Source organism: Sus scrofa, chromosome 17 (assembly GCF_054392235.1).
Source record: "Sus scrofa isolate SSC_HxYL_T2T_F1_AM1 chromosome 17, Sscrofa_HxYL_maternal_Yorkshire_Landrace_v2.0, whole genome shotgun sequence".
Classification (NCBI taxonomy): Eukaryota; Metazoa; Chordata; class Mammalia; order Artiodactyla; family Suidae; genus Sus; species Sus scrofa.
In genome coordinates, this window is record NC_139399.1 from 33,703,737 (window position 1) to 33,764,684 (window position 60,948).

At 48.1% G+C, this 60,948-nt stretch overlaps 1 protein-coding gene and 1 long non-coding RNA gene across 3 annotated transcripts; both read right to left on the reverse strand.

The window, feature by feature from the left end:
* Positions 1 to 18,997: 18,997 nt before the first annotated feature.
* On the reverse strand, positions 18,998 to 52,975 carry OVOL2 (ovo like zinc finger 2). 2 transcript variants are annotated; one of them, XM_021077829.2, is made up of 4 exons: positions 52,520 to 52,975; positions 51,630 to 51,850; positions 39,257 to 39,446; positions 18,998 to 19,762 (listed from the first exon to the last, which is right to left on the reverse strand). In XM_021077829.2, the coding sequence occupies exons 1-4, from the start codon at positions 52,617 to 52,619 to the stop codon at positions 19,440 to 19,442; spliced, it is 834 nt and encodes a 277-aa protein (XP_020933488.2). In that variant the 5' UTR covers positions 52,620 to 52,975; the 3' UTR covers positions 18,998 to 19,439. The 2 variants fall into 2 exon arrangements, with proteins under 2 accessions (XP_020933488.2, XP_084860676.1); XM_085004550.1 differs by lacking the exon at positions 52,520 to 52,975 and adding an exon at positions 52,163 to 52,486.
* On the reverse strand, positions 33,320 to 38,904 carry LOC146395209 (uncharacterized). The gene is made up of 4 exons (XR_014832893.1): positions 38,453 to 38,904; positions 36,876 to 37,192; positions 36,470 to 36,587; positions 33,320 to 36,140 (listed from the first exon to the last, which is right to left on the reverse strand). It is a non-coding gene; the product is annotated as an uncharacterized LOC146395209 (long non-coding RNA).
* Positions 52,976 to 60,948: the final 7,973 nt, after the last annotated feature.

Sequence of the window (60,948 nt, forward strand, 5' to 3'; positions counted from 1 at the left end):
TAGGAACCATGAGGTTTCAGGTTCAATCCCTGGCCTTGCTCATTGGGTTAAGGATCTGGCGTTGGCCGTGAGCTGTGGTGTAGGTCGAAGACACGGCTTGGATCCGGCATTGCTGTGGCTGTGGTGTAGGCCAGTAGCTTTAGTTCCAATGCGACCCCTAGCCTGGGAACTTCCATATGCTGCAGGTGTGGCCCTGAAAAGAAAAAAAAACAGGATTGCCATCTAGTGTTGGAGAAGTAGACTGCAGTTAGGGGCCAGAAGCCAAGTGCAGGTGGGCTATCTAGATCTCAGGGTAAACTGGGCATTTTAGTCTCACACACACATCTGCTTTGAATTGAAGCAACTACGTGAGACTTCTTTTCTTTTCCCCCCATTTTTAGGCAACTTGTGATTTTGTCCTCACTTTTTCTGGTACAGCAACATGGAGACCTGTCTGCACAGCCCTGGGCAACCTCTGCCAAACAGATGAATCTGGGTCACCGGCTCAGAGAAGAGGATAGATTAGGAATGAGGCTATTTGCACACAGGCAGGAGGCTGTGGCTCCAGCAGGGCAGGCCTTCCTTGAGCAACCCTGATGGTCCAGGTAGACGCTGGTCAAGAGCAGGCAGGCATGAGGGCCGTTCCCTCAGCCTGTTGCTAAATGGGGCTGAGCTGAGTCTCAGTTAAAATCCTTCTACATCAGGGCCTTGGGCTGTCTGCTGTGAGGACTTCTAAAATGATAGCTGGGAAAGATGAGTGCATGAAAATGTTAGATATTCATTACCAAAGATAGAGATATATTTTAAAAGATCAGTATAAAAATGTTCCATGAGATATTAAGTGTTTAAAAAAAAAAAAAAAAAGCAGTGTTACTGGAGTTCCCTGGTGGTTCAGAGGGTTAAGGATCTGGCATTGTCACTGCTGTGGTACAGGTTCCATCCCTGGCCCAGGGAGCTTCCACATGCCATGGGTGCAGCCAAAAATAGACAAATAAAATTTTTAAAATAAAAAAGCAATCATGATGAAATGTTATATGTCTTTATGTCAGTACTGTCCCTAAATTAACAGGGCTGATAGAAGTTTAATAAAAAACAAGCAAAGTCTAAACAACAAAAAAGATCAGTTGTGATTAGAAACATCCATTCAGGCCATCCATTCAGCACTAGCCTCACGCCACCTCTGAGCTGTTTGCCCTGATGCTTTTGCCTGAAAAAACTTCCCTTCATCCCTTTGTTCAGCCAAGTTTTAATTTTCTAAGTGCTTGGTCCTGAGGCCCAACCCTACCCAATCTCCAGCTTCAGTCTGACCTACCCTTCGGGAAACAGGGCGGTGCAGTACAAAAAGCAGGAGTTCAGAGTCAGGCGGATGTGGGTTCAGATCCCAGCCCTGCAATATTAGGTAGTCACGTCCCTTCTCTCTGCTTCTTTCCTCATCAGTACCTTGGGGATCATCCCGATACCAATGTTGTCAGAAAAATTAACAAAGGGGAAATGTGTGCCAATGCTGGAAAGTAAATAGTACTTCCTTCCTCCTCGGAGCCAGCTCCGATCAGCACGTGGAGGGTTCAGTCCACCCTCCACTGAACTCCTCTGGAGCCATGGTGTTTACCATCCATTTTCATTCTTAGTTGTATTCCACCACTTTCCATCAATTAACTATTCCAGATGGGTTTATCACCTCCCCAGTTCAGGGGACACATCGACACGCTGGACAAATGGGGAGCATTCAGCACATACATACCGCTTATTAAACTGCTCCACCTGTGACCGCTCCCGTCTCCATTACCATCATCAGCGTGTACACACAAGGTGTGGAGGTTTTTTTTTTTCCAAATCCCAGACGTGGTGATAATCACAGAACATGACACAAGGTACAGGTGGTCACAAGCTGTGAAACTGCGTGCATCTTAAATGCAAGATCAAGAAAGTGAAACTCACACAGAGCAGTTTTAAGAGAGATAAAGGAAGGGATAGACTGAAGGGGAAACTGCCCTGCCTGAGAACAGCAGAAAACAAGCTAGGGCTCAGAATGGCCCCCTGAGACATTATGGTTAGTTCTGGTCAGCCTTTTGCCAAGAGGCTGTGGATTCACCCGTGAGCTCAGCAATCTGAAAGGTACATGGAGAACTAGAATGGTCAGTGAGTCAAGACTTGTAAAATGGGACTTGAGAGGCAGGACAGAGAAGGACAGGGTGGTGAGAAAAGCACAGGGTTGGGAATTAGAGGCTAATTTATCCCTTCACCCAGCAGGTGTTTATTGAGGGTTAGGGTTAAGGTTATTGAGTGTCCGTTTTGTGCCAATTTATGTAAGACATTGACGGGACAAGACAGACATGGAATTTACAGTCAAGAGGAAGGGCAAAAAAAAGTACTGAAAAAAAAATAGTAAAAAAACTACAATGACAGAAGTTCCCATATAGTGAGTGGGTTAAGGAGCTAACAGTGTGGCACCTGTGGCATAGACTGCCACTGCAGCACAGGTTCGATCCCTGGCCCAGGAATTTCCACAAGCCATGGGCGAGGCTGGAGGAAAAAAAAAAAAAAAAAGAAAGAAAACTACAATGCGATATCACCTCACACTGGTCAGAGTAGCCAGCATCAAAAAAATCAACAAACAACAAATGCCAAAGAGGGTGTGGAGAAAAGGGAACCCTCCTACACTGCTGGCAGAATGTAAATTGGTGCAGCACTCTAGAGATCAGTAAGGAAGTTCCTTTAAAAACCAAGACTATAAAACTAAATAAATAATAATTTTTTAAAAGGGAGTTCTCTTGTGGCACAGTGGGTTAAGGATCCCGTGTTGTCACCACAGTGGCTTGGGTGGCTGCTGTGGTGCAGTTTCAAAACCTAGCCCAGGAACTTCCACATGCCACAGGGGTGGCCAAAAAAAAAAACTACTAAAAATAGAGCCACCATATGATCTAGCAATCCCACTCCTAGGCATATATCCAGAGAAAACTAATTCAAAAAGACACAGGCACCCCAATGTTCACAGCAGCACTATTTACAATAGCCAAGACATGGAAGCAACATAAATGTCCACTGACAGATGAATGGATAAAGATGTGGTATATACACAATGGGCTATTACACAGCCATAAAAAAGAAAGAAATAAGGAGTTTCCATTGCGGCTCAGCGGAAACTGAGTAGCATCCATGAGGATGCAGGTTCGACCCCTGGCCTCCATCAGTGGGTTAAGGCACTGCCATGAGCTGTGGTGTAGGTCGCAGACGCGGCTCGAATCTGGTATTCCTGTGGCTGTGGTGTAGGCCAGCAGCTACAGCTCCGATTCGAGCCCTAGTCTGGGAACCTCCATATGCCGTGGGTGTGGCCCTAGAAAAGGCAAAAAGACAAAAAATAAAAAATAAATAAAAACAAAAAATAAAAAATGAAATAATGCCATTTGCAGCACCATGGATGGACCTGGAGATTATCATGCTAAGTGAAGTTACGCAAAGGAAGACAAACATTATATGATGTCGTTTATATGTGGGATCCCCCAAAAATGATACACAGGAACTTATAAAACGGGAACAGATTCAAAGACATAGAAAACAAACTTATGGTTACCAAAGGGGAAAGAGGGGGTAATTAGAAGTTTGGGGTTAAGATAAACACTCTACTATATATAAAACAGGTAACCAACAAGGATCTACTATATAGCACAGGGAGCTATGTTCAATATTTTGTAATAATCTATAAAGTTTTGAAAAAGAATCTGAAAAAGAATACATATATAATATATAAATAAAATATATAAATCACTTTGCTGTACACGTGAAACTAGCACAACATTGTAAATCAACTATATTTCAATTTAAAAAAAGAGAGAAAGAAAATTACAGCTTGAGAGTACCATGAAGAAACAAAGAATGCCTGAGCTACGGGGGAGGAGCATGAGTTTAGACTGGGTGCTCAGAGGGGCAACATCTTGCCATAAACAGAAGGCAACCATAAAATAAATACAACAAAACCAAAACCATGCTACTCATTCTAACTCCATTCCCTTGCTCTCCAGAGGCCAAACTGGAGGCCTTGCTTTCTCTTGGTTAAAGAAAGTATTTGAGCAAAAGAAGGGCCCAAAGCTACAGCCAACAGAGGTTTTATTTAGAGCAGCGCATGAGCAGCACACAAAACGGTCTCAAGTCATCTAGGCAGCGAGGAAGCCTGACCAGAGACAAGAGGGAAGGAGTGGCCGGTTTAACCACCCCCTACCTTCAGGAATGTGGGGGGGAGGGTAGTAATAGGAGGGAGTCTCATGGGATGTGGACCTGGGGGGGCCTCCTGGACCTGCCACTTCCTAGACACGTAACCTTGACATTTGGGAAACCTTGGTTTCTTCAACTGAAAAATGCAGCTAATAACTTCTTACCTGCCTTACAGAGTGGCTGTAAGCAGCAAGTGTGAGCCTGTCTGTCCCTATGCTTCTCAATCTGTAAAGGACTATAAATAGTGCAGGTCATAAACCTACTCCCTGAGGCAAGGCATGAAGCAGGGGGCACAAAGAGGCAGGAGGAAAGAAAGGAGAGCCGCTGGGACAAATGACAAAGTGTTGGCATCCAAGCGCTGAGCTCTTTTTTTTTTTTTTTTTTAATGCTCACGTCCAAGGCATTGTGGAAGTTCTGGGGCCAGGGATTGAACCAGCACCACAGCAGCAACCTGGGCTGCTGCAGTAACAAGATCCTTAATCTGCAGCTCCACAAGGGAACACCCCGGGTGGTTGTAAAAGCCAGGTGCCAGCCACATAAGACACAGATGAAAAGTCAGGGCCAGGGACCTCTCCAACCATTTCCAATGCCAGGATCCTCTGATTGGTTACCAGCCTGCTGTCCCTCCCAACCAGCCCTGATGGTGTCATCCCAGGATGTGGAGATGAGTAAGGCCCCAGCCCCTTTCTCATGTAGCTTTCCTGCTGAATGCCTGGGAAACAGATTCCTAGTCAGGAATCCCAGCCATCCAACATTGCAGAAGGCGGAAGAGGCAGAAATGTGATCTGTTAACTACACTTATGTAACCCTGAACCTCACCTGGCTCCCAGGACCTTGCTCGTGTTCCCTGCTCTCCACAGCTTCCCACTGCCCTCGGTGGTGATCTGCCTCCCACAGCATCTGACACAGGCCTCTGTGCCGGAATTCACCTCACCTGCTTGTACCACCACCTCCCCAACTAGACTGCTCTGTATTTCCTCAGCCCCCAGCTCAGGAACAGCACCTTACCTGTGGCAGGTGCACCCTGCCTCACCCTGTCCAAATCCCCTCGGCACTCGCTGTCACAAATGATGGTACCATGGTCTGTGTCCCCCTCGCCCCACCACCCAGATTTGTCTGTTGAAGCCCTAATCCCAACATGATGATGTTCAGAAGTGGGCCTTTAGAGGTGATTAGATCATGAGGGTGGGGCCCTGGTGATGGAATTAGCACCCTTATAGGAATAAGCCAGAGCTGCTGGCTTGCTCCCCTTCTGCCATACAAGGACAGGAGAATTTGGCAGTCACCTGCAACCCAGAAGAGGGCCCTCACTAGAACATGACCATGCTGCCACCCTGATCTTGAACTTGCAGCTTCCAAAACTGTGAGAAATGCATTTCTATTGTTTTAAGCCACCCTGTCCATGGAACTTTGTTAGAGCAGCCTGAGCTGACCTCTTAGTAAGAACCTGAGAACTTCTACCTGGAGGTTTCATCTGGCTACAGGCAGGCCAAAGTTCCATGAGGTTAACGCTCCTGGGGGCCACCCTTGGCCAACAAAACACAGGCAGTGGTGGATGAATAACCCAACTCCCCACCTCTTGGGCTGCCCAGAAGTCCCCAGCGGGGCTGAGGCCTGGTTGCCCACAGCAGTAACGTGCTCCAAGCTGACCCTTGGGTTTCTTCTCTTCTGTGTGGTTTTGTGTTTTTTGAGGGGCGGGGGTGCTGCACCTGCAGCAGATGGAAGTTTCCAGGCTAGGGGTTGAATTGGAGATGAAGCTGCCGGCCTATGCCACAGCCCCAGCAACAGCAACCTGAATCCGAGCTGTGTCTGCAACCTACACCACAGCTCATGGCAACACCGGATCCTTAACCCACTGAATGAGGCCAGGGATTGAACCCATATCCTCATGGATACTGGTTGGGCTTGTTTCCATTGAGCCACAATGGGAACTCCTCTTCTCTTCTGTTTCACTTCCCCATGACCACGCCACGCACCCTGGGAGCAAATCAGCCACTGCCTCAGGGCTGCTTCCTGGACAGCTGGTGAGTTGGGCAACTGGACGCATGGTCAAGGATGCTTAGCAACAAAGAAGGACATGGAAGCAGCTTGCCCCCCGTGCCCCAGCACACGCCACTGCTCCCTCGGCGCCTTTAGACTGTGTGGAGCACGTGCTCGGCCAACAGCTCCTGCACAGGAAAAGCACTTCTCAGCTGTCCCCCACCATCCTGCTATTTGTCATCCCATCCATCTGCTGTCCCCACGAAACACTCCCCCACGTCAGCTAAAATGGTGCACTGGGCTTGGAATCGGTTGAGAGAACGTCAGGCAGATGGAACCCAGGGGAGAACTGAAATAGCAATTGTGTGGACCGTGGTGGCGGCCATGGGAACCTGGCCTTCTGCATGGAAGGCCAGATGCCCAGGGCCCAGGAGGCCTCTCTAGGGGGACTTCTAGGTGGTGGCGGTGCAGGGCAGGCCCTGGGAGTCAGGAGCAGAGGGGTCAGTGCCCTCGATTCATTTCTCACCTGGGGACCTGGGACCTCCGCCTCTTCCTCCAGCTGGCTTTGCATCATCTACTGCTCCTGGGCCCTCTCTGGGAACACAGGGGATTCCTCAAACACTGAACTGGATTTGTTTAAAGCTGCTGTTTCTTTTTAAAGGCTTACCTATTCGTTTTCCAGTTGGTCTTCCATGTAGCAGGAGGTCGATAAGAATGTGTGGATTTTCATGCCCAAGGCCACTTACAGGAGGTACCTCACAGAACAGTGCATGACCTGGTAAGACGGGGACTGGATGGTTTTGCTCTGAGGAAAAGGGTCATTCTAAAACCAAGGCTATTTTTATCTTAGAAGAGTCAATACTCACCCATTTACCCATTCAACAAGTATGTATGGAGTGCCTATTATGAATCAGGCACTGTCCCCAGCTCCAGGGATAAAGCAATGAGCAGGACAAACATAATTCCCATGTCCATGGAGATTATAGTGCAATAGGAGAGACAGACAGTAAACAAATACATATATAGGAGTTCCCGATGTGGCTCAGCAGTAATGAACCCCACTAGTATCCATGGGTTCAATCCCTGGCCCCGCCCAGTGGGTTAAGCATCCAGCATTGCTGTGAGCTGTGGTTTAGGTTGCAGATGGGGCTCAGATCCTGAGTTGCTGCGGGTGTGGCGTAGGCCGGCAGCTGTAGCTCCAATTTGACCCCTAGCCTGGGAACTTCCCTATGTTGCAGATGTGGCCCTAAAAAAATTTTAAAAAACCCCAATGCGTGTATAAAAATGTTAAGTGCTGAGAAGAGAAACCATGCAGAGGAAGGGAAATAGAGACAGAGGCTGCAATCTGAGGGGGTGGTTAGGGGCAGTGCTCCAGTTATCTGTTGCTACTTGACAAATTGCTTCAAAACTAAGTGATAGAAACAATACTCATTTTATCATCACTCAAAGTTCTGTGGACCCACCTGGGCTCAGCTGGGTGGTTCTTCTGCTCCCCACGGAGTTTTGCTGGGGCTGCCGTTGTCTGTGGCTTCAATGGGTGGGAAGGTCCCAGGTGACTCCTTCACATGTCTGCGTGGCAGGATGGTGAGAAGAGGGCAGACACTGCGGGGCAGGAGCAGGTGCAGGCTACCTGGGCTGCAGAGCCAGGGGACTAGCGGACCTGTGGGCCACAGCTGCTCAAGAAGTCATACTTACAAATGGAGCCACAGCAGGCGATGTTTATAAAGTGACTAGGTCACTGGTAACAGACTGGATTGTGTTCCCTGTCCTCTGTTTAAGATGAGTCCTCCAAATACATCTCATAAAGATTTTCTATTTTTTTAATTTTTATTTTTTTGCTTCTTTTTTTTAGGGCCACACCTGCAGCAGACGGAAGTTCCCAGGCTAGGGGTCAAATCGGAGCTATAGCTGCCAGCTTACACCACAGCCGCAGTAACGCCGGATCTGAGCCGCATTTGTGACCGACACAGCAGCTTGCGGTAATGCCAGATCCTTAACCCACTGAGCGAGGCCAGGGATAGAATCCAAGTCCTCATGGATACTAGTCAGGTTTGTTATCACTGAGCCACAACAGGAACTCCTCTGAAAGATTTTCATTTGAAGCCATGAGCAGGTGTATACTGGTGACACTGGTCAAGGTGCACCCACACCACCAACTCCCACCGCATCCCTCCTTTCTGATGGCAGCTCCTTCTTAGTCTCCATCGCTGGGTGCTCCCTCACACCCTAACCCCCAAGGCAGCTGCCCATGTGCCCACATGCCCAGGGCATTTCTCTTTGCTGGAACAATGGCATCCAGCTTCGTGGCTTCGTGCTCTCTCTGTTCCAGCAACACTCAGGTGCCCACCTCAGACCTTGTGCAGCAGCAGCCACCTTCCCAGACACTTGGACATCTCACAGACAACTTGAAAAGATCCAAACCAGAACTCCCGACTCCACCCCTCCCCGGACCCAGTTTCTCACAGTCACTCATTCCCATCTCAGTAAATGGCACCACAACTCTTGCATAAAAACTCTGGAGCCATCCTTGACTCCTCTCTTTTTCTCGTAGCTAGGGTGCTGGCATCATTCACATGTAAACTCAAACTGTCCCAGACGAAAAAAGATGTACGGTCTGTCCGTTAACCCACATCCAATTCATCAACAAACCCAGTTAGCCCTCTTTTCAAAAGCATACCCAGCATCTGGCCATTCTTGCCACCTCCTCCTGTATCACCCTGGTCCAAACATTCGTTGGGTCCTGCCCGTATTTCTGCAGTGGCCTCCTAACTGGTCTCCCCACCTCCACCCAAGCCTCCCACCTCCAAATCCATTCCCACAGCAAGCCTGTTCGAATGTGAGATCACGCTATTCCTTGGCTCAAAACTCTCAATGGCTTCTCAATTCATTCAGGAGAAAGGCTGCCATCTTCGCAAACACCTACCATAGCCGCCTGCGCCCTGACCTCTTCTAAATGCACCCATCTCTTCTCACCCCTCTGCTTTTCAGCACACCCTGCCTCCCAGCCTTGGCCTCTGCTCCTCCCTCTGCCTGGAACACCCTACTCTAACTGTAGGTTTGTAGGTTTGTGCCCTCACTTCTCCCAGGCCACACGTCCCTGGCCCCCCAAAGAAAGCACCGAAAGTCCACAAACGTCGCCTACCCATCCTCGTCCCAGCCCTCTGCCTTATGTGGCAGATCCTGTTTTCTAAAAAGGGCCATAGCAACATGCATGGTCCCATAAGCTCTTCTAAGAGAGAGACTCATTTCCCTCCCCTCCGACATGGACCAGTCTTAGGGACTCACCTCTTTTCTCCTTCTTCTTCTTTTTCTCTTGGCTTTTTAGGGTCCCACCCACGGCACACGGAAATTCCCAGTTCCCAGGCTAGGGGTTGAATGGGAGCTGTAGCTGCTGGCCTACGGCACAGCCACAGCAACACCAGATCTGAGGCACGTCTGTGACCTACACCACAGCTCAGGGCAATGCCGGATTCTTACCCGACTGAGTGAAGCCAGGGATCCAACCCGCATCCTCGTGGATACTAGTCAGATTCATTTCCACTGAGGCACAAAGGGAAATCCCAGGTTCTCATTTCTTTCTTTTTTTTTTTTTTTTTTGTCTTTCTGCCTTTTCTGGGGCCGCTCCCGCGGGATACAGGGGTTCCCAGGCTAGGGGTCTAATCGGAGCTGCAGCTGCCGGCCTACGCCAGAGCCACAGCAACACGGGATCCGAGCCGCATCTTCGACCTATACCACAACTCAAGGCAACACCAGATCCTTAACCCACTGAGCAAGGCCAGAGACTGAACCCGAAACCTCATGGTTCCTGGTCAGATTCGTTAACCACTGAGCCACGACAGGAACTCCCCCAGGTTCTCATTTCTAACAGAAAATATGGCAGAAGTCTCCCTGCAGCCTCAGAGGTGAGCTTTTCCCAGGAGACAGAGCCTCAGCCTGACTCCCTCTATTGGAACATTCTCCCTTGGGGCCACCATAGGGTAGGAAGCCCACAGAGAGAGACCATCAGGAGAGGCCCTGTGAAGAGGACTCGCGGCCCCAGGTGACAGCCACCAGAAACCCCCAGATGCAGGAGTGAACCAGGCACAGACATTCTGCAGGCTCCAGCCCTCACGTTAGAGGCTCAGACATCCTGGAGCCAAGGAAAGCCAGCCCCTCTGGCCTGGTGCCGTGCCCTGTCCAAATTCCTGCCCCACAGAGCCCCAAAGTTTTGGCACGATTCTCTCTCTCTCTCTCTCTCTCTCTCTCTCTCTCTCTCTCTTTTTTTTTTTTTTTTTTTTTTTTTGTCTTTTTAGGGCAGCACCTGTGGCATATGGAAGTGCCCAGGCTAGGGGTCAAATCGGAGCTGCAGCTGCCGGTCTATGCCACAGCCACCACTCTATGTCACAGCCACAGCCATGCCAGATCCAAGTCAAATCTGCAGCCTACACCACAGCTCATGGTAATGCCAGATCCTTAACCCACTGAGCAAGGCTAGGGATTGAACCTGCATCCTCATGGATGCTGAGCCACAATGGGAACTCCTCGGCACAATTTTTGTAGTCATGGTAACTGGAACACCAAATCTGTTTTTTTCTATAGTAGTTAACATAGTATATATTGACTTGTTTATTTCTTGTTTGTCCCCTCCCCCCACCAAGAGAATGGACACTCCTGGAGGGCAGGGACTTGGCACTACTTCTTCTGGGTCAGTGTCTCGACAAGCACAGAGCCCACAGTGGGCACTCCATTAATATTCACTGAATAAATGAGTCTTTGCTAATTAAAGCTGTGCCTCACTCTAACTCCCAATACCTTCTGCCGAGGCAGACGACCTTTTCCTAAAGACAGCGTTCTCTGGTGTGTTTTGGACCAGCTCCCTGTTCAAAAAAAAAAAAAAATCTCTCATCGGCCATCTGGAAAATGATAAAGTTGGATCCATACCTCCCACTATACGCCAGGAAATAGTCCAAACGGATCAAAGACTTATACACGATAAAATGAAACCATTAAAGGCCTGGAAAAAAGCATGACAATTCCGATACAACCCTGGAGTGGGAAGGCCTTTCTATCTCTGACTCAACCTCCAGCAACCTTAAAAGAAAAAGATGTCTCAATTCAAACTATATAAAACTCACAAAACTTCTGCTTGGCCAAGAAAAACCAACATGAACAAAATGGAAGGATAAATGACGGAAGGCGAAACTAGTAACTTTGACCACAAAGAACAAAACTTCCTGATAGATTAAAAACAAACAAGTTCCTAAGGGTTCTCTCACACATAATAAGAAAAATGGGAGTTCCCTGGTGGTGCAGAAGGTTAAGGATCTGGTCTGTTGTCACTGCTGTGGCTTGGGTTGCTGCTGTGGCTCAGTTTTGATCCCTGCCCCCAGGAATTTCCACATGCCACAAGCACAGCCAAAAAAAAAGAAGAAAGAAAAAAAGAAAAACGTGGGCATTCCACTGCAGCTCAACAGTAACAAATCCAACTAGTATCCATGAGGACTTAGGTTGGATCCCTGATCGGGCGTTGCCGTGAGCTGTGGCATAGGCTGGCCGCTGCAGCTCCAATTCGACCCCTAGCCTGGGAACCTCCATATGCGTGTGGTCCTAAAAAGACAAAAAAAAAAAAAAAAAGAAAGAAAGAAAAGAAAAGAAAAAGAAACAAGAAAATGAAAAATGTAAAATAAAATTACACTGAGTGTACACCCGAAATTAACATAATTTTGTAAACCAACTCTACTTCAATTAGAAACAAAAAAATTACACTGAGAAACTATTTCTTCCCACCAGATTGGCCCAAATCCCAAACCATGGCAATACAAGGTCGGCAGGGTGGTGGGGAGAAGGGGCTCTCACACTCTGTTGGTGAGACTGCTAATCCAATTGGTGTACCGCTGAGCTAGGGAAGTGAGCCCTACGGATTGATGTTCTGCGGGTCTGCCCTCAGCTCTAACAACAGCATTGCTGGGAACGTATCCACAGGTATGTCTGCACGTACATGAACTGACATGTACAAAGTTACTGAGTTCCCGTCGTGGCTCAGTGGTTAACGAATCTAAGAACCATGAGGTTGCGGGTTCAGTCCCTGCCCTTGCTCAGTGGGTTAAGGATCCAGCGTTGCTGTGAGCTGGGTGTAGGTTGCAGACACGGCTCGGATCCCATGTTGCTGTGGCTCTGGCGTAGGCCGGCAGCTACAGCTCCGATTAGACCCCTAGCCTAGGAACCTCCATATGCTGCGGGAGCGGCCCTAGAAAAGACAAAAAAAAATAAAAAATAATAACAATTTTTAAAAAATTAAATTAAAAAAAAAACAAACAAAAAACAAGTTACTCATGGTAGCATTCTTCACAGTAGCAAAACTTTGGGAACATAAATGTCCATCAGGACAAGACCCCTAACCTAAGTTATGGTACATCCACACACCATGAAAGCAGAGAGCTGTAAAGCAGAATGAGAGCATGTTTTGGTACTATTATGGAAAGAGCTACTAGATGCATTTTTTAAAGAAAAATGTGGTGTGGGGGGAGGGATAAATTAAGAGTTTGGGCTTAACAGGAGTTCCCGTTGTGGCTCAGTGGTTAACAAAACCGACTAGTATCCATGAGGACACTGGTTCAATCCCTGGCCTTGCTCAGTGGGTTAAGGATCCCGTGTTGCTGTGAGCTGTGGTGTAGGCCAGCAGCAGCTACAGCTCTGATTTGACCCCTGCCTGGGAACCACCATATGCCAAGGGTGCAGCCCTAAAAAAAAAAAAGAGTTTGGGATTAATATACAAACTACTTTTTATAAAATAAACAACAATGTCTTATTTTGTATAGCACCGAGAACTATACTCAATATCTTGTAATAAACTCTAATGGAAAAAATATGAAAAAGAATATATATGCATGTTAAACTGAATTATTTTGCTGTGTACCAAGAACACAACATTGTAAATTTACTTCAGTAAAAAAAATAAAACAAAATTTAAAAAAGAAAAATGCAAGGTTCCAGCAAGTATGCACAATGCTATATGTTAATTAAAAAAAATAACAGCAAAGAATAAAGATACATATATTTGCTTCTATCTGAGTAAAGAAACTCAAGAAAGGTAACACGAGAGGCTAAAAGTGCTTGGCTACAATAGTTGTCAATAGATTTCAGAAACATATTTGAAGGGAAAACTTTTCTCTGCACACATTTTAGAGTTCTAAAAATTTCTCCACAAACACCATATAATTTGCAATAAGTGATCCATTCCTTTAGCCCCAAAAGAGGTCCCTTATTATTGGGGGGGGCACTCACGGCATGTGGAACTTCCTGGGCTAGGAATCAAACCTGCACCAGGGCACTGACCTAAGCCACAGCAGTGACAATGCTAGATCCTTAACCTGCTGAGCCACCAGGGAACGTCAAGACTTTTCTTTTTATTTTTTATTTTTTATTTTTGATTTTTTATTTTAGGGTCACACCAGCGGCATATGGAAGTTCCGAGGCTAGGGGTAGAATAATAGCTACAGTTGCTGGCCTATGCCACAGCCATAGCAACTCGGGATCTGAGCCTCATCTGCAACCTACACCACAGCTCATGGCAACACCAGATCCTTAACCCACTGAGCGGGGCCAGGGATAGAATCCGAGTCCTCATGGAGACTAGTCTGGTTTATTATCACTGAGCCACGATGGGAACTCCCACATTCTTTCCCAAGACTTTTAAAATGTAAATACTCCAGGAGTTCCCTCATGGCTCAGCGGGTTAAGGATCTGGGGTTGGCACTGCTGTAGCTCTGGTTACATCTGTGGCGTAGGTCTGACTGTGGCAAAGGAAACACTGCATGCAGCAGGTGCAGCCAAAATAAATAAATAAATATAAAATAAAATGGAACTATTCCATGGAGAAGTAGCCAGAGCCTAAGGACCTCAGTCTTTTTCACCCCTAAGAATCCATTCCCATAATTCCTCCCTCCTTCACCTTGGAGACCTCCAAGTGAACCACCCCTTGGTTCCTAGAGTGTTGGCTGCTAAATAGCCTGGTGGTCATGCCTTCCCCTCCCCGCAGGGACAACCCACAGCCAATACCCAGCCTCTCTGACCTTGAGGTGGAACAGCATCCCGAGGTGGAACAGCATCACGGCACCTCAGGCTCCAGAGCTCCCCCTGGGATCAGCCTGAGGCTAGACTCCAGCTGAGCCCTCATCCTTGCCTGGGTTCTTTCTGCTGTACTTTGCATCTCTCACCTCCTTGTTGGTTTCTCCTGAGGGCTCCCCCAGTAGATTCTTCCTCATTCCCTGTCTCAGGCTTTGCTTCAAGGAACCCAACCTAAGGCATCAACCAAATAAACCACACTGACAGCTAACAGACGCCTCTCTCCAAAACGAACTATCAGGAGGCACTTCCTTTTTTTTTTTTTTTTTTTTTTTTTCATTTCAGGACTGCACCCACAGCTATGGAAGTTTCCAGGCGAAGGGTCAAATCAGAGCGACAGCTGCCACCCTACACCACAGCTCGTGGCAACAAAGGACCTTACACTGAGCAAGGCCAGGGTTTGAACCCACATCCTCATGGATACTAGCCAGATTTGTAGCCTGCTGAGCCACGACCGGAACTCCAGGAGACACTTCTGACAAGCACAAGGATCGGTTTCCATACTAGGTGCTGACCTAACACCAAAATACTGCTGGGTGGGTTTCATGCAGACTAAGAAATGGTTTCCAGCAAGGGATATGAAACACTGACAATAGCTCATCTGTTTCTATCCTCACCACCTATGGACTTAAGTTTCCAGGACCACCAGCCTAAGAATCAGTGGATGTTGTAGCTGGATTTCCCGACAGTGGCTGAGAGCAGGACAGGCAAACAGGGTTGGGAGCAGGGGGTCAGAGGCTTGGGTGGTTGTCAGCGGGTTTTGCCTGCAGTGGCAGACTGTGAGCTGCAACCCCCAACCCTGCCAACATCCGTTCCCCAATCCCAGCAGAGCGCTGTCGCTGGGAGGGCTGCATTTTCCTGCTCCCCACATGATTTGGGGAGATCATCACCCTGGAATGTGAGTGGAAGGACCAGGTGCCACATTTGGTCAGCAGCTTCAGAGGGGTAGGTGTGACCCTGACACTCCTGTACCAGACTCAGTGCCACCCCATCCAGGCCCCCTTGGCATTTGCTCTATGTGGTGCATAGGATTGCTTATGGCCAAGCCTTCGACCTCTGCCTGAGGGCTTTTCCTGGCACAGGAAGTTTGACCAGTGCACAGAGCAAGGTAGACATGCCTAGAAATGAATGCCCCCCCCCCTTGCCAGCACCCACAACCAAACCCCCAGGTGTGGGGAGCTGGTGGACAATGGCTTCCTACGTCTCTCAAGTGGGGTAACTAAGGCAGGTCTGTACTGTCTCCCAGAGATGACCGATGGGATTGCCCAAAGCATTTTTTTTTCTTTCTTTTTTTTTTTTTTAGGGCCACACCTGCAGCATATGGAGGTTCCCAGGCTAGGGATCTAATCGGAGCTATAGCCGCTGGCCTACACCAGAACCACAGCAATTCAGGATCTGTGTCACGTCTGTGACCTACACCACAGCTCACAGCAACCCCGGATCCTTAACCCACCGAGCGAGGCCAGGGATCAAACCTGCAACCTCATGATTCCTAGTTAGATTCGTTAACCACTGAGCCACGACGGGAACTCCAAAGCATAACTTTCTTGGTTACAGTCCCTTTATTGGTTGTCTCTCTTCTCCTGTCACACTTCCCTACAGATGCTTCCTGGGATCACCTCCTAAGCCACTGACATGACCTTGAACTCTTGCCTCAAAATCAGCTTCTAGAGGAACACAAACCAAGACAATTCTCTTGGTGGCTAAAACCCACAGAGCCCCTGGTCCAACCATGCACATGTTGACAAGATCCCAGGGCGTGACAGTAACAAAAGAAAGAAGTCCAGGTCCCTGAGTGTTGGCCTGGAGGGGAACTACCCATCAACCCAGAACTGCTAGGTGAGGAAGAAATACCCTTCCGCCTTCTTTAAGCCATACCCCATGCTGTGAATCTTTGTTACAGCAGCTGGGCCTTGTCTGAGCTGGTCCACCTGCCCAAGCTCCATTTCCTCTTTGGTCACAGCACCCTGCTTTTCTGCTAGAGAACAACTTTCCCACTCATCCCAGGCCAGAGGTGTAGCCAGCCTACTCTCTCCAGCCCTGCTTCAGAGGAGCAAGGAGTACAAGGCTCAAACCTGGGGCAAGAGAGCCCTGTACCTCAGAGAGCACAGTGATTGGCTGGGGTGGAAGTGGGGGGCAGTGATGAGAGCCAAACTGGGCCAATGAGAGACAAGAAGCATCAGCCCAGGATCTTTGGCTGGAAGATAACTCCCACTTTGGCTGGGCTGCTGCACTGTGGGACCACCCAACCCTCACCTGAGCAAGAAGCCACCTGAAGAAAATCCAGGTGAAAGACAGAAAGAAGGATGATATGATTCAAGCACCTAGAACCAGCCACCCCTCAAGCTGGAAGAACTCTAGAAGTTACAGCCAATACATTCTTTGTTCCATTAAAGTCATTTTATTTTATTTTTTCTGTCTTTTCAGGGCCGCACCCGTGGACATGGAGGTTCCCAGGCTAGGGGTGCAATGGGAGCTGTAGCTGCCAGCCTACATCACAGCCACAGCAATGCCAGATCCGAGCCACGTCTGCCACCTACACCACAGCTCACGGCAACGCCAGATCCTTAACCCTCTGAGAGAGGCCAGGGATCGAACTCAAAACCTCATGGTTCCTACTTGGATTCGTTTCCACTGCGCCACGACGAGAACTCCCCATTAAAGTCATTTTAAACTGGGTTTTCATCACTTGCAACCAAAAGAGCTCTGTTTAGTAAAAATCTGACCCTAAAGAGAACACCATGTCAGCAGTTTACCACCCCTGTGCAAAACAGGTCCCAGGCCAGCTGGTCCAGCCAGAGTCATTTAGATGTTCCCTTATAAGAATGCGCCTTTTTGTTGTCTTAATCACCCAGATAACTGAGGGAAGCAAGTCTGCTGCCATCTAGCCTCTCTCTCCTCCGAATCAAGTGCTGAGAGACATGCAATGTGCCCTCTGGACCCAGGGTTGAGCCCTCAGCACTGGCTCTGTCCCTCAAGGCTGCACCGGGCAACCACCACACCCCACCCCACTGTGCCGCTGTCAGTCCCAAGGGCAACCCCTGCCACTGCTTAGGCTCGAGAGTGGCCACTTAGACCATGTAGCACTGCAGCCTTGGCCCAAACACCCAGAGCTTCGGATGCAGCGGAGTAGGAACCACAGAGACCCCTCAGATCGGACCCTCAGTCTGAGCCTTGCCCTTTGGAGAAGCCAGATGGGAAAGATCTGCCCATCTCACGCCTGCCTCCCGTGCAGCCATCGTCACCCCTGAGGTCCTGTCTTTCCTCTCCGAAGGGAGGATGGGGAGACAGAGGAAAAGAGGAGTTATGACTATTTAGGATTCCTGGCCCCTTCCTCCAGCCCCAGCCTCTGTGGTCCCCTCACTGCCCCTGGGCACAGGGATGCTGACCCCCCACACACCCAGGAACACTTGGAGGATTGCTCCAGAGAACTCAGTGCAACAAGGGGTGCTCAACTGGAGGGCTTTCTTCCTTCCTTCCTCCCTCCCTCTCTTCCTTTCTCTTTCTTCCTTCTCTTTCTCTCTTTCCTTCCTCCCTCCCTTCCTCCCTCCCTTCCTCCCTTCCGAAAAGTGCTGACTCGGCAGAAAAATGTTAACTGATAGGACCTATCACTTAAACTTCCAGATCTTGGCATGAGGCTTGGCCCACAGTGGTGGTAGAGGGGAGAGAGGTAAGGAGAGAAGGTGGAGGGGGGGACAATGGAAGGAGGGAGGAAACAGGAAAATGGCCCCATCATCCAAATGCTGTTCCCCCGGACCAAGGTGGCCCAGCCTCAAAGAAAGACTTTCTTGGAGTTCCCGTTGTAGCTCAGTGGTTATCGAATCTGACTAGGAATCATGAGGTTGCAAGTTCGATCCCTGGCCTTGCTCAGTGGGTTAAGGATACGGCGTTGCCATAAGCTGTGGTGTAGGTCGCAGATGCTGCTCGGATCCCACATTGCTGTAGCTGTGGCGTCGGCTTGGCAGATACAGCTCTGATTGGACCCCTAGCCTGGGAACCTCCATATGCCGTGGGTGCGGCCCTAGAAAAGGCAAAAAAAAACAAAGGAACAAACAAAAAAAGACTTTCTTGACTTTCCAGGGTGGACAGGAACCTGCTCATTCGGCCCAGGCAGCTCCCGGGACTGGCGTAAATCTCTCCCCAGCCCCAGGGGTGCCCTGAAGGGTCTAGGTCCTTCCTCCTGCCCCACCAGGCACAGAGGGACCCTGGAAACCACTCACACCTGACCCCCGGTCGACTGCCTCCCTTTTGCCCCACCTTGGCCTCAGACTGGCTTTATCGTTAACCTTCCAGGTGAGGAGGGGCAGGTGGCCAAAGGTCAAAGGCTGTCACATGCCCTGAAGGAGACGCTGACGGCGCCATCTGTCCCGCAGGGGTGCTATCTCCCCACCCTCCAGCCTTGGCCCCAAGTCATCCCCAGTGCCAGACTCAAGGAAGGGAGGGTGGCCTTCAGCCAGCAGGCCCCAGCCCCAGAGGACAGAACGTCTCTGCAGGAACCACCTGCCAAGCCCAGCGCAGCCCGGCGACTCTGCTTGTCGGCCACATGTGGTGCTATCTTGTCACCAGCCGTCTGTTTACCTTCACCCAAAGCTCAAGATCTGCTTCTTCAAACCCACCCACTAGTACAAAATATCAACCCACAGATAACCTGAAGTCGAAGGTCCCATGATGAGCCCTAAACGGAGCTACAGGCCAGCGCTCTCCTATTTCATTCTGATCAGGAGAATTTCACCAGGACATTCCATTTATTAAAATAATTCCTGTAATCTCTTTCAGAATAATATAATTCATTTTCCTTGCCGGAGTAGCATTTCAAGTGAAAGTACTTTTATTTTAAGTCACCACATCAATCTCTCCAAGGGGTGTCTCTCTAAGAACACTCTTGCCTCCATGTGTGAAAATCCTTAAAAAAAAAAAAATCCTGCACCGTGATCACAGCCACATCCACAAACTGTCATTCATGTGACCATGTTCCCTAGGACCCCAGGGGTGGGGGGGCCTGATGCCACTGTTAGAATTGACAGCCTTGGATCGGAGCCCCAGCTGAGGCTCCCAAAGCACAGAGAGATGAACAAAACACTTGTACTTGGAAAGGGCCCACGGGCCAGAGACCCTCAAGACCAGAAATCCGTGTACACATGGCAGCGTTGGCGTCCCCCTTCCTCCTCTCATTTCTCCTCCTCCTCCTCCTCCTCACTCAGTTTGGCGTTCTCCTGGAGCGTGGACGTCAGCTTGTTTTGCAAGAGGGCTGCCAGTTTTTTGGATGTCTTTTTGAGGAAGGCGCTGCCTGGGTGGGCACCGTTCACGTGCAGGTACAGGTCCTCCTGCGTGGGGCCGGTATAGCCGCAGTCCTCGCAGACGTACAGCTTGTCCCGGCGCTGCTTGTAGGCGTACTGCTGCTGCACGCCATGGATCTTCTTCAGGTGGGACTCCAACGAGCAGCGCTGGGTGAAGGCCTTGTGGCAGATGTCACATTTGTAGGGGCGAATGCCTGCAAGGGCAAGGGGCAGACACAGCACTGGTTGGTCTTGGCCAAGCCAGAGCCTCCCACCCATGAAGCCATCAAAAGTCATCATGAACAACCCAATGGCCAGAAAGCAAACAGCCCAATTCAAAAATGGGCAGAAGAGAAAAAAGAACAAAATTTGCAGCAACCTGGATGGAACTAGAGACTCTCATACTAAGTGAAGTAAGTCAGAAAGAGAAAGACAATACCATATGATGTCACTTACAGCTGGAATCTAATATATGGCACAAATGAACCTTTCCACAGAAAAGAAACTCATGGACTTGGAGAATAGACTTGTGGTTGCCAAGGGGGAGGGGGAGGGAGTGGGATGAACTGGGAGCCTGGGGTTAACAGATGCAAACTATTGCATTTGGAGTGGATAAGCAATGAGATCCCGCTGCATAGCACAGGGAACTACATCTAGTCACTTGTGATGGAGCATGATGGAGGATAAAGTGAGAAAAAGAATGTGTGTATATACATATGTGTGTGTGACTGGGTCACTTTGCTGTACAGTAGAAAATTGACAGAGCATGTAAACCAACCATAATAGAAAAAATAAAAATCGTTCAAAAATAAGTAGGAGTTCCCGTCGTGGCTCAGCAGAAACGAATCTGACTAGCATCCATGAAAATACAGGTTCGATCCCTAGCCTCACTCAGTGAGTTAAGGATTTTTCATTGCCATGAGCTGTGGTGTAGGTGGCAGATTTGGCTCAGATGTGGCATTGCTGTAGCTGTGGTGTAGGCCAGTGGCTACAGCTCCAATTCGACCCCTAGCCTGGGAACCCCCATATGCAATGAGTGCAGCCCTAAAAAGCAAAAAAAAAAAATTTTAATAAAAAATTTTAAAAAATGGACAGAGGAACTGAAAGGCATTTTTTTCCCCCAAAGATGTACAAAAGGCTGAGAGATGCACTTCATCAGAAAAATGCAAATCATAACCATGCAGATATAAGAGATCACCTCACACCTGTCAGAAGGGTTATTATCTAAGACAAGAGGCAAACCAACACGGCTGAGGATGTGGAGAAAAGGGGATCCTTGGACACTGTTGGTGGGAATTGGTGCAGCCATGATGGAAACCAGTATGGAGGGTCCTCAAAAACTTAACAATAGAACTTCCATATGATCCAGAAATCCCTCTCTGGATATTGCTCCAAAGGAAAAAAAAAACAGGATCTCAAAGAGAGAGTTCCCCCTCCCCCACCCCCACCCCGGGTGCACCGCAGCACTCTTCACAATAGCCAAGGCATACTAACAACCTACGTGTCCCTCAACAGATGAATGGATAAAAAAAGAGATGGTACGTATCTACAATGGCTTATCATTCAGTTGGAGAAAGGAGGAAATCCTGCCATTTGCAGCAGCATGGATGGACCTCGACGACATTATGTTCAGTGAGATAAGCCAGACGGAGAAAGACGAATGGTGTGTGGTATTGCTTACGTGCAGAAAATTCAAATCCCCAGAAACAATAGAAAAATGGTTGCCAGGGACGGAGGGGTGGGGGGGGAACTACAGAGAAAAGAAGAATCACCATGACCAAGGATTCAACCTGAGGAAAATGATTAGGGCAGGAGATGAAACTGTCCGCCAAGGTTCACAACATCCACAAGAGCAAACAATGAAAAGCAGAAGCAAAGACAGTAAAATACCACCACCTGGCTTCGGGGGGAGGCATTTCAGGCTTCCCACTTGGGGGGGCCTTCATGTCTTGGCCTTAGAGTGGGCAGAGGAAACCTCGTCATTATTTAAATTTGGGTTTCCCAAAAGACAAAAAAAAAAAAAAAAAAAAAAAGAATCATGGAAAAGAAAGCAACTATAAGAAAAATAAAAATGTTAAATAAAAAAAATTACAATTAAAAAAAAAAATTTGGGTTTTCCTGAGAAAGGAGCTATTTGGGAGGTACCCCCCAAGGAAGGGTAACCCCAGGAAAAATGCGAGGCGACTCCCCACCTGCAGAGGAGGGAAGATGACAAAGAAGGGGTGGTTATCCCACTGTGGACAACCAGAGTCCAACCAACCAGGTCAGGTGGGGGGACAGTGGAGAACACACACCTCTGAGTGACTCTCCCTTGGGATTGGGGGTCTTTGTCCACCTGCTCTGGCAGCATTGTGGATGGCAGCCCTGGGGTACTACTCATTCTCTCACCCCAGCACTTGAGGCCTGCTGGGGGTGGGGGCAGAGCGGGCTCCAGCAAGAAGAGCCCCAGGCAGGGCTGCTGGTGTGGATGGATGTGCCCAGAAATGGCAGGGCCAGAACACTGATGGCATCAGCTAGAGCTAGGAAAGCATTTCCAACCTACATCTTGTGCTGGCTTTAAAACTGGGCTCCAAATGAACTTCTCTCATGGCAGGTGAAAGATCCGGTGTTGTCACTGCTATGCCTCTGATTACAGCTGTGGCGCAGGTTTGATCCTTGGCCTACGAACTTCCACATGTCATAGGCGCAGCCAAAAATAAATTTAGAAATAAAATAGGGAGTTCCCTTTGTGGCTCAACAGTTAATGAACCCAACTAGGATCCGTGAGGATGCGGGTTCCATCCCCGGCCTCGCTTAGTGGGTTAAGAATCCTGTGTTGCTGTGAGCTGTAGTGGAGAGCACAGACAAGGCTTGGATCCCACGTTGCTGTGGCTGTGGTATAGGTTGGCAGTTGTAGCTCCAATTTGACCCCTAGCCTGAAACTTCCATATGCTGTGGGTGCAGCCCTAAAAAAAAAAAAAAAAAGCAAAAATAAAAAAAAATAGGGAGTTCCCGTTATGGCACAGCAGAAACAAATCTGACTAGCATCCAAGAGGATACAGGTTTGATCCCTGGCCTTGCTCAGTGGGTCAGGGATCCAGCATTGCCGTGAGCTGAGGTGCAGGCCGGCAGCTGTAGCTCTGATTTGACCACTAGACTGGGAACTTCCAGATGCCGTGGGTGCAACCCTAAAAAGCAACAAATAAATAAATAAATAAAAATACAATACAATAAAATAGGGCTACTGTCAGTGGGGCTTGCCTTCCAGACCAGGAAGACCACCGCCAGCAGGAATCCCCAAAGCTTCAGGCACAAAATTCAAGACTCATCAATCAGGAGATATATATATATATACACACACATATATATATATTTTGTCTTTTTGCCTTTTCTAGGGCTGCTTCCTGTGGCATATGGAGGTTCCCAGGCTAGGGGTCTAATCAGAGCTATAGACGCCAGCCTACACCACAGCCACAGCAACACCAGATCCGAGCCGTGTCTGCAACCTACACCACAGCTCACAGCAATGCCGTATCCTTAACCCACTGAGCGAGGCCAGGGATCAAACCCACAAACACATGGTTCCTAGTTGGATTTGTTAACCACTGTGCCACGATGGGAACTCATATATATATATATATTTTTTAATGGCCACACCAGTGGCATATGGAAGTTGCTGGGCTAGGGGTCAAATCAGAGCTGCAGCTGCTGACCTATGCCACAGCACAGCTACACTGGATCCTTAACCCACTGAGGAAGGCCAAGGATCGAACTGATGTCCTTAAGACACAACAGTGGGACCTTAACCCATTGCACTACAGCAGGAACGCCAAGATAAATATTTTTAAAGTCAAAATATACAAAACAAAAAAAAAAAGGCATGATGAACAAGTAGTCAAAATTTTAAATAAGGACAGATTCCACCAGGCCTGCACTGAGTAATACTGGAGCTTAAGGTTACATGAGTCCCCATGTAGATGTTTTTATTTATTTATTTATTTTTAATTTAATTTAATTTTTAATTTATTTATCGTTTATCTTTTTGCTTTTTTTTTTAGGGCCATACCCATGGCATATGGAGGTTGCCAGGCTAAGGTTGAATCAGAGCTACAGCTGCCAGCCTACGACACAGCCACAGCAACATGGGATCCAAGCCACATCTGCAACCTACACCATAGCTCATGGCAATACTGGGTTCCCAACCCACTGAGTGAGGCCAAGGATTGAACCCTAATCCTCATGGATACTAGTCGGGTTCTGAGCCACAAATCCTCATGTATACTGAGCCACAAAGGGAATTCCTGTTTTCATTTATTTTTTAAGGGTTGTGTTTTCCCCCAGAATGTTCAAGTTGCTAAAAAAAAAATAGTGAAAATTTGAAGAATAGGTATATTAAAATTTGCATTTTAAATACTTTATACAGTAATGGGATTTATTTGGTTTTTGTCTGTTTTTGTTTTTATTTTTTTGCTTTTTAGGGCTGAACCCACAGCATGTAGAAGTTCCCAGGCTGGGGGTTGAATCAGAGTTACAGCCACTGGCCTGCACCACAGCCACAGCAACACGAGATCCAAGCCACATCAGCAAGCTACATCACAGCTCACAGCAATGCCAGATCCTTAACCCACTAATCGAGACCAAGGACCGAACCCACATCTTCATGGTTCCTAGTCGGATTCGTTAATCACTGAGCCACGAAGGGAACTCCAGTAATGGGATTTATCATGATTTTACTATCCTGGCTTTAATGGAAGCAAACTATTAAAAGATATTCATTCAAAAGGAATGAAACTGAGCTGTAAGCACCATTATGGAAAATCTCCAGGAATACTATTGAGACAATAGATTCTGAAAATATCTATTTTTTGGCCATGCTCACAGCATGCAGAAGTTCCCAGGCCAGGGATGAAACCCATGCCACAGCAGTGGCAACACCAGATTCTTAATCTGCTGAGCTACCAGGGAATTCCCTCATTCCTTTTCAATAGCACTGCGGCCTACAGCTGTACCCAAATCCCATCTTTCAAAACCACAAAGATTTAAAAAATTTAAAAAAAAATCTAAGTAAAATAATAAATAATAAACATAAAATAAAATAAAACCACAGAGATTGAGGAAGCATTGCTCCAGCCCACACATTTCCATCACATACTATTGCCTGTAAAACCTGGTACCAAAGTGTGGTCCACCTCACCTCACATCACCTAGGAGCTTGTTGGAATGCAGAGCCTCGGGCCCCCACCCCAGACCTCCTGATTCAAACAAAAGCAGTGGTTCTCAAATTTGAGCCCAAAACAGAATCACCTTGAGGGCTTGCAAAACAAAGATTCACCCTTGTCAGTTCTGGTTCTGGGGTGGGGGTGGGGGGGTGAGAATCTGCATCTCTAACAGGTTCCCAGGTGATGCTAAGGCTTCTCATGCTGGAATCAAGGGTCTGAAGCAATGCCAGAAGCAGCCTTAGGACAGCACTTGGGGTGTCTGAGGCAGCCATCCCCCCCCCCGCCCCCCCGCCCCGGGTGTAGTCTAAGGTAAAAAGTCCCCAGCTCCTCCAGAGAGCTACCTTTTTCCCCTTTTTTGTCTGCCTCACAGCATATGGAGTTCCTGGGTGAGGGATCAGATTCAAGCTGCAGTTGTGACCTATGCTGCAGCTGCAGCAACAATGGATCCTTTAACCCACTGTATCTGGCCAGAGACCCAACCTGCATCCCGATGCTGCAGAGATGCTGCCAATCCCATTGCACCACAGTGGGAGCACCACAGTGGGAACTCCTAGAGAGCTACTTCTTTTCATGAAATTTTTAAAGTACCCAGATAATAAAGGAAGTCAAAATGGAACCCTCACTCAACCACTTGAACAAATCAAATCCATTCCACTTTTCTTCCATGCTACATCTAGAACATTTCCTCTAAAGCTTGTGTGAAAAAAACTGTCCTAGCTCAACGTTATGGTGGGATGTTACTCCAGCCTAGAGGCCTAGATTATATTCTGCATGTTCTAGAAAAACTGGCAAAAGAAACTCCTTAATATGGAGTTCCTGTCATGGCTCAGCGGTAAGGATCATAGTATCCATGAGGTTGCAGGTTCGATCCCTAGCCTTGCTCAGTGGGTTAAGGATATGGAATTTCTGGGAGCTGTGGGGCTGCAGATGCAGCTCGGATCCCACATTGCTGTGGCTGTGTGTAGGCCAGCAGCTGCAGCTCTGATTCAACCCCTAGTCTGGGAACTTCCATAGGCTGCAGGTATGCCCCTAAAAAGAGAGAGAGAGAGAGAGAGAGAAAGAGAGAGAGAAAGAGAGAGAGAGAGAAAGAGAGAGAGAGAGAAAGAGAGAGAGAAAGAAAGAGAGAGAGAAAGAAAGAAAGAGAGAAAGAAAGAAAGAAAGAAAGAAAGAAAGAAAACGAAAGAAAGAAAGAGGGAGGGAGGAAGAGAAAAGAAAGAAAGAGGAGTTCCCGTCGTGGCGCAGTGGTTAACGAATCCGACTAGGAACCATGAGGTTGTGGGTTCGGTCCCTGCCCTTGCTCAGTGGGTTAACGATCCGGCGTTGCCGTGAGCTGTGGTGTAGGTTGCAGACGCGGCTCGGATCCTGCGTTGCTGTGGCTCTGGCGTAGGCCGGTGGCTACAGCTCCGATTCAACCCCTAGCCTGGGAACCTCCATATGCCGCGGGAGCGGCCCAAGAAATAGCAACAATAACAACAACAACAAAAAGACAAAAGACAAAAAAAAAAAAAAAAAAGAAAGAGAGAAAGAAAGAAAGAAAGAAAGAAAGAGAGAGAGAGAGAGAGAAAGAAAGAAAGAAAGAAAGAAAGAAAGAAAGAAAGAAAGAAAGAAAGAAAGAAAGAAAGAAAGAAAGAAAGAAAGAAAGAAGGAGGGAGGAAGAGAAAAGAAAGAAAGAGGAGTTCTCGTCGTGGTGCAGTGGTTAGCGAATCCGACTAGGAACCATGAGGTTACGGGTTCGATCCCTGGCCTTGCTCAGTGGGTTAAGGATCCAGCGTTGCCATGAGCTGTGGTGTAGGTCGCAGACGCAACTCCAATCTGGTGTTGCTGTGGCTGTGGTGTAGGCCGGCGGCTACAGCTCTGATTAGATCCCTAGCCTGGGAACCTCCATATGCCGTGGCAGCAGCCCTAGAAAAGGCAAAAAGACCAAAAAGAGAAAAACAGAAGAGGGAAAGAAAGAAAGAAATTCCTTTATAATCCTCAGTACTTGGCACATAATAGGTGCTCAGTAAACAATTTTTAAATGAATGAATGAACGAATGAATGAATGATCCCTACTGGCCCAGGGAAAGAGAAGCAGACCTTAGGGCTGTTTTTTCACCAACATAGGAGCTCCGAGACCTCTCCAAAGGAACACACCATGTAGGTTCCACGTTTGAGCCACCAGGGGCTTGTGCTAACCAGGTGTCTGGGCCCCTGTGGCAGCTGGCTGCCATCACGCCTGGCAGATCAAGCAACAGCCTGATTTCAAACCCACAGCTCATCAAGACAGAAATTCACACAGGGACCAGCAGCTCCTTTCAAGAGTGACTAGAAAGAGCCCACAACAATTTTAAAACATCCAAACTCTGGAGTTCCCATTGTGGCTCAGGGGTTAAGAACTCAATGTGGTATCTGTGAGGATGCAGATTCTATCCCTGGCCTTGCTCAGTGGATTAAGGATCTGATGTTGCCAGTGTAGGTCACAGATGCGGCTCAGATCCCAAGTTGCTGTGGCTGTGGTGTAGGCCAGCAGCCGCAGCTCCGATTGGACCCCTAGCCTGGAAACTTCCAAATGCCGAGGGTGAGGCCCTAAAAAAAAAAAAAAAAATTGTGTAAAACATCCAAACTCAACTGGTGAGGAAACCAGCACACTTACACCAGGCTTTAACATGGATGCAATGAACTCCTAGATGCTGGAAGTGGATGCTTCCAGTCCTTCTCACAGAGGCCCCTGCCCCCAGTGGTGAGCTGATGTGGAGGGGGCTGCACTGCTTTGCCTGAGCCCTTGTGGAGGGGAGCGAGCCAGGATCAAGTCCACGTGCACGATCACATCTCCTCCCTCTCCTGTTCAGCAGCTCAGCCAATGTCTACGGGCACGGCACCCAGCAAGGCCTGGATAGCAAGAGCTAGAGGATTTCAGAGCCAGGAAGGAGCCCTGGATGCGGGGCACAGACGTCAAGGCCCCATCCACACCGAGGCCTCACTCATCCCGCACATGGGTGTGCTTGGGCAAAGGCCAGGCTTGTCTGGGTCTGCAGCGGGAGTCTGGAACTGAAAGACCCCATCTTGCACCAGGCATCATTAAACCTACTGACACCTACACAGTAACAGAGTCCAAGGTCACTGGATACCCAGGCACCACACATTGGCCACTCGTTGACCTAGTCCATGATCAGATTGCTGAACCCCTCCAAGCCTCGGCTTCCTTGCCTATAAAATGGGATAATAATTTATATCCCCCTTTAAGGCTGTTCTGAGGGTTAACCGAGATTCCACCAGCAAAGGACCCAGAACGTATTAAAAACTCGATGGGTCAGAGCCTCAGGAGTTTACAATGCAGGTCAACATAACACAAAACACTCTCTCTTCAGAAGCTGGCTGGTGGGTATGTGAATATTCGGTATCTGCCTTTAAACTGTATCCATATGTACATTTTTTGTGCATTATTTATTTCACAATAAAAAAGGATAATTATTTCCATTTATTTATTTACCTATTTTTATTTTTTTATTTTTTTGCTTTTTAGGACTACGCCCCCGGCATATGGAGGTTCCCAGGCTAGGGGTCTAATCACAGCTGTAGCTGCCAGCCTATGCCACAGCCACAGCAATGGCAGATCCGAGCTGCATCTGAGACCTACACCACAGCTCACAGAACGCTGGATCCTTAACCCACTGAGCAAGGCCAGGGATTGAACCCACAGCCTCATGATTCCTAGTCGGATTCGTTTCCACTGTTCCACGACAGGAACTCCAATTATTTCCTTTTAAATGAGAGTTGTAACATTTATTTTACTTTCTTTCTCTCTTTGTTTTCTTTTTTTGCCACACCCAAAACATGTGGAAGTTCCCAGGCCAGGGACTGAACCTGTACCACAGCAGCAACCCAAGCCACAGCAGTGAAAATACAGAAGCCTTAACCCGCTAGGCCATAAGAGAACTCTCCAATAGGAAAATTGATTAAAACGTAATCCCGGAGTTCCTACTGTGGCTCAGTGGGTTAAGAATCCAACTAGTACCCATAAGGATGTGAGTTCAACCTCTGGCCTCACTCAGTGGGTTAAGGACCCAGCATTGCCACAGGCTGCCGTCAGTGTAGGTGGCAGATTTGGCCTGGATCTGGCATTGATGTGGCTGTGGCTGTGGCACAAGCCTCCATCTGCAGCGCCTATTAAACCCCTAGCCTGGGAACTTCTGTACGCTGCAAGTGCGACCCTAAAAAGAAAAACAAAAAATTTTTTTTTGTCTTTTTGCCTTTTCTGGGGCCACTCCCACAGCATATGGAGGTTCCCAGGCTAGGGGTCTAATCGGAGCTGTAGCCACCGGCCTAGCCAGAGCCACAGCAACACAGGATCCAAGCCGAGTCTTCGACCTACACCACAGCTCACGGCAATGCTGGATCCTTAACCCACTGAGCGAGGCCAGAGGTCGAACCCCCAACCTCATTGTTCCTAGTCAGATTTGTTAACCACTGCACCACCACGAGAACACCTATTTTTAATTTTTGAAAAATCCACTGCATTTAAAAAATAAAGAATTTGCTTTTGTTAAAGCTAGATCATTAGTGTAACAATTACGCAGCTTGCGCTTTACTTTTAGGAGTGGAACCAGGGCTTGGTAGAGCCCTGGGAGGCTTCTTTTTGCTTTCTTTCATTCTTTCCCTTTCATCTTATTTTTCGTAGCTAAAAAGTCAAAAAGAGGCATTCCCATTGTGGTACTGAACCTGACCAGGATCCATGAGAATGCAAGTTTGATGGCCCTGCTCAATGGGTTAAGGATCTGGGGCATTGCCATGAGCCGTGGTATAGGTCACAGGTCACAGGTACAGTTCAGATCTGGCATTGTTGTGGCTGTGGCACAGGCCAGCAGTCATAGCTCCAATTTGACCCCCAACCTAGCAACTTCCATATGCTATGGGTGCGGTCCTATTTAAAAAAAAAAAAAAAAAAAAATAGGAGGGAGATTTTGGTGAGTGAAGGAGGCCACCCCACAAGGCAGCATTCAGCTCCATAAGCCTCAAGGTTGCACCATTTTTTCTCCTCCACCAACCCCGCGCCAAACTTCTCCCAATCTGCATTTCCCCCAGTCTAATCAATCCTTCCCTTTAGGCTCCAAACACACACTATTGTTTCCTCCTCTTCCATCAGGATGGGATTTGTTTGCCTTTTCCTCCTTCTCAAAGAGGATGGAAGATAAGGCAGGGAGATACTGCAGCTCTGGTCAGCCCCTGCCCACCCCCCAAACACCCTGACCCTGATTCTGAACTTCTCAGCCTCCCCCTTCAGAACTCAAGCTTCTGTGGGGATGGCAGGCACCTTGAACCAACACCTTTATTGTAGTCAGAGTCGTAAAGTTATAACTAATCGGGTTATACTCCCCGGAGGCCCCCCCCACAAAGATTGAAAGGAGGACCCCACAGATGTGTATGCCCTTTTCAACTGGTTATTGTGGCTTCCACTTTCTCCTCTATAGCTTTTATATGGACTGCAGTCTTTTACGGAATAAATAAAATTTTTACTTATTGACAAAGGGGAACCATAAAATGCTCTCAGTAAAAGCTGTACTTGTCTGATGAGCCTGGCACATGTGGTTAGAGTGGCAATCAATGCCCAGACCACTCCTGACAGCTCAACAGACACACCCCCAGGTGCTGGTGGTGCTGGGGTCCACTTGGTGAGTCTGTCATGTGCTGGTGGTTACATTTTACTCTAAACGACAGACCTCCCCCCCACCAAAAGCAAGTCATCTCCTTCCGGGGATGGCCAGCTGGTTCAACCTGAAACACTTACATCCAAAAGAATATTCTCTAAAAACAGGCCCATGACATTTTTCATGGGCTGGGAACTGAATATACACTCATTTCTTGAAAGCTCACCCCCTGCCCCCATTTTAACCTGAGGTGGGTCAAGAGCCATAATTTCCTGCCAATTCCACTCAACTAGAGCAATTTCCTCTGTTGTGTGTACAGTAAATGCTCTTGGACCCCCCCCCCCAACCCAGACGCCCTTGGCTGTGCCAGTGCTTCACTCCCCACCTGTCACCTGTATTGTCAGCTAACAGCTCCTGGCTGGTCCCCTCTCCGAGGAAGGGCCCTGGGCAACTGACCTCTTGGCCCAGGGGAAAGGCAGTCCCTTAGCCATGATCTAACACAGGCACAGAAATGTCCCCTACTTACCCAAGGACTGGACAAGCCTCTAGTGCAATTCACACTCCAGAACCTGGGTGGAATCAGGCTGGGGCCAGAGGCCGGCTGGGGCCAGAGGCCAGCTGAGGCCACATCCCTGCCACACTGTCCTGTGTCTCCTGAGAACCATCTCTCAATCAAACAGTTTAGAAGAATGACCATTGCAGGGAGTTCCCGCTGTGGCCCAGTGGGTTAAGACTGCAGTGGCTCGGGTCAATGCAGGGGTGGAGGTTCAATCCCTGGCCCAGCTCATAGGTTAAAGGATCTGTGATTGCCATAGTTGTGGCTCAGATTCAATTCCTGGCCTGGGAACTTCCATGTGCTGTGGCAACAAAACAAAATAAACAACAACAAAAAAAGAAGTGCCATCTTAGAACTTGCTTCTGGGGAAGCTGACCTACAACAATTTGGCTTGAAAACAGCCCCTTGTTTGCTGATAATATTTTCACAGAATGTTAACCGAGTTTTTTCTGTACCAGTTTCTCTCTTCCAATCTGGAGTCAGATGTCATTTATCTCATTTATCTCCTCCCCCTGCCCCCTCCCTACCCCCACTCACTCCTCTGATTTACTCTTTCCTTGGTGAAGTCACATCCAAAAAAGAAGTCTTAATCTTTTCTTTCACCTGCTTGGATATTAAAGTAAGATGTTTTCAGGCTCCGGTTTCCCTGGATCTATTCCAAGATGCTTCCTTGTGTTTGGAGTCTTTCCTTAGCTGCCCTGTTCTCTCAGTAGTTGCAGGAGATGAGGGGGAGGGAAATGAACCCTGATTCCGGTTCCACCGTCTTTGCCCACCTCGTCCATATTGTCGATACAATTCTCAAAAGAAGGGCTGTGGGATCCCAGATACGACTTTATTTATTTATATTTTTGGTCTTTTGAGGGCTGCACCTGCAGCACATGGAAGTTCCCAAGCTAGGGATTGAACTGAAGCTGTAGCCACTGGCCACAGCCACAGCAATGCCAGATCCGAGCCACGTCTGCGACCTACACCACAGCTCACGGCAACGCCGGATCCTTAACCCACTGAGTGAGGCCAGGGATCAAACCTCGTCCTCATGGATGCTAGTCAGAGTTATTTCCACTGAGCCATGATAGGAACGCCTCCTCAGATGTATCTTTTTTTTCTTTTGATAGGCAAAAAATAGATTAAGATAGGACACTTGTGAGAGACGCAAGCGGGCAGGCATGGAAGCTCTGACCCAGATGTATGGTTAAATTAGTCACAGCTTGGCCTAAAAGGACTGGAAGCAACAATAACCTTCACTCAGTTGTCTACTGTTTTTTGTTTGTTTTTTAGGGCTGCAGGTGTGGCATATGGAAGTTCCCAGGCTAGGGGTCGAATCAGAGCAACAGCTGCCAGCCTACACCTCAGCCACAGCAAGTCCAGGTCTGAGCTGGCTCTACAACCAAAGCTTGTGGCAACACTGGATCCTTAACCCACTGAGTGGGGCAAGGGATAGAACCCACATCCTCATGGATACCAGTCGGTTTTATTACAGTTGAGTCACAACAGGAACTCCTGTCTACAGTTTGTTTGTTCGTTTTGCTTTTTAGTGCTGCACTCTCGGCATGTGGAAGTTCTCTGGCGAGGGGTCGGATCAAAGCTGCAGCTGCTGGCTTACACCACAGCCAAAGCAATGCCAGACCTAGCCACATCTGCAACCTACAACAAAGCTCAGGCAAAACCAGATCTTAACCCACTGGGTGAGGCCAGGGATTGAACTTGCATCCTCATGGACACTAACCTGGTTTGTAACCCGCTAAGCCACTGCAGGAACTCCCATAGTATTTTTGAGAACAGTGTCCACATCTTTGCTTCTGATCCAAATACAACATTTACTTGTATTTGTCAAGAGTGAAAAATCCAACATTTACATCTCAATCAAAGGCAAAACCAAATTGACAGATTTCAGTCTTTTGGAGTCAGGGAGGTGATTCCCATGAACGACAAAAAGGTCTGAGAACCCCAAATTTTTGCTCTTTCTACTGATTATCCCTTTGGCACAATGCTCAGCGCTTTCAGGTAAGCCTATCCCTCCAGTTCCCGCGCAGCTGCATCCCCAGAGCTGGTGCCCATTTTTCCAATTTGCTATCAGCTAATCTGTCCATAAGCCCTTGGCTCCTCTTTGTGGTCCATTATAACCTGGAGGCACATCTCCATCATAAAATAACCCAGAGCAGGGAAAACAGGTTCAAGACATTTCCATAATGCTATTGGTTGGTCACTCTGAGTCAAAAGTATGATTTTAAATTTTTAAAATCTTAAATTTAAAATTTAAGATTTTTTAATTTAAAAATTATTTATCTGTAGATTCAGTGATCTCAGAGCTGTCCAACAGAGATTAAAATGCAAGACACTTTGTAATTTTAAAATGTCCAGTATCCTCATTAAAGTAAAAAGAAACAGGTGAAATTTTTTTTCTTTTTCTTTTTTTTTTTTTTGGCCCCCCCACAGCATGGAGTTCCGGGGTCAGGGATCAGATCTGAGCTACAGGTGCAGACTTATGCCACAGTTGCCGCGACACCAGATACTTTAACCCACTGCTGGGCCGGGGATCAAACCTGCATCCCAGCGCTCTAGAGATCCTGCTGCGCCATAGCAGGAACTCCTGAAATTAATTTTTAAGGCCATATTTTGTTTAATGCAATACGTTCAAAATATTACCACTTCAACATGAAATCAACATTAAAAATTGAGACTTTTTTTGGTCTTTTTATGGCTGTACCCACAGCATATGGAAGTTTCCTGGATAGGGGTCGAATCAGAGCTGTAGCTGCTGGCCTACATCACAGCACAGCCACATGAGATCCGAGCTGCTGCAACCTACACCACAGGTCACAGCAACACCAGATCCCCAACCCACTCAGCGAGGCCAGGGATTGAACACACATCCTCATGGATACTAGTCAGATTTGTTTCTGCTGAGCCACAATGGGAACTCCTAAAATCCACTGCCTCTTTTACACGTAACGACACATCTCAGTGGGACCAGCCACACTCCGGGGGCTCAGAAGCTCCCCTTGGCCTGTTCGGCTGTGGGTTTCCTGGTCCTAGATGCCTCCTGAGCAAATGCGACATCTGCCTGTCGCTTCTTGAGATGAAGTACATGTTGCCCCTTGGCGGAAGCCATTTTTATTCACCAGCTTCAGTGATTTTTCAGCTACTCCTTTATGAATCATTAGAAGTCACTTTTTTTTTTTTTTTTTTTTTGGGTCTTTTTTGGAGCCACACCTGCAACATATGGAAGTTCCCAGGATAGGAGGTTGAATAGGAGCTACAGCTGCCGGCCTACACCGCAGCTCATGGCAACGCCAGATCTTTAACTGAGCAAGGCCAGGGATCAAACCCATATCCCCATGGATCCTAGTCTGTTCTTTACTGCTATGCCACAACAGGAACTCCAAAAGCTAAATCTCTGAGGAGCAGGAGACAAAGGAGCCCAGGAGCCTGAGAGGAGCAGGGTGCAGACCACCCTCTTTCCGTGTCGGTCTGGGCAGATGACAAGGTGGCACCACTCGACACATACTCAGGCTCCTCCGCCACCTGCTGAACCCCAGGCTGGAGGGTACAGTTTGTGCTGGGCCCAAGCTCCTCTTTGTTTCACCTTCTTGCAGAGCAAGCCAGCATCTAGAAACTTCAGCGGGGCAGGTTGGTAAGGCCTGGCCTTGGGGGAACAGGGGCAGAGAAGTGGACTCTGTAAAAATGGGAGACCACATATAGGAACTCCAATGTTCATTGCAGCACTATAAACAATAGCCAAGACACGGAAAAAACCTCAATGTCCATCAACAGAGGAGTGGATAAAGAAGATGTGGTACATATACACAAGGGAATATTACTCAGCCATTAAAAGGAAAGAAATAATGGCATTTGCAGCAACATGGATGGACCTAGAAATGATCATGCTAAGTGAAGTCAGACAATGAGACATCAAATACTATCACTGACATGTGGAATCTTCAAAAAGGACACAGTGAACTTCTTTGCAGAACAGATACTGACACATAGACTTTGAAAAACTTATGGTTCCCAAAGGAGACAGGTTGGGGGGTAGGGAGGATGCACTGGGGGTTTGGGATGGAAATGCCATTTTGGGTTGTGATGACTACTGTACAGCTATACATATGATAAAATTCATTGAGTAATAGAAAAAAATTTTTAAAATACTTTAAAAAAAATAAAACCAACTCAGAATGATTAAAAAAAAAGGGGCAGGGGGAGACCACAGACTCAGGACCAGCCAACCCAGGTCCCCACTCTTCATCTGTGAAATGAGGTTAGTAACAAGAGCACTGGCTCCTCAGGGCTGTTTGAGACAACAGGATACATGTGAGGGCCCGGCCTGGAGAGAAGCAGAGAAGCAACCATTCAGAGCTCACTGCCACCTGAGGAAGCTGTGCAGGCCTCTGCAGGGTCTCCACCTTCTGCCAAGCCACCCCCTCCCCCGAAGACACTGTCAACCCCCCCGCAGAACCCCTCAGCCTCCCTCCAGGCAGGCTCAGGCAGTCCTGTGAAGTCAGCGGCTTCTGCCTCTCATGTTCCACAGGAAACCTGAGGCCTGCTTGGGGATTCAGGGAGGAACTGCCTAGGAGATGAGGGTCCTAGGATGGACCCACCCCTTAAGCTAGGAAAAATGGGATCGGATGGATTAAATACCCCACTTCCTCACCCTGGGAGCAATTCTGGGGTACCTTCTGTGTGGTTGCTCAGTGGGACCTCAGGGTGCCCACAGGGTAACTGGCTCATTAACTCGCTCTCATTGGCTCTCCTTCCCTCTCTATCTCCCAGCCCCATCCCCTCCTCGTGCCTCCCGGGACCATCTCCCCAATAAATTGCTCGTATACACCCAAATCCTCATGTCAGGGTCCACTTCTGGAGCAACCCAAACTAAGACATTCCCTGTCTGCAAGACCCTTCCTCCCCTGTCCAACTGTGAAAGTCATTTTTTTTTTTTTTTTTTCTTTTCAGTTTTTAGGGCCCCACCTGGGACATATGGAAGTTCGTTCTCAGGCTGGGGGTCAAAATGGAGCTGCAGCTGCCAGCCTACGCCAGAGCCACAGCAACATGAGATCTGAGCCGGGTCTGCGACCTACACCACAGCTCACGGCAACGCTGGATCCTTAACCCACTGAGTGAGGCCAGGGATTGAACCCGCATCCTCATGGATATGAGTTGGCTTCATAACCCGCTGAGCCCCAGTGGGAACGCCCCAACCGTGAAAATCTTGCTCATCCTTCAAGGCCCAGCCAAAAGGACACCTCCTCTGAGAAGCCTCCCAGGTGCCCCACCAGAAACAATTCACCTTCCAGGCCTCCCCACCAGCATTCTCCACTTTTTCCTCTGTCTGGCTCACCTGCTGATTTTCTTGTATCACTGTCAGAGGTTTGGGCTCTTTCTCCCTATGCTGGCTGAGCTCTCCGCAGTTATAGAGGTGATTCTTGGGGTCTGTCACACTGCAGGTCCTCAGGAAAACACTGCCAACTATTTCAATATTTACTACCACTAATAGTTCATAGTACTAAGTGCTCACAGCATGTGAAGCACTTTAGATGCCATTCTCACCTGAAACCTCACAACCATCACTTAGGTGACAGGTAACAAAACCAAGCCCATTTTGGAGACGGCAAAATAAAGGCAAAAAAAAGTTAAGTGATTTGGACAGGGTTGCACAGTCATCCAGCTCAGATTCAGAGTTCTTTACTCTGTGACCAAGTCAATTTGCAAACTTTCTGGAGAGCAGTCAACCCCTAATATTTCCACTAGCAGAGAATGGTGTAGGTCACAGATGAGGCAGCTCCACCAGCCACAGAGCCCACTATGCAAGGAGTTTCCAGAGAAAGATGCCATGCCCTCAAGGACATCCTCAGATGGCGATGAAAAAAGCTGAGAAACTTTCCAGACAACCAACCAACCCATGCCTGAGTGACTGGTCCCCAATTTCTTCCTGCCCCTTAGGTCTGCTGTCTACAGGCCCAGCTTTTTTTGTTGTTGTTTTGTTTTTTGATTTTCAGGGCTGCACCTGTGGCACATGGAGGGTCCCAGGTTAGGGGTCGAATCAGAGCTGTAGCTCCTGGCCTATGCCACAGCCATAGCAACGCAGAATCTGAATAGCATCTGTGACCTACACCACAGCTCATGGCAATGCCGGATCCTTAACCTACTGAACAAGGCCAGGGATCGAATCTGCGTCCTCAAGGATGCTAGTCAGATTCATTAATTGCTGAGCCATGATGGGAATTTCTTCGGGATCAGCCTTGCAGCCACTTGATGGGCCCATGGATAGCTCTGGGTCCCCCCACCACTTGTAGGACCCACCAACCCCCGACAAGATCCTCTGCTACTCACGGGACCCTCCATAACCACACAGGATCCTCCCACCACTGGCCACTCCCAGAGCACTGTCCCAGCCCCAACCCAGGGTGCCAGCCTGGCCACAGAGAGGTCAAACTTTTACTGATTCACTGTTGCTGAGGACTAAAAAAGAAGCCAGACCCCACTGTACACGCTATACAATTTCATTTCTACCTCATTCAAAACCAGGCGACAGTCATTAATGCTGTTAAAGTCAGGTTAGTGGTGCTGCCTGGAGGGCAGGAGGTTGTGACTGGAGGGGCTGGAGGGAGGGGGCAGCTAGTTATATGGGAACATTCACTACGGAAAAATTTCTAAATTCTCAAACTATGCACTCATGATTTGTGTGTTTTTCTGGAGGTATGGCACATTTAAATGAAATTTTCTCTTTGGAAAAGCTTTTTTTTAAGGAAAAAAGAAAAATCTTTAAGTATGCCAGTCCACACTCTAAGGTGAAGGATACCCTTGTCAGGCCAGGGAGGCAACTCATGGCCAGTCCTCTAAGAACAAACGAGCAGGATAAGGGCTATGAAAGAAAACTGAACACAGAGGATGTAAGATGGGGCCTGGGTGGGGGATGGGGATATGGAAGCCCCCCTGGGAGTGAGGAGTGGACACTTTCCCATCCCCACCAATATGCCAGGGGGAACTCTACACCCCGAAAGGGCTTGAGGGACCAGCAGGACTATAAATGGTAAATTCTAGGAGGCTGTAGGGAGAGTGAGTGGGACCAGGACGAGACTGAATGGTTAGGATGGGATGGGATGGGGGTAGGATGGTTTAAATGAGATGGAATGGGATGGGTCAGCATGGAATGGGATTGGATGGGATGAGTTAGGATGGAATGGAATGGGATGGAATGGGGTGGGATGAGTTTAAATGAGATGAAATGGAATGGGATGGGTTAGGATGGAATGGGATGGGATGGGGTAGGATGAGATGGAACAGGGTGGGAATTTGAAGATGGGACCCAGGTTGTGAGGAGCTTTCCATGGGGCCTCTCAAGACAGGAAGTTTGGATTTCATCCTGCCCAGAGTTGGGGAAGATTTTTAAGCAGGGAAATGGCATCTTAGAATTCTCAAGAAAAGGTGTGGACTGTGGGCCTCAAGATGAAGCCTGGATGGAGTTCCCGTCCTGGCGCAGTGGTTAACGAATCTGACTAGGAACCATGAGGTTGCGGGTTCGGTCCCTACCCTTGCTCAGTGGGTTAACGATCCAGCGTTGCCGTGAGCTGTGGTGTAGGTTGCAGACTCGGCTCGGATCCCGCGTTGCTCTGGCTCTGGCATAGGCCAGTGGCTACAGTTCTGATTGGACCCCTAGCCTGGGAACCTCCATATGCCTCGGGAGCGGCCCGAGAAATGGCAAAAAGACACACACACACAAAAAAAAAAAGAAGAAGAAGAAGCCTGGAGAGGCTACTAACACTCAGGCCAGCAGAGAGGCCAACCGGACAGCCCCAGGGTTGTCTGTGGAAAGGAGTTGGTGAAGCCCCAGACCCGCACTTCATTAGAAGGTGACATGGAGGAAGGTTCAGGGAGGTAGACACTGGCCTGGTTGCCTCCCCTAGGAGGCTCCGCAGCGATAAGTCAGTCGACTGTTTCCTTCTCTTTCTGAGTTCTCAGCAGGAACCAACGTGATGCTATTTTGAGACAGTCTCACTTCCCAAGAATGGAGCACAAAATACCACCAGCGAGACCACAGGAACCACATTCTAGCCTTCAACTTGGCCTGAGGGCTGCACTTGATATACCCCTGCTCCCAGAGTGTCAGCATCACCATCCCCAGGTCCCTTCTGTCAATGACCTTGAGCCGCTAGAACTTGCATTATCCCTATTTCACAGGGCGAGAAGAGGCTAAGAGAGGGGCCTGCCAAGTCCAGGGAACACTGCTGGCAGATGGCAGAGTCCGGAGGTCTAGCCCCTGAGCCCCGGCCTGCGATCTTTCCAAAAATTCCAGCACCGCCCAAGGCTCCCGACTCTGAGCCATGCCCCCCTCACCTGTGTGCGTGCGCACGTGCCGCTTGAGGTCGAAGGTGTCGTTGAAGCCCTTGCCGCAGAAGCTACACAGGTGCCTCTTCACTTGGTTGTGGCACTTGAGGTGCCGGTTGAGCATCCGCTGCAGGCGGAAGGCCTTGCCGCACAGGTCGCAGCTATGAAGCGCCGCGTCGCCGCACGTGCCTGTCGTGAACTGGGACAGGAGACAAAGAAAGGCGTGAGCACGTAGTACGGAGCGCCGCTCGGCTTCCACCCCCTCAAACTTCCACGGAGGTAGGACATGGGCCGTTCCTCCCCACATTCCTTCTGAGCATCCTCTGATTTCCAGCAGGGCACATTGCCCCCAGCCAAGTGCATACTTCCCAGCATCACAACCAGTCATGGTGGTGACTTCTGGCTGATGAAATACACTCTGTTAAGGGGAAGGAGAGTGCACGCTCTCTCCTTTACTCTTTCCTGCTAGGGAGATTGCCAACAGCCACCTTGGATACCAGGTGGAAGCCTGGGCTGATGGAAGAGCAGAAAGAAAAGAGAGCCTGGGTCCTGATGACATCACTGGAGTCCCCAAAGACAGCCACAATCAGTTTTTTCCTCCTCCCCACACGCTGCTGTATCCATCAAGAGATGGAGCCTATTTCCTCCCTTGGACCCAGGCAAAGCTGTATCACTTTCTGCTCTTAAGAGACCTTGCAGCTTCTTCCTCTTAGAAGCCAGCTGCCACCAAGAAGCCCAAGACCACCATACCAGGAGGAAGCACAAGCAGCTTTGTGGAGACCCAGAGGCTACCCAGCACAGTGCTGAGGTGCCAGGTATGAAAAGACTCACTGGACCTTCCAGCCCAGCTAGGGCTGCCGCCAGCTGAGTGAACAAACCCAGCCCAGAGCAGACCTGCCTAGTCCAGCTGTGCCCCAATTCCTGAGCCAGAATCATGAACAAATAAAACAGTCATCTTGAGAAGTGACTTTGTCTGGATAGCTTTGTTATCGGAAAAACCATAGCCAAATCCCAGATTCTGTCCTGCCTGGTCCATTCTCTTAGCTATGTCTGCTGCCTCTAAGGAAGAAAACAGAACCCTATGTGGAAAATTACCAGATCTTATATATTCATCAAAGGTTTCCTAGTCCTAGTTATCAGATTCTTTAGAAGAAGGATCCAATTGTTCTGCCAAAATTCTATTCATAAAAGGACCAAAAGAACTTATTTTCAGACAAACATCATTAGCAAAAAGAGTTGGTCCTTTCCTGGCTTAACACTTTTCCTCGTCTCAAACACCCTCTTCCTTTCACCCACCCTGGATGCTGCCCTCTGCCAAAACCCAGCTCATGGAGTTTCCGTTGTGGCTCAGCAATAATGAACTTGACTAGTATCCATGTGGACCTGGGTTCAATCCTTGGCCTCACTCAGTGGGTTAAGGACCCAGCATTGCTGTGAGCTGCGGTCACAGATGTGGCTCAGATCCTGCATTCCTCTGGCTGTGGTGTAGGCAGACAGCAGCAGCTTTGATTACACCCCTAGCCTGGGAACTTCCACATGCCACAGTCACAATCCTAAAAAGCCAAAAAAAAAAAAAGATCCAGCTCAACTGTTTCTTCCTGATGCAGCTTCTCCAGCCACTGCTGCCTCTACCCAAACTGTTCCCTGTATCCCTAATACCAGCGCCTCTCAAACCCCAGTGTACACACACGTCCTCTAGGGGTCTTGTTGAAATGTGGGTTCTGGAGAGGGAGTGGGGTGGACTGGGAGCTTGGGATTAATGAATGCAAACTATTGCCTTTGGAATGGATTAGCAATGAGATCCTGCTGTGTAGCACTGGGAACTATGTCTAGTCACTTATGATGGAGCATGATAATGTGCAAAAATAGAATGCGTACATGTATGTGTCACTGGGTCACCATGCTGTACAGTAGGAAAAAAAATTGTACTGGGGAAATAGCAATTTAAAAAATTTAATTAAAAATAAATAAATAAATAAATAAAATGTGGGTTCTGATTCAAGAGATCCAATGCGGTCTAGAACCAGCTTCCAGGAGATGCCACCACGCTGTCCATGGACCGCACTCCAGACGTGAGGCACCGGCCCTCATGCGTTTCAGTACTTTATTCCAACTCATTCCAGAGACTTCCATCATGCACACGTTTCTTCAAGGTTCATCTGGGTTTCCTCAACAAAATGCCGTGTGGAAATTAGCAAGTGCTCGTTCAGGCTGCTGTGCCCCTGCCCCAGCCCAGAAGTGGGCCCTGCACAGTTAGAAAGTATTGATGGGCTGTAGCTCACAGGTGGCAGGAGGAAAAGACCCCAGAACAGGGCTTTCCAGTCTGCCCCCTCCATCAGCCCACATGCTCACCTGCTGGTCTTAGACTTAGCCAATTTAGGGTTAGGTGCCTGATCCTCCACAGGGCCTATGCACTGTCACTGGGATGGCTTGTCCACAAGAAACTGCCAGTCTGGTCGGGGGGCAGACCAGGCAACAGGCCACTGATATCTGGGAAGCCCCAGGTGCAAGGGGAGGCTCAGAGGAGCGCCCACCCCAGACAGGAAGCACGAGGGAAAATGCTTCCAGAAAAGCGAGCTCCTCAGCCAAGCAAAGACAGGAAGAAGAGGGGGAGCAGCAAAGAATATCCCAAAGAGGACGCTGGGAAACAGAGGTGCTGTGTGTGGTCCAGTCGGGCCAGCCTGAGCCAGCAGGGCAGTGGCTAAAGAGCAGAGGTAGCAAGGAAGGGCAGGGCTCCCCTTGAGGCTCTACCTCAGGGGCCCCAGGGGGCTTGACTGTCAAAAAGCGGGGCCATTGAAAGATGGCCACATGGCTCGAGTTGGATGACCCTGCCATCAAACTCCGGGACCCCCGTCCAGGCTGTCCTGGACCCCCAACTGCCTCATATCCCACCTCTGCCCTGTGTCCCCCAAAGGGGTGGGGCCTGACACCTCCTGAGGGAGACCTGGCCGTGCCCAGGGTGTTCCGATCACCAGGACAGGTCATGGTATCCTCCTAGTCTGCAGTCCCCGTTCCGTTCACTGCCCCCCTTGAAGGAAGGTAAGAAGGTTCAATATGGCCCAAGGCTTGGCAAACGGACTACTTTGAGCCTCTCAAGGCCAAGTCTACCCAGGGTAAAGGGCCCTTGAGAGGTAGTGGGGCTAATAAAACAGAACATAGGCAATCAAGCCTCATAATTCAAATTAAAACTGTGAAGCTAGAGTTGTCTTTTGAAAGCCCTGTGAGATGTGCCCATGGGCTTGGCAACAACAGTCCCAACCTCAACTCTTGTTTATTTTCATCCTGTTGGTAAATCCCTATTTTTAAAACACTCTGCATGTAACATGGATACCTCCTATTACAGTCCAGGACAGAAATCTCAAATCGCTGGCAGGATTTTGTTTGAAAAGAATAAAATGTTGAGGGCAGAGGGAAGGAGATCAGTTTAGGGGAGCAAGGCCAATAGATCATCTCACTAAGATTCAGAAAGCTTTTTACCACAGGGAAGAAAGGAGGTGGGGGGGGCTGCAGACTGAGAGCACTCCAGTCCCAGAGGGAACTTTCCCCTGATCTTCTCAGAGCAAAAGCAGTTCTCCGATATGCCTCACTCAGCAAAGTCTGTGTTCCCATCTCTCCACTTTAATATACGTCCCCATTTCACAGCACGGAAAACCGAGTCACCAGAAAATGTTCATTTAGGAATAAAATATACCCTCCAACCCACGAAGTGCTGCATACCACCTGTATGTGTATCTATGACCAATCCAGCCCCCAGACATGTATGAGTTATATTCAAAGCCTCTGAAAGAGGTTTTTGAAAGAAGATGTAGGATTAATTAAATGGCAAAAGGTCATGGGTGATGAAGCCAGTTTTTGCCAGACTGGATCATTTCTCAGAAAAGAAGGAAAAATTCCTTCTTAGAAAGGAGAAACTCCTTATTATTCAGCCATCCAAAAGAATGAAAATATCGCCATTTGCAGCCACATGGATGGAACTAGAGATTTTCATACGGAATGAAGTAAGCCAGACAGAGAAAGACAAATACTGTGTAATATCAATATATGAAAGCTAAAAAATAATACAAATGAATTTATTTACAAAACAGAAACAGACAGGCTTGCAGACATAGAAAACAAGCTTATAGTTACCAAAAGGGAAAAAAGAGGTGGGAGGGATAAATTTAGAGGATGAGTTGTTTTTTTTTAAGAGCAGCACCCACAGCATATGGAACTTCGCAGGCTAGGGGTCAAATCGGAGCTACAGCTGCCAACCTATGCCACAGCAAAACGGGATTCGAACTGTGTCTTCGACCTTAGAGTATGAGATTAATATATGCACTGTTATTTATAAAATAAACAACAAGAATTTCTATATAGCACCAGAACCTATATTCAGTATCTTGTAGTAACCTATAACGCAAAAGAATTGGAAATATATATAACCATATATATATATATAAGTATGGATGTATATCTGAATCACTTTACTATACACCTGAAACTAAAACAATATTGTCTCCCTCTTTTTTTTTTTTTTTTTTTTTTGCTTTTTAGGGCCACACCCGAGGCTTATGGAGGGTCCCAGGTTAGGGGCTGAACTGGAGCTACAGCTGCTGGCCCATACCACAGCCATAGCAACATTGGATCCTTAACCCACTGAGCGAGGCCTGGGACGGAACTGGCAACCTCATGGTTCCTGATCGGATTCATTTCTGCTGTGCCACGATGGGAACTCCTAAAAAAATATTGTAAATCAGCTATACTTCAACTTAGACAAAGAAAGAAGAAATTCTAATTCCTCTGAAAAACATTTAGAGGATAAATTCCTAAACAGGAAATGGAAGCCACAGAGTGTACTTCACATTTACCTTTAAATTTGGTCTGTAGGAGTTCTCATCATGGCTCAGCAGAAACGAATCTGACTGGCATCCATGAGGATGCAGGTATGATCCCTGGCTTCAATCAGTAGGTTAAGGATCCCGCGTTGCCATGAGCTATGGTGTAGGTCATAGACAAGGCTCAGATCTGGCTGCTGTGGCTGTGGCGTAGGCCAGTGGCTACAGCTCTGATTCGACCCCTAGCCTGGGAACCTCCATATGCTGCAGGGGCGGCCCTAAAAAGCAAAAATAAATAAATAAATAAATAAATAAATAAATTTGGTCTATAATGTAAAAGGCTAAAAACTACTTATATGCCCATCAATAGGGACTTGTTTAGAAAAAAAAGATGGTAGACTCATATAATGAAAGCATCTAGAAAAAGGACAGAGTTCCCAACTGCCACCCATTTGAGTGAGCCCTCCTGGAGGTCCAGCCCGGTCAAGCCCCCAGGAGGCTCCAGCACACTGTCATCTGATTGCACCCACAAGAGAAACCCCAGGCAAGACCCACGCTGAGCCCAGTCCATCCACAGAACAAGATGGTAGAATAAATTACTACAAGCTGCTGAATGTGAGGTTATTTGTGAAGCAGCAGTGGATAAGTGACACAGTAAAAGATATATCACATTCTCTCCAGGACACCAGATCTGCCACATTTCTGAAGGTTCTCCCCCAGGATGGGTGCAGGATACAGAAGACACCCTGATTTCTGAAACAATGTCCGGGGGATGGAAGACTAGCAATTCCTCTCCGATCACCTGTCTGCTCACTGGACATCTCTGTAAGGTTTCTGCAGGTTTATACCTACCACTCTACCTCCTAAATTTCAGGGTATGGTTAACCACCTTACCCCGTGACTCTACTCTGCAAGTGGTAAGCCAAAACTATTTACGTCTTATAGTCGTCTTGGTTCTGAGTGGGATGGAGAGACAAGAACGCTGAGGACCAAATAAAAACCTAGACCTGGGTGGCTGTGTGATGTCATTTACTATCCCTGGGCCACACTTTCCCACATGGGAGAGTAACAAAATGTGATTAAATGAGCTCTGTTCCTAAATTCAAATCTTTCTCCACTACCTACAGTCTGGGAAGTAGGCAAGTTACTCAACCTTGCTAAACCTTAATTTCATCACCCATAAAACATGGACATACAAAATAATCATACTTGCCTCTTGGGACTGTTAAGGATTTAAATAAGAAAAGTAGCTGCTTAAGGAGTTCCCCATGTGGCACAATAGGATAGGTGGCATCTCTGCAGCACCAGGACGCAGGTTCGATCCCTGGCCCAGCACGGTAGGTTAAAGGCTCTGATGTCACAGCTGCGGCACAGGTCGTAACTGTGGCCTGGGTCTGATCCCTAGCCTAGGAATTCCGTATGCTGCTATGCTGCGGGGCAGCCAAAAAAGAATGAAAGGAAAGCTACTTAAGAGGGAGTGGTTGCTGGGTCAGTCCTTACTCAGAGTTAGATCAGCTCCAAAATCCTGTGATCCTAAATAAAAGGTAATCAGTCAAAACCCCTTGTTTCTCTATTTGTCTTTTCAGTTTTTCTCTCACTGATGGAAAAAAAAAAAAAGGGAACAGGAACTAATCTTCAGTTTAGGTCACCAGCCCCCAGTCCATCACCCCCAACTCCAAAATCCAAAAGACTCGAAACACCAACATTCTCTCCTATCTCCCTTGGCAACAAAACCCCCAACCTGGGTGGACCGGAAGCTACCCCTCCGGTGTCAGTATTCATGTTTTGATATGGAAATCATTAACGTGTTCAATTACAGGGAACCCCTCCAAACACTTTACTTTCTGAAAAAGCTTAACAGTCTCACTCTTAACCCCAAATTAACACCTCTCCAAAAGGCTTAGTACCACAGAGGGTGGACAATGACACCAGTCTGGAGGTTAATTTAAAACAATTTTTTTTTGTCTTTTTAGGGCCCCACCCATAGTATATGGAGGTTCCCAGGCTAGGGGTTGAATCGGAGCTGTAGCCGCCGGCCTACGCCACAGCCACAGCCACAGCCACAGCCACAGCCATGCCAGATCCGAGCCGCATCTGCGACCTACACCACAGCTCACTGAGCGAGGTCAGGGATGGAACCCTTCGTCCTCATGGATACTAGTTGGGTTCATTAACCACTGAGCCACAACAGGAACTTCGAGATTAACTAATTAATTGAAGACTAATGTAGGGCAAGAAGGATGAAGAGAGACTCATTCCCCAACCCGACAGCTTGGCACTTTCTTGTCTGCTGTCCTGTTTTCTGCAGGATCTCGGCTTTCATTTTAAAAAACACACAAAGTTCCCCTCCAGTTCTTCCAAAAAACAGGCCTCTGCGGCAGAAACAAACCCATCATTGTATCAGAGCTGCTAAGGACTCTGGGAGCGTGCGGGGAGGTAGCGACTTTGGCTGGCCCTCTGACCAACTTCAAAGCTGGCAAAGGTCACTTACCTGTCAACTTCTAAAAGAAAAAAAAAAAAATATCCTTTATTTTCTGTGGATGCTTCTACCAGACAAGTTCTTAAATGAATGGTCCTCTTTCCTGTGGGAGGCTACTGTGTGTCCACACTACCTTCCAATGGCCATCTGGACTAGATTTCCACCGACACCTTGGCTTATGCTTGAGTGCTCCAGACAGCCTAAGCGTATTTCCTCAGTTCCTCGGGGAATAAAAATACCCTTCCTGCTCCCAGGTACCAGTTCCTTAAGCTTCACAACTCCACTATGTGGGAGAAGGTAGAACCTTCTCAAATGCAGAGATGTTGCCAGGAACATATCCTTCTAATCCAGAAGAAACTGAGGCTCAGAGCACTGTAACCACCCTGCGGCCACATGACTTGTAAGTGCCCATACTGAGATGTCCATGGAGCCTGTTCTCTGAAAAACATGTTCCCTGGGTCTAGACATGATGGGTGGGTGAGGGAGGGATAAGCCCTGTTATTTGTCTCATATCTTGGTGAGAACTAACTTCTGATTCCTTCAAGTCAGAGAGTCAACACTAAAGGCTACAGTGTCAAAGGGGGACTTCCCATCATGGCTCAGTGGTAATGAGCCTGACTAGTGTCCGTGAGGTCGCGGGTTCAATCCCTGGCCCTGCTCAGTGGGTTACCGATCCGGTGTTGCCATCCGCTGTGGTGTAGATTGCAGACTTGGCTCAGATCCCACGTTGCTGTGGATGTGGTGTAGGCTGGCAGCTGAAGCTTTGATTTGACCTGGGAACTTCCATATGCCACATGTCTGACCCTAAAAAGAAAAAATTAATAATGATAATAAAAAAATTAAAGTGTCAAAGATACCTTCGACGATGCAGTACAACAATGCTAAAAAAAAATAAGGAAACTTAGATTGGGCTCTGCCACTAATAACTGTGAGGAAGTCAACAATATGTCCCTGGCTTTATCTTTACCCCTTTAAATACAAGGAGATTGGATTACATAAGCTTTAAGGGCACCCGTAGTAGAGCCTATGGGTGGACAGGCCCAGCCTCTACTCCCACTCCTTTGGTGGGCCTTTCTGCACAGCAGAGGCTAGAAGGCTAGCTGCTGCATTTCCCAGAACAGAATCCCTGGCAGCTGTGGTTTTTAAATGTGACTTGGGCCCCACCTGTTGCATGCACTATTGGCAGATTTGAATTTGGGTCTGAGTTAATTGAGCAGGTACACGGCAATTGCTTCACCCTCTCCATCAGCCTAAGCACCATAATGCATGAACAACAGCCACAGAGGCAGCGGCTGCAGCTCCCTTGGTAGCCCAGTTCTACAGTGTGGCTCTGAGGAGTCATTCCTGAGAGTTCGGCCTGGTCTTTCTTTAGTCTATTTAGTACTCTATAATAACCATTCTCTGCATAAGCTAGCTATAGGGAATTCTGTTTCTTTTTTTTTTTTTAGGTCCGTACCCAGGCTAGGGGTCCAATTAGAGCTGCCAGCCTATGCCACAGCCACAGTAATGCAGGATCCAAGCCGTGTCTGCAACCTACACCACAGCTCGTGGCGGATGCTGGATCCCCAACCCACTGAGCAAGGCCAGGATTTGAACCTGAATCCTCATGGATACTAGTTGGATTCATTTCCGCTGAGCCACAATGGGAACTCCAGGGATTGTTTCTGCAATGAAATCCAGGCAGATGCTTTCAAAGACAAAAACCCACTTCACCTACATCCAATTAAAAGCTGGTGCAGTTAACACTTACCTTGTCCTCCTACTCCTCCTCCCCCTACCCCCACCTTTAAATTAAGCTTTTCCAAACATTCATTCCAAGCATTTTCCCTTTTTTTTCCTAGCTTGTCATTTCCCCCTAAATGTTACCACTTATACCAAGGGGCTGTTGATTCCTTCCCTGCCTATATTTCTCTTCTGGGTTGACTTATATTCTGCGAGTCAGGCATTACTGCACCAAAGCACCAGCTGCTAGAAATATACGCCCAGTAGGAATATTCCCTGCCTTTGGTGGGTCTAGAGTCAAGAAGAGGAGTCTGGTCAGCAAAGGAGATAGTGAGTTACAATATTGGTGGGGGGAATCGGGGCATCCAGTTTTGTCTTAGGAGATTGAAGACAATAGGCAAGGAGTTAGGGATGGGGCTTATATTCCCTTCCAATTATCCAACCGGTGGGTTTTAAAAAAATACTTCAATTCAGCCGATCGAATTGGTAAATCTCTTATCTCTACTGCAGGCAACAAAATACTGGAACTTCACAAACCTACTAAGCCTCACTATCAGCTAACTCCCTACTCCCTACTGGGCAGTTTATACCTGCACAAAACCGCTCAGCTGTTCTGCACCCATTATCTCATTTAATCTACTCAATACTCCTGAGAGGCGAGGCCAATTCTACTGTTTCTTCCCTTTCATAGATCAGGGAACTGAGGCTCAGAACAGATAACATATCCCCAACCACAGCTGCTAAGATGGACCCAAATGAGGTTTTCCTTCTCGGCAACCTTCCAGAGCCCCTCCTTTGCCCCCACCAGAGCATCTATACTTCTTGGCGTGGCCCCTTGACCACCTTGGCTTGTTCTGGCTACATTTCTAGCAGCTCATCCTGACTTTCTCCTAACCCCAAGCCTGTTTCCCATCCTTCTTTCAGCTCTGAGTCCTGTCCTTACTCAAGTTTCAGGCTCAGCCTACACCACCCTAAAACCTAAAACCTGCCTCTCCTCCCTCTCCAACAGCCCTCAAATCCACACCAAGAAACACCTTCCTCCACTCAGAATTTATCACATCTTTGCTTGTGCTTCTGATTTAACATTCACTTTCCCATAACAGAGTTAACAATGAATACCGTATTTGTGTCTCCCCAACAACCTAAATAATTCTAACTAGAGTTATTGAGCACCTACCATGTTTCATGCTGAACTCATTTATCCTCACATCTCTGTAAGTATCATTACTATCCCCATTTTACAGACCAGGAAACTGAGGTCTGGCGGGGTTAGCAACTGGCCCAAGGTCACATAGCTAAGAAGTGAGGAAGCCAGAGCCTCGAGGCTTACAGTCAGATGATTCTGGAACACCAGGGGTGGCAGCATCTTTATCTGCTGACTCTCTTAAACACAGCAGGCACTAAACACTATGAGGTAGGATGTTGCCTCTCTCTGCCCTTCTCTGGCCTTTTTTTTTTTTTTTTTTCCTTCTCTGGTCTTAAGAACCAACTGCCTAGTAACTGTCTTCAAGTCACTCAAACAATGTGTCATGCCGGAGTGGCTTTCCCCTTCTTATGATTAGGAAACTAATTATCAGTTCAGCATACTTAGCATAAAACTCTAAAGTTACACAATGTGCTAAGTACTAAGTCACCTGCAGTTCAACCTGTCATTTGAAAATGACCAATTCCACAGCTTATAATTCTGTAGGCTTGGAGCATCTTAACACCAAGATGTCTCCTATTTGTGGGTGGAAGCAGAGGGGGAGAAGGAACCAGAACTCCCCAGTAAACAAACAAAAACTCCGCTGGAAACTTTGTTACTCTCCCAGGAGCAAACTCTATACCCCACCCCCCACCCCTGGGGGCAGCTTTACTATAAGGACCTAGGAATCAAGGATCCAAGGATATAGGAAATAAGATTGGTTTATTCATTTGTTTAATCCAGGGCTCCAGTGGCAGCAGAGACCTCCTAAAACGGCGGTGAAGGGACTGGCTATTTTTCTCCCAACTTTCTCTCCAGGGAAATCTGGGCAACCGGGGGACAGTGGGGTAAACTAACTATAGACGATCCCAAAACAACGTGCAATTGTCCTACCAGCACGGAGATAAATATGCAAGTGGGACACCTTGTAGAATTTCCTGGAGGGCCGAACTACCAGCCTTAGGCAAACTGTCCCTCCCACTTAACCCCATCTGGCCTAGAAAAGCCTCCCACCAGCTGACTTTGAACCTCTGCGACGCATTTAACACTAAGCAGGATGCCCTCACCCAGTCAGCAGCATCCTTTAAAGCCTAAGGATTCCAGCTCAAGCTTCTAGCCTCAATTCATAACCAAATGCACCGAGAGCCCACCCGGAGCCAAGCTCCAGGAACCAGTAATATGCATTGAGGAGGGAAGACCTCTCCCAGGAAGAGTAACGGAGACTTTCCCAATCCTTAGCTAACCCTCGGGTTATTCCTCCCCATCCCCCTGCCTGGGCAGCGGAGTTGCGGGAGTGACCCGGCACGCGCAATAATTAATAGCTACGCCAAGGGTCTGGAGCCCGCAAAGGCCCACCGGGCTATGAACTGGGGTCACGTGACCCCTGGCTGCCGTGGTTTGGGACTGCTTAATCTTAGAGGTAGCGGACAACTTTGAGCAGGCAATCGTGGACGTTCCACCCAGGAAAGCACAGAAGGGCATCGCGATAAGACGTGGACTACAATTCGAGGAGGCTGGGTGGGGGTGGGGGCCGAAAAGCGATAATAAAGGGAAACTAGCGCTCCAGCCGACTGGGGGCGGGGCAGTGGGGCAATTTGCAGTTGAATCCGCTTGTCCGTCAATTTAATTCAAAAAGATTCAACAAACACAAGTTTAAAGTGCCCGGCACATGTGACCTCGTGTCTAACGGGCACTTCGTAGTTGGTACTGGGAAGAGTAGTTACTATGTGCCAAACAGCTACCACTGTCTCCAGGACGCGTGAAACTCAAAATTCACCAAGGGCCAGAGGAGGGGATTCCCGGGCCTGGGGCCCCTCCTTTCCCACCCCGGTAACTCCGACGGCTTTGTTGTTCTTCAGGCCCTGTGCACAGGGCTGTTAAGAGGAGGAAGCTGTGCTTGAGCCTTTTAGGCAGTTCCAGGAGCCACGCGGGCGGATTGTGCCCGCTCGGGGATCCGGCCTCCGGGTCGCAGCGGCGCTGGCGGCCGACTACCCCACAAGCGGGAGGACGCGCGGAGGAGCCCTGGCCGCGGCCCAAGGGCAGGTGCAGGAGCGGCGCTGCGGGCGCGCCGGGTGCACCGGTGCCCGGGTGCGCGGGCGGGCGCGGCAGGGAGGGGCGCCGGCCCCGGGAGCCCGACGCCAGGGCGTGGCGCAGGTGGCGGCGGGGGCAGAGTCGACACCGTACCTTGATTTTCGACCTAGCGACCGGGCGCTGCTTCGCCGCCGGGTGTCCACCAGGGCCCTCGCCGTCGCCCGGCTCCGGGGTTTCGCGCTCGGGGGCGCGCGGGGACGAGCTGCTCTCGGCGCCTCCAGGCTCCCCAGCGCTGTTGCTGCCGCCACCGCTGCTGCTGCCGCCGTCGCTGCGGCAGTCCTCGGGGGGGTCGTGGAGCAGACGGCCCAGGCCCACTGCGGAGGGAGGGCCGCGCCCCGACACACAGACACGCGGCGTCAGGCCCGGGCGCCCGCGGCAGTTTGACCTGCAGGCGGTGCAGCCGCCGCCCCGCCCCGGACCTGGGCACCTCGCCAAGTGGGCAACGCCGCGGGGGTGGGCGAGCGAGCCCCCGACTCGGCCTCTCAAGTGCTCACGGGGTTCTGGGGTTAGCTCCTCCTCCCCCGTTCCCCTGCCCACGAGGAACGGAGAGCCATGCGAGGCTATGAACCCCGCGCGCCAAATTTCCTCTCCCTGGAATGGGGGGAGGGAGTCTGACCTCTACCCACCTAGCCCCAGAGAGGGTGACCGATCCCTGTGCAACCCCATGAGGACGTGGGACTGGGGCTTGCTCCCACTGGCCTCCAATCCCCCTCCAGAGCCACCTCCGCCTGCGCTGCAGCCAACGGTCCCCGCCGGGCAATTAGAGGCGCCCACTAGGGGGAAAGGGGTGCAGGGCGTCCCGCGTTCCCAGGTTCTCACTCTTCGTCCTCCCGCGCCTCAGTGACCTCCTCCCCCTGAAAGAGGGGCATGGGCGGGGGTGGAGGGTGGGCATGTCCAGCCCCAGCCATTGAGAAAGGACCCAGCCACCCCTTCCCCCACCCCGAGAACCCGGCGTCCAGGCCCGGCCCCCGCGCCGCGCTCACCTGGGATGTAGGTGTCTGCCCTTTCCTCGTCCGGGAGCTCATCCCAGCTGCGGACCGAGACCCCCGGGCTCCTCCTCTTCACCAAGAAGACTTTGGGCATCTTGGGGCCCCCTCCCCGGACTGCGGCCCCCTCTTCCCGGCTGCTCCCCGCTAGGGACGGTGGCGGTGGCTCGGTCCCCGGCTCCCAGCGGCCAGAGCCCACCTTCCCGCCCCGCCTGCCCTCTCCCTCCGCCCCCCGCCGCGGCGCGGCCCGGCCTCTCCCCCAACACTCTCTACGACTCCCAGCTTCCCGGCTCTGCGACACCTATGCCTTAAATCGCGGGTGAGACCACGCCGAGGAAAAAGTTTCATAAGGTGGAATAGAAAAGGCACCAGGAAACTTGGGAGTGAGCATGCGCCCTGCAACATAACGGTGTCAACAAGCTCGCTACCTGTCCGACCGGTTCCGGCGGCCGGGGCTGCCTGTTCCAGCCCTTCCTTAGGCATGAATGTTTGCAAAAGAATTTAACGTCTGATTCTTCCCCCCTCCCCTTTTTAAAAAAAGGGAAGAACGTTTTTCACTCTGCCCCTTGCCCGATTCCCCATCACAGTCACCTCAGGCACCTCTTTGAGTTAAGCCCCACGTCCGCTTTCCAGGGCATCCTTCCCGAGAGCTAGTGCCCCCTGCGAGGTGCCCCCCAACCCCGAGTGCATTCGTGTCCGACTAGCAAGCTAGTTCCTCTGGACTTTGTGGATCATTCCCGGGGTTTGCTGAAATCTCGGTGTGGTGAAGTGGGAGGCCACAGGAAGACTCCCCAGGATTCTGATCTGGTAAAGAGGGAACTTGGGGCCTTCAGCACCCTTTCCTCCACAACAGTCTCCCAGATAAACACAGTAAATATAAACTTTAAAATGCAGCATCTTCGGAGCACATTATTTTGTGCCCCACAATCTAAGAAAAACAAGTCTGCTTGCTTCCATCCCCAAAAGCCCCCTCACCCCAAATAAACAATGGAAACAAAAGTCGAGAGCGAGTTATGCTAATGCAGCTTCGAAATTTATTTTTGCCCACTCCCATTATTGCTTCCCTAACCGTTTGCTCCCCAAATTCTGAAGCTAGGAAATATTTTCCAGGAAGCCAGTAAAAATGGACTACATCCCCGGACTGCCCCCCACCCCCAGGGGAAGGGGCTAGCGAACTTTATATTTATTTTTGGTTTTGGTTTTTCCTATCTACCTTTATACCTGGGGGGCCAGGGATGGAGGGGGTGAGGGAGAGAAGGAAGGCAAGTTGGTTAAAGAAAGACGCCAAGTTTCTAAAAAAACAGCTGTGCCACTTTAGGGGAGTTGGGGGGCGCGCTCTGGGTCCTACAGCCCTGGCTTGGGTGTGCCCAGAGACGCACGGCACTGACTCTACGGCCGTGGCGAGCAGCCCCTTCCCGGGGTCTCTCAGACGTATGCCAGCTCCGGGGGCTGCGGGGACGCGGCTGGCCAGGTGTGCCCTGGCGCCAGCCGCTTGCCCATCCGCCAGACTCACCTGTGTGTAACCTGACCCGTTGTGCGCCTAGCCCACAGGGCGGGAGAATGATCGCAGCGGTTTTTCCCCGTCCTCTTCCGCCCCAGCATGGCCCTTGGGGACACAGCAGCCTGGTAACGGATTTCTCAGTTTGGCTGGAATACACTCTCCGCGCTCGGAGGGTGTAGAAGAGCCCGATCTCCGGGTCTCCCCTCGAGGGGTCACCCTCTCTGGGCTCTTCCCTCTTTGGACTCCAGATTTTCTCTGAGATCACCCAACGAAGAAGGAAAAAGCCTTTGAGCCAGGTGAGCCGGGGGCGGAGGAGGAAGACATTTCTACAGCGGCACAAGAAAACCAGGCTTCTTTCTCTGCTGTGAGGCTGATGGCGCAGCTTCTGGGAGACTCTGTGAATGTATTTTTATCTACCAACAAACTGGAGCCTTGCTAGAAAGAAGGAGCTTGGTTGAATGAAAGTAAAAATAGAGTAAAACTGTGAAATCACGGAAGTTTGCCCCATCTCATAAAAATCTTAAAAACTTCATTTACAAAAAAGATCCCGTTAACAGAGCTTTTTTCCCCTTCTCCTTTCCCTGGATTTCAAATCGCAGAGTGCGTGAAGCACTTTGTCCATTATTTGAAAATAGTATATAGAACGATAGAATCTAAGCCTAGAAACCTCAAAATGCAACACAACGTTCTGAAGATTGGTAGTGAAAATAACAGGTATAATTACATTTTTTTTTCCAATTGATTGTTGGATGCACGCCTATTCTGGTATTTCTGGGTGTTTCTTTGGCGGAGAGGAATTGCAATGTGTTATTTATTTATTTATTTATTTATTTGGCGGTCAGACTTGAGATGGTTGTATCGACATTATTAGTATTTTTGAAGAAACCGTTTTGCCTTGTTGACTTTTCTCTATTGTAAGGTCAGTTTTCTAAGTTTTTTTTGTTGTTGTTCTTTTTCAGATTCTTTTCCCATATAGATTATCACAGAATATTGGGTAGAGTTCCCAGTGCTATACAGCAGGTCTGGTTGGCCACTCATTCCGTATACTGCAGTGTGCATATGCAGTTTTCTAAGTATTGTGAAAGGTACTGTAGATCATCTCCTAAAAGTAGGATAAGAAATGAAAAAGATGGAGTTCCCGTCGTGGCGCAGTGGTTAACGAATCCGACTAGGAACCATGAGGTTGCGGGTTCGGTCCCTGCCCTTGCTCAGTGGGTTAACGATCTGGCGTTGCCGTGAGCTGTGGTGTAGGTTGCAGACGCGGCTCGGATCCTGCGTTGCTGTGGCTCTGGCGTAGGCCGGTGGCTACAGCTCCGATTCAACCCCTAGCCTGGGAACCTCCATATGCCGCGGGAGCGGCCCAAGAAATAGCAACAACAACAACAACAAAAGACAAAAAGACAAAAAAAAAAAAAAAAAAAAAAGAAATGAAAAAGAGAGTTCCCTGGTGGGCTAGCAGGTTAAGGATCTGGCATTGTTACTGCTGTGGCGTGCCAGTTCAGTCCCTGGTTCAGGAACTTCCACATACTGCAGGCAAGGCCAAAAAAAAAAAAAAAAAAAAAAAAAGAAGAAAAGAAATGAAACGAATTCTTTGAAAATCTCAAAGCTTGAAGTTGGAAGAAACAGAAGACATGATGTGGTCCACAGCTCACCCAGTATGGGGGTCAGGGCGGTCCTGCAGAGCATACTCAGTGTACACAGCCCTGCTTGAAAATCTCCAATACCAGGGAGCTCATTTTCCCCCAAAGTGGCCTATTCTCTGGTTAGCCCTCACTGATGTTAGAAGATTTCTGTTTCCCTGCATTTCCATCTCCCCTCCCCATTCTGCCCACAGGCTCTGCCTTCCTCCTCACCCCCAAGCACCATCCTTGCACTCACTTAGACTTCTTTTCTCCTGTAATGTATGGTCAGGTTGAAATAGACAGGTACAAACCTGCTCAGTGGCATTCTTAGAGCATACAATGATGAGGGGAGGTCAGGATGTTGGGGAAATATCCCTTTAAAAATTAAAAACAACAAAACAAAAAAACGGGTTTCCCATCGTGGCTCAGCGGAAACGAATCTGAATAGTATCCATGAAGACGAAAGTTTGATCCCTGGCCTTGCTCAGTGGGTTAAGGATCCGGCATTGCCATGAGCTGTGGTGTAGGTCCCAGTTGCGGCTCAGATCTGGCGTTGCTGTGGCTGTGGCGTAGGCCAGTGGCTACAGCTCCAATTCAACCCCTTGCCTGGGAACCTCCATATGCAGCAGGTTCAGCCCTAAAAAGACCAAAAACAAACAAACAAACAAACAAACAAAAAAACCCAGAAAAAAGAAAGAAATTTAAAAAAAACAACCCTTTTATTGAATGTTAGAAAAATTCATGTATTAATCATAAGTCCAAAGCTTGATAAATTTTCACAAACTGAATTCACCTTAGAACCAACATTGCAGAATGAGACAAAGCTGCCTGCTCTCGCCATTCCATTCAACATTAGACCAGCTTCCTTACAGGTTCAATAAAGCAAAAGAAGAAGACATAAAGGTATAGGATTATAAAGGTAATAACAAATGATCATTATCTGTAGTCAGTATGATTGTCTATGTGGAAAACTCAAAAGAATCCTCAGATAAACTGTTGAGTTAATAAGAGTTTAGGAGTTCCCGTCGTGGTACAGAGGTTAACGAATCCGACTAGGAACCACGAGGTTGCGGGTTCGATCCCTGGCCTTGCTCAGTGGGTTAAGGATCCAGCATTGCTGTGAGCTGTGGTGTAGGTTGCAGACTCGGCTTGGATCCCTCATTGCTGTGGCTCTGGTGTAGGCCGGTGGCTAGAGTTCCAATTAGACCCCTGGCCTGGGAACCTCCATATGCCGCAGGAAGCAGCCCAAGAAAAGGCAAAAAGCCAAAAAAAAAAAAAAAAGAGAGAGTTTAGCAAGGTTGTGTATAGAAAAGCTGTGTGTGTGTTAGAGAGAGGGTATGTGTTGTGTCAATTGTATTTCTACATGTCAGTAACAGTAAGAAATATTAAAAGCCTAATGAAAAAACTGACTTACAATAGCAACCAGTTACAAAGTGCCTTGAAATAATTTTTTTAAATATATTGTGCAAGTTGCCCATGGATAAAAATTAGAAAAATTTTATTGGAAGATATTAAAGAAGGTACTAATCAATGGAAAGATTTATTATACTAATGGATTGGAAGACTGAGTCAAAAAGAAATTTAAAAAAATCCCTAAATTCATCTACAGATTTAATACTTGAAAAAAATTCTTAAAAATACTTGGGAAAAAAAAAAAAGATCTTTTTGTGGGACCTGAAAAAATTGTTCTAAAATTTATATTAAAGAATAACCAACACATTCCTAAAGAAAAACAAGGTGTATAGATTCATTCTATCATATGCAAACTATTGCATTTGGAGTGGATAAGCAATGAGATCCTGCGTACAGCACAGGGAACTATACCTAGTCACTTGTGATGGAACATGATGGAGGATAAGGTGAGAAAAAGAATGTGTGTGTGTATGTATGTGACTGGATCACTTTGCCATACAGTAGAAAATTGACAGAACACTGTAAACCAACTGGAAAAAATAAAATGGGAAAAAAAATCATTAAAAAGTTTAAAAATGTAAAAAATTTAAAAAAGATTTGTTCTATCAGGCATCAATAGTAATTAAAATAGTGCCCACTGGTGCACAGGTAGACATTGATGCACAGGTAGATCACCAATACAGAACAGAGAGCCCAGAAACAGACCCAAACATATGTGGATGTTTGACTTGTGAGAGAAGGCATTGCAAAGCAGTGGGGAAAGATGAGTTATTCAACCCCGGATTCTTAACCCACTGAATGGGGCCAGGGCGCGGACCCACATCCTCATGAATACTAGTTAGGTTCATTACCACTGAGCCACAACGGGAACTCCAGCAGATATTGTTGAAAGAAAAAAGCAAGTTACAGAAGAATTGTACTATGAGATGCAAATTATTTTTAAAAATAGATCAAAGTAAACAATATCTAGCTTAGGAATATAGACACGTGTTAAAACCATTAGGCAATAAGCAACAACTTGGAAGAATCTCTAGAGACTATGCTGAGTTTTAAAACAGTGATCTCAGGAGTTCCCTTCGTCATGCAATGGAAACGAATCCGACTTGAAACCATGGGATTTCAGGTTCGATCCCTGGCCTCGCTCAGTGGGTTAAGGATTTGGCGTTGCTGTAAGCTTCAGTGTAGGTCGCAGACACCACTCCGATCTGGCGTTGCTGTGGCTCTGGTGTAGGCTGGCAGCTACAGCTACGATTAGACCCCTAGCCTGGGAACCTCCACATGCTGCGGGTGCGGCCCTAAAAAGAAAAAAGACAAAAAGACAAAAAATAATAACAATAATAATAAAATAAAAATAAAAAAGCAATCTCAGGAGTTCCTGTCATGGCGCAGCAGAAACGAATCCGACTTGCAACCATGAGGTTGCAGGCTCGATCCCTGGCCTCGCTCAGTGGGTTAAGGATCCGGTGTTGCCATGAGCTGTGGTGTAGGTCACAGATGCAGCTTGGATCTGGCGTGGCTTTGGCTGTGGTGTAGGCTGGCAGCTGTAGCTCCGATTAGACCCCTAGCCTGGGAACCTCCATAAGCCTGGGATTGGGTGTGGCCCTAAAAAGCAAAAAAAAAAAAAAAAAAGTGATCTGAAAGTTTGCATGTGGTGAAATTCCATTTATGTAACTTTCTTTTGATTGTTTAATTTTAAAAATTTCATTTTCACTTGTAGTAAATATACACAGGAAGATAAAATTTCAGTTGTTCTAGGGAGTTCCCATTGTGGCTCAGCAGAAACAAGCCCAGCTAGTATCCCTGGGGATAGGGTTTCAATCCCTGGCCTTGCTCAGTGGGTTAAGGATCTGGTGTTGAGGTAAGCTGTGGTATAGGTCAAAGATGTGTCTCGGATCCCACGTTGCTGTGGCTGTGGCTGTGGCACAGGACGGCAGCAGTAGTAGGCTGGCAGCTGCAGCTCTGATTTGACCCCTAGCCTGGGAATGTCCATATGCCGAGTGTGAGTGTGCAGCCCTAAAAAAAAAAAAAAATCTGGTTGTTCTAATAGGCTTACTAAAAGGATAGGCCCTACCTGTGACCACTTGACAGTTTCTTAGAGGCAGCCATATTTTTTCTGGTTTTGTCTGTTTGTTTAGTTTAGAAGCAAAATATGCTCATAGTTATACCTATGTATATTTGACTTTGGTGCATTATCTATTAATATCCTGCCTGGAGACATACAGGCACATGAAAAAATGCTCAACAGCACTAAATATCAGAGAAATGCAAGTCAAAACTACAATGAGGTACCACCTCACACCAGTCAGAATGGCCATCGTTAATAAGTCTACAAATAATAAATGCTGGATTGGGTGTAGAAAAAAGGGAACCCTCCTACACTGTTGGTAGGAATATAAATTGGTACAACCACTGTGGAAAATCCTCAGAAAACTAAATATGGAACTACAATATAATCCAGCAATCTCACTCCTGGGCATCTATCTGGACAAAACTACAATCCAAAAAGATACAAGCACCCATATGTTCATAGCAGCACTCTTCACAATAGCCAAGACATGGAAGCAACCTAAATGTCCATTGACAGAGGAATGGATTAAGAAGGTGTGGTACATACATACAATGGAATACTACGCAGCCACAAAAAAGAATGAAATAATGCAACATTTGCAGTGACATGGATAAAAATAGAGATTCTCATACTAAGTGAATAAAGTCAGAAAGCAAAAGACAAATACTATATATCACTTATATGTGAAATCTAAAATATGGCACAAATGAATTTATCTGACTTTGTCTGTGGGAACAGACTCACAGACATAAAGAACAGAGTTGAGGTTGCCAAGGGGGAGGGTGGAGGGAGTGGGATGGTCTGGGAGTTTGTGGTTGGTAGATGCAAACTATTAGATTTAAAATGGACAAGCAATGAGGTCCTAGTGTATAGCACAGGAAACTATATTCAATCTCATGGGATAGACCATGATGAAAGATAATATAACAAAGGGAATATATATATGAATGACTGGGTTATTTTTCTGTACAGCAGAAATTGGCACAACATTGTAAATCAACTATATTTTAATAATAATAAATAAATACTTACGGAAAAAAAATCCTACATGGGAAAGTGACAGTCTAGGGCAATCCCCTTTTGGTCTCTGGTCCCTCTGAAATTATTTACATTCTTTTTTATAAAATTATTTTTCTTTTTTCTTTTTTTTGTCTTTTTGTCTTTTTAGGGCCGCACCTGCGGCTTATGGAGGTTCCTAGGCTGGGGGTCTAATCGGAGCCACAGCCGCCAGCCTACACCAGAGCCACCGCAACTCCAGATCCTTAACCCACTGAGCGAGGCCAAGGATCAAACCTGCAACCTTGTGGTTCCTAGTGGGATTCATTAACCACTGAGCCATGACGGGAACTCCTTTTTTTATAAAATTATTTTTCTATCTTCATATTACTCTTACATTTTGTATTAATTTGCTAGGGCTACATAATATTCTTCTTCTTCTCTTTTTTTCTTCCTCTTCTTCCTCTTTTTCTTCTTCCTCTTCTTTGCCACAGACATAGCATGTGGAAGTGCCCCTGCCAGGGATTGAACCCATGCCATCATTGTGGCAACACTGGATCCCTCCCCTGCTGTGCCACATGGAAACTTCCTACGTAACATTATTGAAATGACAAAATTTTAAAAAGAATAGAGGAGCACTTTTGTGGGGCAACAGTTTGGGGATCAAGTGTTATCATTGCAGCAGCTTGGGTCACTGCTGTGCGGTGGGTTTGATCCTTGGCCAGGGAAATTCAACATACTGAGGGTGCAGACAAAAAAAGAGGAAAGATCAGTGGTTGTCAAGAATTAAGGATTTGTGGAGTTCCCATTGTGGCTCAGTGGGTTA

What these genes read in the sequence shown, in the direction of transcription:
- OVOL2 (XM_021077829.2), bottom strand. Translation starts at nt 52,619, where the DNA reads ATGCCCAAAGTCTTCTTGGTGAAGAGGAGGAGCCCGGGGGTCTCGGTC. An exon ending in GGCAGACACCTACATCCCAG is followed by an intron (nt 51,851 to 52,519) that starts GTGAGCGCGGCG and finishes CTCCCTCCGCAG; the next exon opens with TGGGCCTGGGCCGTCTGCTC. An exon ending in GCACGTGCGCACGCACACAG is followed by an intron (nt 19,763 to 39,256) that starts GTGAGGGGGGCA and finishes TTGCCCTTGCAG; the next exon opens with GCATTCGCCCCTACAAATGT.